Below are 60,948 nucleotides of genomic sequence, written 5' to 3' on the forward strand. Positions count from 1 at the left end.
ACACCTGGCCCTGTTATAAGGGCTCAGGGAGGAGCTGCATCAATCTCTCTCTAGCCTTGGAGGGAGGAGGACCCAGCTGCCTAGGAGAAAAGGGTACCAGGGGCAGGGGCAGGGGCAGGGGCTCCTCCTCCTCCTCCTCCTCCAGCTCCAGCCTGGCAACTCCCCAGGCCTTGTTAAAGGCCCAAGGCAGGTACTGGGGCTAAAGAGGTATAGCCCAGGGATAGGCAGAGGCAGCTGGTCCAACCTCCTTGCCAATGATGAGGGCCTTTACAGACTGTGGTTTGCCCAAGTGAATGGGGGACTAGATGACAACTGGCAGGAGCCACAGAGGCAAGGTGGGTGTTGGGGGTTCCCCTGGGAGGGGAGACCCAGAGTGTGGGGTACTGCTGGGGGCAGATCCCCAGGGAAAGGGGTACTGGGTCTGGGAGGGACATGGAGGCCTGAGGCATGTGAGACACCGGCCAGCTGAGGGTGCTCTGAAACTGGAAAAGAGCTAATTCCCAGATGACCAGCAGGAGGTGCCGCACCAGTGAGTCTGCAGTCTGCTACATTGCTAACTCTGGGGTGATGCAGATAGCTGTCAGCTGGCTGCTAGACCAATTCCCAGATGCCCATTATCACAAATGGTACCCATTCTGGCTTTGTGAATTTTTATTTGGCAAAAACAGAGATTCTGCACTATGGGGCAAGAATTCGGTCAACAGCACAGTTTTGCCACTAATGTTTTAAAATGTGGGGTTTTGTCAAAGCAAGATATGTGCAGCTTCTGCTCTGGAACAATGGCAGATTTTACCCTGTGTGGAAATCTCCATATTCAATAGAGATTCTGCCTTTTCCCCAGTGAACTACCTTCCTGTTTTATTATTTATTTTTTATTTCCTTTGCCACATAGAGGAAAAATGTGAGGTGAAAACATGAAGGTTTGTTTGTCTCACGCGCTCAACCTTGAAACGTGACATTCCTCCTGGTTTTGTCAGTGGTGTGAATTTTTCCACTCTGCTTTCACATCTTGAGATTATCTGGAAAGAATACAGAATGGGAAATGCCTGGCTTATTTGCTAGGGGAAGGGTTTGCTGTTCTAATAAAGACCAGGTTGTTTCCTAATATCTGGAATGTGCAGAAGGATTCAGCAGGCGAAAAAGAAGCATTGCTTGAGCCTTCCCAAACCTCCTCAACTTTTGAGGGGTTTGCAAATCTTTCTGAGTTCATACAGGCCTGATCCAAAGCCCACTGAAGCCAGGAGGAGTTTTTTCCATTTTCTTTGGTAGGCTTTGGATTAGGCCCTAAATAAAACAGAGGGCATAATTCAAACCATTGATTTTTCAAGGAAGATGGAATAACGAGCATGTATTTTTAAGCCACTGGAAGCCTGTGCTGTGTAATCAAGGAAACTTTCTGTGATCAAGGCAGTGCAGCATTTTGTTGTTGTTTTTTTTTTAAAAAAAGCACGAAGCAGCCCAGAACTGCATTGTCAGAACCAGAATCTGACGTGTTGTGAATCAATAGCATTGAGTCCTCAAGGGGTTCTGTATTTAGCAAAGCAAGGACTCCTGTCCTTTATTTCAAGAATGAAGAATCCCCTTGTGATCTCAGACTCTGAGTTCAGGTTCCCTTTCTATGCTCACTTTGTGCAGCATTTTAGTTAAAGAGCAAGATTGCTGTTAGCAGTAAGTGCTTTCAGAAAGGAGCACTGTGTAGCGACTGTGAGTCAATGTCCTTATTTAGGCAGTGCAAGTAGGAGGAACTTAGCTGGATCCCCCTCAGCTGATCAGGAAAAGCAAGCAGGCAATGTTACTTGCTCCAGTCACTCGCTCCTGTGCTCTGGAGCTGGAAGCACCTAACGGAATTGAAGGATTATCTGACTGATACTCCAACAATTGGGACTTCTGAAATAGACCCAGTAACAACTTTTTTTCCCCCTCCCCTTGGGATTTTTCCCTCTGAATGTGTCAATAGACCAACATGTGAGGTTGGGGAATAAGTCATGTACTCGGAAGAAGGACCAACACCCAGCCAGGAGGATGACTCCTCAACAGAAGGCTAATCTGCCCAAGGGACAGAGCGAAGAAGACCCAAGAGTGTGGCTGCAGGAGTGGGGGAAGGCAAGTACATGGCTGGCATGTTAAAGGGGAGATGAAAGCGCAGCTGAGATGTGTTAGGGGTTCCAGCATGTGCTTCGATTTGTCTGCAGAAACTGTGTTTCCATGCTAGGAACCAGTACGCAAACCCTTGGTCTTTTTCACATTCCTTTGACTCACTTCACTTTTTTTCTTTATTTGCTTAACTTTCCACCACTTCTGTTTACTAAGCCCATGTTTATTCCCACTTAGAATCTGTCTGAAAACTCTTGTCTTTTTTCCTGAGTGTCCACAAGTTGCAGTGCCTCCATCTAAGGTGTTGGGTATTATTTTGTCTCGCATGGTAGGTTTAACTTCTCACGCCATTCAGCTGGCCTGTAACCTGCCTGTCCTTCTATCCATTAGAAAGCTGCAATAGGAGGTCATACAAATATCTCCATACTCCATCTCACTGTTGACTAATAGTCAACAATGACTCTCCATCAGCCCCTGGGCTATATTGTAGCTAAAAATAAAAGATGTGAGGAGCAGGAAAGGAGCAGGTGCCGTTTCTGTTGGTGTCACATTGATCTAAGTAGTTTATTTCTATGCAAATGATGGCATGATATCATTTAATCTGTGCTATGTAATATAAATGATCCAGTATTTGGAGTCAGAGAGAAGTGTAGATCAACACTCTTTGAAATGCTTAACTCACCACTCTATGCTTTTCACTTGGGATTTTTGGTAAAGGTATTAGCCCTGGTCTCCTGATAACCCAAGGCAGATTTTTGGCTATTACAAACCCAAATCCTCACTGCAGGTTCACTTGGCTACAAATTTCTTCTTCTTTTCTGAAACTGTTCTGTGGTATCACCGTTTATTGTGAAACCACTGATGTATTCCGCTCCAGAGGTGGTTGCATTTCAGTGGTGGGTGAAGTGTTTCCCATGTAAGTAATGTTTGGGATGTAAAATACTAGATAAAATATCACATGACAATGTTTCAAATGCTGATAATTCAGCTCTCAACCTGCTATTTATGGATGAAGCTTCACGCCTATTGTGCTAAGCAGGACAGCTGCAGTGGGCCAAGGGGAGCTATTTGTGCTAGCAACTAGGAGTGGAGGGGACTGTTCTCTGCCATATCTCTTAACATTGGAAAAATAACAAATGTTTTTTGGGGTGGGTGGGAGAAATTTCAGCACAAAAAAAGTGGCTATTCCTAATTTAAACCTATTATGAACTCTGAGCTAAGAGAGGTATGTCGGAGCTCTGCAGCTGCCTGTTTGCAATGCAATCCTAGTGATAGCAATGTTTTCAATGGCCTGAGACTCGACAGCTTTGCAGAACTAAAAATGTTGTTGATCATTGCTGCACTGCCTCAGTATCCACACAGCATTGATGAGACCTCCAAAGTCCTGTTCCACTATGCACTAGGCTCTGGGCACAGAGAACCTACTGTCTCGTCTACACTTGTTATAAAGTGCTGGCGAGCAATCTGGAGGGGATATCGTCAGAACCAAAGTTCAACTTCTGGTCTCCTTTTCTCTGTGTCCAGGCCAGAACTGATCTTTTCTCCTACCCTTTCATATTGGGGCATCGCTACCTTTTCATCCTCCATAGCAGCACCTTTCCTCTATTTTTCTGACCTCAAAGCCAACCAGCAGAGGCAAGTAGCAATGAATATTAATGGCTGTCTCCTTGCCCCTGGAATTTCAGGATTAGGGATGGGCAAATTGATTCAAACAAAATAACCTTCCAGAACTTTTGTTCAAAACTTGATCATTTTCTAAGATTGAAAGAACAGCTGGGTAAATTCTATAATGTCTTTATTCGTTTTAAAATAATGCATCCACATAATCTGGAATGTGGACAAGAAAAGTAATTAAACTATATTAAAAAAAAAAATAAAAGGCTTGGTCTGATACATCACCTCACAACACTGTGTCATGTAATGTTGGCCCCACATAATGTTTTTGTTGGCTTGCCTGGGTATATATTGCAGGCAGTGGCCCTGCAGATAATAAAAGATTCACTCAGCAAGACACTAAAGCAGTAAGGCATTTCACTAGAGATATGCACAGCTTCTCAAAAGAAGTATATCCTAACTAACAATACACATTTCTCCAAGATCTAATTGTCTATACAGTCAGTCAAATGGAACTTGAAAGAGTAATTGTAATAGCATCTTTTAGCGACTCCCAATAATTTACACACACTCCTTATAGAAGAAAAGAGAATCTATCACATTTGCTCTTAAAAAAGATTTTTAATTTGCTGAAATCAAGTTTTTCAGGGTATTACTATTTATCTTTGAGCTATGTTATTCAAATATTAATTACATAGCAAACATTTAGAAACAAAATCTGTTTGTAGAACATGGCCAGCATGGGCTGTATAATGACTGGCAGTGTCTTCTGGCTCCTCTGTGGATTCTAGCAACTAAATACAAGGGGTTGTCAAAGGCTTTGTAAAGTTCTTCTGGTGAACAAAATTGTACATGGCTTATCTTTTTCTTAGTTATTTTTGAGCATCTCTCTGTCGTCTGAGTTCCAGCTGGGACCACAACCAGAATAAGTATAGAAAACACCAGGTTCTCCTGAAATTTCCAATTCCATGAGGCTGGGGTCAATGTTTGAATGTGGAGTGCTTCTCCTATCTGCCCCTCTTCATTGATCCTTAGCTGCACAAGCTTTGGAAATGAGAGTTCTGGGAGTACCCTTGAACTGCGCACACATCTCCTGTGTGGTAACATGTTACACGGCTACCAGAACTTCAATGGATGTGATCCAAGAGCTTCTATTCTAAACAAACACTAGTCAGGCTATGTCTTCTGCTTAGGTATATCAGATGATGAACACATCAGCTTTCTTTTTTGGCTTTTTTTCTTTTTCTTTTTTTTAGCCACCAACCTGAAGACCTAGTGGACATTCACTCTAATTACCCAAGAGATGCTGAGTCCCCTTGTTCCTAATCTATGTAGGATTCTGCCTTATTTTTTAAAATGTGCTTTTTTTTTTTTTTTTAAATTCACAGTAGCAAACTAGACCTGTTCCACCCCAGGCCCCTTAGGGGAAGCATTGGGTCTAGCCGCTGATTGTTGTGCTGTGTGTAGAATTGTTTGTTTCTATACAAACTGCATCCTTGGTATGAGAAATAAGGAAGGAAACTGTTTAGCTGATTTGCTGTTCTCAGACAACTATGCATGTTACAGCCACGAGACTGACATCAGAACACCTATATGACCTCCGCCTAGATTTCATCTGTACTGTCCTCTTCAGACACCTACATGATTCCAATTCACATGTACACTCCTAAACATCTATGTCATCTGCACACACTCCTACATTCCACCAGTGAACTTACCCAGGCCAATATTACGCATTCCTTCATGGATACCTATGCTACCATTCCAGAAACCCACATGCTGATATTACACTACTAGATCTACATACACATTCAAATCTGTACACTTCAGTAGTTCAGTCAGAAACATCCACTCCTATTTACACCCATATTGTACTAGCACACACATTCACTCACTCCCGTGCTACCCTCACTTGCGATCATCACACCCACTGTGCACCAGTACTTATTCCAGAAGTACCATCTCCAAATGGCAATAGGATTGTGCCAGCCAGCCAGTGTTTGTCAGCTGGTATCATTCGCGTGGTTGGCAACTAAAATGTAGGCGTGGTCTTCCAGAGATGGTCCCTAAAGAATGGCCTGATCTGCACAACATTCATTGCCCAGGGACGAAAGTTGGAGTGTTATTCCTTGACTTTAGCAAAGCTTTTGACACTGTCTCCCACAGTATTCTTGCCAGCAAGTTAAAGTATGGGCTGGATGAATGGACTATAAGGTGGATAGAAAGCTGGCTAGCTTGTTGGGCTCAACGGGTAGTGATCAATGGCTCCATGTCTAGTTGGCAGCCGGTATCAAGTGGAGTGCCCCAAGGGTCGGTCCTGGGGCTGGTTTTGTTCAATATCTTCATAAATGATCTGGAGGATGGTGTGGATTGCACCCTCAGTAAGTTTGCAGATGACACTAAACTGGGAGGAGAGGTAGATATGCTGGAGGGACGGGATAGGATACAGAGGGACCTAGATAAATTGGAGGATTGGGCCAAAAGAAATCTGAGGTTCAACAAGGACAAGTGCAGAGTGCTGCACTTAAGACGGAAGAACCCCATGCACCGCTACAGACTAGGGGCCGAATGGCTCGGCAGCAGTTCTGCAGAAAAGGACCTAGGGGTTACAGTGGATGAGAAGCTGGATATGAGTCAACAGTGTGCCCTTGTTGCCAAGAAGGCCAATGGCATTTTGGGATGTATAAGTAGGGGCATTGCCAGCAGATCGAGGGACGTGATCATTCCCCTCTATTCAATACTGGTGAGGCCTCCTCTGGAGTACTGTGTCCAGTTTTGGGCCCCACACTACAAGAAGGATGTGGAAAAATTGGAAAGAGTCCAGTGGAGGGCAACAAAAATGATTAGGGGACTGGAACACATGAGTTATGAGGAGAGGCTGAGGGAACTGGGGATGTTTAGTCTACGGACGAGAAGAATGAGGGGGAATTTGATAGCTGCTTTCAACTACCTGAAAGGGGGTTCCAAAGAAGATGGCGCTAGACTGTTCTCAGTGGTAGCAGCTGACAGAACAAGGAGTAATGGTCTCAAGTTGCAGTGGGGGAGATTTAGGTTGGATATTAGGAAAAACTTTTTCACTAGGAGGGTGGTGAAACACTGGAATGAGTTACCTAGGGAGGTGGTGGAATCTCCTTCCTTTAGAAGTTTTTAAGGTCAGGCTTGACAAAGCCCTGGCTGGGATGATTTAATTGGGGATCGGTCCTGCTTTGAGCAGGGGGTTGGACTAGATGACCTCCTGAGGTCCCTTCCAACCGTGATGTTCTATGGTTTGCAGGTTGCCAAATCCCCCTCCTTCTGTGGGTGCCCTTGGTTAGATCTCTAACGTATACACGTTCTCAGGGGTACCCTCTTGTGCCATGGTGATCATCAACCCCATTTCACAGGCCCTGGCCTGTCATGTGTGTTTTAGCAGGAATATATATATGATCTTCCCCATCACTGCCAGGGGCCCAAATTTACCAGTAAATGTTTCAATCACTGGGATCAGAAAATGATGCTGTTGTTAATTTTCATGTTTCCCCTCTCACTGAGGTTGTCAGAGACTATATATGAAAGCGTTGAAGGAGGGGGAGCCACTCTCTCTCACCTCATTCTCTTCCCTTCTACACCTCCCATCCCCCACCCCATAGTAAACAAACAGGCTGTTCAGATAAGAAATGGAAAAGTGACTGAGAGAGTTTCCAAAACCCAGTGCCCATAATCCATCCCTCTGAAAACAGGCAGGGTGGGGTGTAGCCTATGGTGAGAGAGAATCTAAAGGAAAACAGGATGTTTTTGTGATAACTTATTTTTCATAATTCTCATTGAAATGTTTGCTTTGTTCTGTTTTTGGAGTTGCCTGTAGCCTTTATTGGAGACGTGACAAGCCAAAGAACTTTGTGGGGGGAGGGTGGTTATGTTGTGGGGAGATATGAGTAATTTAATGATTGCTAGGGTATCCCAGAATAATAGTCCCTCTCTATATGTCTGGTGCAAATGCACCTGGGATGTTGTATTGAGGTTCTCAGTACTGAATACCAGACTGATTTTGACGAATTGCAAAGAATTCAGAGAAATGCAACAAAAACACTCGATGCTGGAGGGATTAATGTAAGTGTAGAGCTGTGTTGAACTCTGGGAGTAGTCAGTAAACTTCTTTGGGGTTTGTTCCCATCATTCTGGGGCCTTCTGCACCCGATAATGTGCCTAGCACTGTTCTCAGTTTCACCTGACTGTTTTCACAAGAATGCCCCTAGTGATTCAACAAAACAAACAGGAAAAGCAGAAGACAGAAAATAACATATGAAAAAAAGCAGAATCCTATTCAAATAAAACATTTCTCAGTTTTCCATTGTCCGTTGGCAGTTCTTTAATGCTGCACAAGAAATAGAGACATAAGAATTGACAATAGCTTGCAGTCTGGTATCTCGAGCTGCTAACCTGAGTTGCTGAGTCTTCAATGCTATTTTAACTTGATTTAGATAACCTTAGTTAAGAACACACCTTTTTGTTGTAGCATAGACACACTTTGAGAGTGGCCAGTTGTGGGTGCTCTAGATTGGAAGAAGGTGTTACCTCCCGCTTCACAATGGCACTCTTTTACGCAAGTCCATCTTTTGGAACAAAATGTCTTCCTGACCTGAGCCTATTGAGAATTGGCCATACTTCTAGTACTTATCCTGCTGTAGTTTGTGTAATGGAAGGTGTTATTCCCATTCATCTAAATATGTAGGGAGTTTTGCCATTGACTTTGGGGCAAGATTTCATCCCTAATCTTTTCTTCGCCTTTACTAAAAGATGAGCTTCTGTAATAGCCTGCAGCAGTCACTTCCACAGGTTAGTTATTACAGTTTCTTGTAAGGTCTTTATCAAAAATCCATTGACATTCAAAATGGTCAATATCCCTTGGTGGTCCTTCGCCCCTTATTCTGTTATGTCTTTCGAAGAATTGTAATAGGGTAAGTAAGCAAAATTCACCCTTACGTTAGTTTGTAATGGAAGTTCCTTGGCATAAGGAATATCCATCCTCCATGAGTCAGGCACTGTATTTTCTTTTCTTGCTGACCTAAATGGGCCTCTGTTCCTTCCTTTGACTTCTGAGCTATATACGCTCTAATCTTTTTGTCCCTCTCTAATCTCTCCTTCGCCACCTCCGTGGGCAACTCCTCCTTCCCCTCATATGTTAGCTTTTCCCATTGTCTGTTCTCAGCCCTCTCACTGCTCTTTTATTCCCTGTTCCTTGCATGAATTAAAATAATACCTTTATGCTGATCACTCCCAAACTTCTGTCTCCACCCTGATCTTTTACCACTTGTTCAGTGATTTGTCTCCAACTGCCTCTCTTACAGTTCCACCCATCTCTTGGTGCCCTCTCAAAAATTAGCCCCCCAAAAAGGCACTTCTTTGGCCAAATCCTCTTGCTATTTACAATGGTGGTGTAAAATCCAAAGTATCTCCCCTGAAGATTATGGAGTTCAGATCCAGGTTTTGATTCTGGAATGTTGCTTTCAAAGTCTGGGGGTGCTTGAATGTTTCGTGAGCCTATCTCAAATTTTAAGAAGGTGTTGGAAGGTGGGTTTTACTTGGAAGTATTCAAGCTGTCCCCATTCCAGTTGGCAGGTGGGTGACTGATGCAAGAAGGGGACTTCTTTTCATGCTGCGTGCTTTGTACGGGTCACTGCTGATTAGCCTGTTTTTTCCACCAGCCAGTTCTGAGAGTGCCATTTAGCAAATCCAAAACTGTATAACACTAACGTGATGCTTACAAGGCATAAAGGGATTAATGTTCAACTCTAATGAAATCCAGATGCACACAGCTGCCTCTTCTCAAGCTCTCTTCCATTGCCAAGTTGCAAATGAAATGATTTAATTTAATGTAAATACACGGGACGCACCAGACTCAGAATAGTGATAATATCTACTACATACTTAAACCCACAAGGTACCAAGGCCATTGGGTTTCTTTTGACAGCTCATGCAGTAGGGAAGACTTAGTTGTCCACAAACCAACTCCATTTGCAAATAATTCATGTGTGAGATAAACCTCATGACCTTTTGCAAAGGGCCCTGATGCAATAGAGCTGGGGAAACCTAGCAGAGGAATAAAGTTGCTTTTATTAATCAAAGAAAGCTAATGTCTGTGTAATGAATTGGTGGGTCTCAGCCCAGTTCCTAATGGATAGTGGTCTACATCACTAAAACCACCAGTGCAAATAGCAGCAGATGGCCTCTTCGATGGTAGTCTCATCTGAGGATATGTCTACACTGCAATTAAAATCCCACGGCTGGCCCGTGCCAGCTGACTCACGCTTGCAGAGCTCAGGCTAAGGTACCTCTTAATTGCGGTGTAGACATTCAGGCTTGGGCTGGACCCCAGGTTCTAGGACCCTGTGAAATGTAAGAATCCCAGGGCTCAGGCTACAGCCCAAGCCCGAACATCTACACTGCAGTTAAACAGTCCCTTAGCCTCAGCAAGCCCAAGTCAGCTGACAAGGGCCAGTCACAGGTGACTCAGTGCAGTGTAGACATACCCTAAGAGACCAAAAATGCAATAGCTCATGCAGACAGAACTTCCTTCTCACCCCTAGGGGCTGAGCAAGGGAAGGCTGGTGCTGCAGCATTCTATCCCAGAGGTAGATGTATATTAGTGGAGGGGAATGAGATATCTGAAACCTTTGGGAAATGGGGATGGAGTTGAGGTATCATATCCTATTCCCAATGGAGCTGAAGTATTACTGCCTCACACAAAGTGTTTATTGTTGGCCTTTTCTCTCCCTTGCATGGTTAGAGTTTCCTTTTTCTCACCCCGCTCATGATGTACTGTAAAGTCTCAGCCCCTGCCCACCAGAGGAGAAAGGAATAAGCCTGACTCTCAAACTCAGATCATAGGCTCATAGAAAATTAGGGTTGGAAGATACCTCAGGAGGTCATCTAGTCCAACCCCCTGCTCAAAGCAGGACCAATTCCCAACTAAATCATCCCAGCCAGGGCTCCATCAAGCCTGACCTTAAAAACCTCTAAGGATGGAGATTCCATTACCTCCCTAGGTAACGCATTCCAGTGCTTCACCACCCTCCTAGTGAAATAGTTTTTACTAATATCCAACCTAGACCTCCCCCACTGCAACTTGAGACCATTACTCCTTGTTCTGTCCTCTGCCACCACTGAGAACAGCCAAGTTCCATCCTCTTTGGAACCCCCCTTCAGGTAGTTGAAGGCTGCTATCAAATCCCCCCCCCCCCACTCATCTCTTCTGCAGACTAAATAAGCCCAGTTCCCTCAGTCTTTCCTCAAAAATCAGGTGCCCTAGCCCCCTGACCATTTTTGTTGCCTTCTGCTGGACTCGCTCCAATTTGTCCACATACTTTCTGTAGTGGGGAACCCAAAACTAGACACAATACTCCAGATGGGGCCTCACCAGTGCTGAATAGAGGGGAATAATCACTTCCCTTGATCTGCTGGCAGTGCTCCTACTAATACAGCCCAGTATGCCATTAGTCTTCTTGGCAACAAGGGCACGCCGTTGACTCATATCCAGCTTCTCTTCCACTGTAATCCCCCAAGTCCTTTTCTGCAGAACTGCCACTTAGCCAATCAGTCCACAGCCTGTAGCAGAGCCTGGGATTCTTCCATCCTAAGTGCCCGACTCTTGGATGCATTGCATCCGGCCCCATGGACTTGTGCATGTCTAGCTTTTCTGAATAGTCCTTAACCTGTTCTTTCACCACTGAGGGCTGCTCACCTCTTCCCCACACTGTGCTGCCCAGTGCATCAGTCTGGGAGCTGACCTTGTCTGTGAAGACCAAGGCAAAAAAACATTGAGTACTTCAGCTTTTTCCACATCAATTGTCACTAGGTTGCCTCCCCCATTCAATAAGGGTCCCACACTTTCCCTGACCACCTTCTTGTTGCTATCATTCCTGCAGAAACCCTTCTTTTTACCCTTTATATCCCTTGCTAGCTGCAACTCCAATGGTGCTTTGGCCTTCCTGATTTCATCCCTGCATGCTCAAGCAATATTTTTATACTCCTCCCTCGTCAGCTATCCAAGTTTCCACTTCTTGTAAACTTTCTTTTTGTGTTTAAGCTCACCGAAGATTTCTCTGTTAAGCTAAGCTGGTCACCAACCATATTTGCTATTCTTTCTGCACATCGGGATGGTTTGTTCCTGCCCCCTCAATAAGGCTTCTTTAAAATACAGCCAGCTCTCCTGGATTCCTTTCCCCCCCCCCTCATATTAGCCTCCCAGGGGATCCTGCCCATCAGCTCCTTGATCCTGCCCATCAGCTCAAAGTCTGCTTTTCTGAAGTCCAGAGTCCGTATTCTGTTGCTCTCCTTTCTTTCTTTTGTCAGGATCCTGAATTCAACCATCTCATCGTCACTACTGCCCAGGTTGCCATCCACTTCTAGTACCCCTACCAGTTCTTCCCTGTTTGTGAGCAGCAGGTCCAAGGAGCACAGCCCCTAGCTGGTTCCTCTACCACTTGCACCAGGAAGTTGTTCCCAACACTTTCCAAAAACTTCCTGGATTGTCTATATGGTATTGCTGTATTGCTCTCCCAGCAGATGTCAGGATGATTGAAGTCCTCCATGAGAAACAGGGCCTGTGATCTGGAAACTTCTGTTAGCTGTCCAAAGAAAGCCTTGTCTACCTCCATCCTCCTGGTCTGGTGGCTTATAGCGGACGCCCACCACGACATCACCCTTGTTACTCTCGCCTCTAAACTTAATCCAAAGACTCTCAACAGGCTTTTCTCCAGTTTCATACTGGAGCTCTGAGCAATCATACTGCTCAGTGGTCCCCTGTGTATAGAAGCATGAAACAATCCCACTTGCCCACCCAACTGTCCATACATTTGTATTTTTAATATGGAAGCAGTGGAGAGAATTGTGCTAGAAGAAAAAACAGTGTGTGGTGGTGGTGGTTGTTTTTTTATTTTATTTTTTTTTTTTTAAAGGCACAAAGGCATGTGTTGCATTTTTCCATTCCTTGGGTTTGGTGGCTTCGCAACTCTTTCATTTGGCTAAATCTTGGTTCAGTGAAGAATTTATTTGCACTTTAGGAAAAAAAACTCTGTTCATAATTGACATTGGACTCATTGAATTTTTATGCATAGAAATCCAATAAGTTCCCTCCCATTATATATACATCTGACTTCACAGTAGGGGCTTCTATTCCAAAGTCCCAGCCTTCATTAAAAGGTTTAAAAGGCATTTTAAAGTCTGTATGCATTGGTTTCTCATGCAGGACTTCTTGGTTGTTGCTTTGGAATTGTTTAAGGGCATGTTCATTACTGGAAATCATCTAGGCCTGATGGTAAAAATAATAAATATGTAAAAAATGAGACTTTCACAACTGGAGAAGCAAGAAACCGTATACGAAGAAAGAACATTCCCAAGTAACTGACACATGCCTCCAACCCTGAGGGAGGGAATGAGGAGATGAGAGTGGAGACACTGTACTGTCAAGAGAGTCTGTCCTAGTCTTTCTTGGGAAGACAAGTGACAAGGGAAAATAATGTTTTAAAAAAAAAAAAAAGACAGACTACCTGGAATCTTTTAAAAGAATATCTCCATATGAGGCACTCAGATACTCTAGTGATAGATGTGGCAGTAGAACCTCAGAAGACCAGAACAGAACCTTCCTTTGTAGCAGGAATGTAGCAAATATTAATACCTATAGATCAGAGATGAGCCTCCGTTTGGATAGGCTAAGAATTGCTCAAGGCTTGAACAAAAGCCTGTGGGAGCTTTATGCATGTTAGCTAAATATTATTTGAGTTCAAAAACGAATGTTTCACTTTTTTGGCTGTTTGTGGCCTTCTTAATTAGTGCTTGAGGAGAAACCAATGAACTCCCATTCCAGAGGCTTCTTTTGCTGTATACTGACCTGGCCAGAAACAGGAAGAATTGGGCTCTTCTAAGATGGTCTTTACTTATTGATTTCTTTGGTGCCTGCCAACTTGTGATTTGATTGTTTTGATGCACACTGGAAAGATGTGAAAAGCTTGGTCTTGTGCATCTCTTAGCCCAGTTACTCATGCAGACAGGGATGAGAAAAGCTTCTGAATTTCTGGGTGCTTCTCTGAACTGAAACTCAAACATTCTTGACCTGATCCTGTTGAAGTAAATGGCAAGACCCTGAAGGAGCAAGCACTAAGAGGGTCATTTGCCACCAGTATAAATATTCTAGAATGTATGCCACTGAATAAATTATACATACAAGAAAAACAAAAAATATGATCAAGTACTCAAGCTGCCTCTTCTTAGGAAAAGAGCTCCTTATTTTGTGCTTGTACAATGCTCTGATCCTAACTGGGGTCTCAAGGTTCTATCACAATCCACATAATAACAATTCAGTGTGCACAGCAATACATTGCCCTGATCAGTGCAAGGAAACTTTAGATACTTCCAGGTGCACTATAAACTGGTTGGTTCATGAGGGGTAAATGCATACAACAGAATGAAATATCCCAGTTAGATAGAAACATACAAACAAGGCTCTAAAAACAGGATCTAAAACCATTAAAGCTTAGGAATAAGGCTGCACTTGGCTACTTGTTAAAGAAAATAAACCGTTCTAAAACTTCACTTTATCTGTTAAGAGTCACCATGTCCAAAACTGGCCATTGTATCTTCCAGTCTGATCTTTTATTTTCTGTACAGGATGGTATTATATTCTGATGGGATGTCCCCAAGAATACAGACACACACCCAAGTGCTGAACTTTTAAATCTATAGAGAAAAGAGGAGGCTTGGATGTTTGCAGTGACAGAGGCTCCCCTAAATGATCACAGATTATTTCCATCACTACAGTGTCAATGGGCTGAGGCCTGAAAATATCATGAGTTTTGCTTCCCTTGTATGTCAGTTCTCTATTCCATCAGGAATCATCTTTCTGTTTGTGATGCCAGGTAATGAAGTGACTGCTATCTAGTACCATGGGGTCCTGGACCATGACAGGGACTCCTAAGCACTACTGCAATATAAATAATAATAATCTGTTCTTATTCTTCTGCTCAGACTATGGGATTCCATTCTAAAGAACTTCAACCTGTTTAGGTGCTGTTGCCAGTCACTAAGCTTGCAGGTCATTTACAATACTCATAGGACTATCCTGCAGCCTGCAGGGCAATTAAGGCTCCTGAATTTGTTTTAGGATCCTAATGTCAACAGTGCAACTCTGCAGCCTCATGATACAAATAGCACTACATCCTGATGCACCGTGAGGATGCTTGTATAGCAATGTTGCATTGCGAAGAACTAGCCTTGCAGCACGGAGTCTTCTGGGAGAAACCAGAGTTGTTTCTTAGGCTTCCAAAGCTTTCATACAATGAAGCTGTGTTTAGTAGCCACCAGCCCAGAACCAAACTTAGCCAAGTTTGAGGCAGTTTCGAACCATGACATTTGGATCAGGATCTGACCCTTCCCAAAGTTGCCCTGGGTGGAGTTCTCTCCAGAAGAAGGTCTGTTTGCTTGAGCTTTGCTTACATCAGCAACAGCTTTTGTCCTTTTGAGGGCATCATTTTTGCCATACTTTTTTGTGTTGTTCCAGGGATCCTGAGCATAACCCTTCAGGTATAAATAATTCATGGGACCTGAAGAGATGAAATGGAACAGAATAGTGTGGGTCAAACTATTCCCCAGTCACATCTCCTGGAAAACCCACTTGGCTGTTAGCAGATGAGTTTTGCCCCTCCCTGACCCACTGATATGGCACATTTTAAAATAAATTGGTAGGGTTCCATTTCTTGGAAGGAAATGAAGCTATTTTCAAAGCATGTCCTTCAGATGTGATTTAGCACCATCAGGCTCTGCTTATTTTAAGAAATGTTTGGATTTGGATTTTTTTCTTTTGGAGGAAAAAAAGTAAAGAAAAGCTATTAGTAAAATGCCAAGTGAAAAAGAGCTTGTGTAAAACAGCTCAAATAAATATATACAACCAACCTTCTTAGCTCTCAGTTCACCCTAAGCTGGCTCTTTCTCTGACGGGCCTTTTGTCCCCAAATAACATGCTGTGGCCACCCAGTGTTATTTATGCTTCCTCCTTTGACTAATTGGTCTAATTGTGACTCCAAGAAGAGGCTGAAGGGCTAAAGAAGCCTGATTGTTGTTCATAGGGAAAAGTGAATGCTTTACCATATGCCTCTGCTGGCAAAATCCATCCCAAGAACTAATAAAACGGCTGCTTTCCACTGGCACCTCCCTTCTGAGTATGGAATAGTTTTCCCTTTCAAAGTGAAATAACATGAAATACTAAAATGTCCTTACCTGACATGAAGTAATATGGCACAGCTAGGCTGGTCAGTTTTTAACTTGTGATATTAGCCAGTAAAGCACTCAAAATGTGATGGTGTTGTGACTGGAAGATTTTCAGAGCAACAATATGGGCGATAGTTACAGGATAGTCACATGAATTGGCTAGTATGGATATGAACCACAGCATTCTACTGGATGATTCAGAACTCTTAACTCTACGTCATAAGCCCTATACTGTTTGTTGTTAATGGAGATTCTTCTTCAGCTCAGGTGGCAAGGGTCTGTACTTTTGGAGCAGGATAATCTGAGTTCAATCCCTGATGCCAGGAATTTCTGAGTGGCCAAAGATTAGTTACAATATTGTATAAGATTAATCTTCTCTGACTGTCTGCGCCTATTCTCCCACTCACTCCTTACATTATTAGTGTGGTGTCTGTCCAGATTAGAATGTAAAGTCCTGGGGCAGGGACTGGGTCTCACTTGTGGTTGTTTACAATTAATAAGTTGTAATAATAATTATGGGGAATGTTTCTAGTGATTAGAGGAGCGGACTGGAGTGAGGAGACCTGTTTCTAGCTCTGTTACTGCTTCTTTGTGCTATCTTGTGTTAGTTACTTAAGACTTTTTGAGCCTTAGTTTCCCCATGTTTAAAGTGGGCACTCTAATGCCTGTCTACTGTATGTAACAAGGATGCTGTGAGACTTAGTTGATTCATGTTTGTAAAGTGCTTTAAGATCCTCAGATGGAAGATACTATAGAAAAGCAAAGCATTAATAAAAAGAAAAGGAGTACTTGTGGCACCTTAGAGACTAACAAATTTATTTGAACATAAGCTTTTGTGAGCTACAGCATGCATCCGATGAAGTGAGCTGTAGCTCACGAAAGCTTATGCTCAAATAAATTGGTTAGTCTCTAAAGTGCCACAAGTCCTCCTTTTCTTTTTGTGAATAGACTAACATGGCTGCTACTCTGAAACTTGTCAAAGCATTAGCGTATGTCTAGAGAAGATATAAAAAAAAAAACCAATGGCATCTTTTCTGAGACTGGGCAGCATCCAACTTCTTGCAATGGTGGAAACTCAATCATGATCATATAGAGTTGTCGTTTGGGTGCTGGCCTACAAGTAGGCTAAGTACTAAAAGGGAACTCTAAAAACAAGTCATCTTTTTTCCAAGACGGCGTTTGCTTGTCTATTATAAAGCTGTCCTGTCCCTACTTACATACACACACACACACACACACATGCCCCTGGAACAGAGGTTATGGCCTTGTATAATACAAACACCCCAATGTGGCATTCATTCCTGGGACTGGAGTAGCTGAAGAAAGAAGAGAATCACAGTTGAATGCAAGTGGCAAGTCCTCCAGACAGTAAAATGTTGTTGTCCCTGAAATGAAAACCTGGCAGAGTAACACCACAAGTTTAGCCCATTTCATTTTCTCCTGGGTATTCTGAAAATTAGGATGAGGCCCACCCCGTGCTGTGGCATGGAATATCTGACATGGGGTCATGTTTGCCAGCAAAGTCCAGCACAGCACAGAAGCAGAGAGAGGAGAGTAGCAGAGGTTGCAGATAATAGAACCAGAGTTCTGGGCACCCAAAAAGGAAGAAGGAAACCGTTTTTCCCTCTTAGTTCATGAGTGAAAGTAGAGCATGACAAAGGTGCAGCCTGTGGCCAGACGTGCCCTATTGTCCCATGATTTCAGCTTCTGGTGTCAACAGCTTACAAGAGTTCAGAGTCAACAAGTCTGAACCTGAAATTTTCCCAGACTTATCCCTGAACCCAGGATCTCAATGTGATTCACAGCATTTAATTATCTGTGCCTCAGAGACCCTTATGAGTCAGGGAAGTACATTATTGGCCCCATTTTACAGATGGGGAAAGTGAGGCGATGTAAGTTGTCCATAGTCAGTAAAGGCTAGATTGTGCCATACAGGCAGACAGGGATAAATGGCAGTGCCACAGAGGGAGTACCAGAGATGTGGTGCCTGCACAGAGCAGAGTACTTTCCAGGGTGCTCCTGTGTGCAGGGGAGCACACAAATTCTACACTTCTTTGAAGGATGCAGCATACCCTCCTCCACCAATGCATGGCGGGGGTGCTGCCTACTTTACAAGCTTTCAGGGGGCTGTGCTCCCAGTGAGAACATCACACGTCCCTGAGAGCAAGGGCTACAGTTTGGCTGATCCTGCCGCTAGCTTCTCAAAGAGAGGATTCTCTTTTTCCCTCCCCCCTCACTTGGCAGCCACATACGGTCTAGGTAGCGTAGAGGGGGGAGTAGAACCCAGGATCCTGATTCCCATCATCTGCCCTAACCAACAGAGGAGTCTGCCCCTTGGCCATCCTGCATGGAGGGGCAGACAGCCTCAGGGATGTGTGCATGGGAATGTAACACTCCAAAATATAAAGCATCCCCCGGCTACCTGGTTCCTTTGCTTTAGCACATGGAGGGCTGTATTGCATGAGCCTTACTCTTCTTCGCTTCAGTGGCATTACTTATGTGAGCCAGGACTCCTCAATGTATGGTCCTCCTGAGTATTACTGCTCAGGTACGTGAAGGAATTTCCCTGAGCTATTCACTGGCCTTAGTGAGGGTATATGTTTGGTCATAATAATGATTTCTAGATGCACAAACACCAAGTAACCACACCATCAAGCAGCAAAATCTGTCTGAAAAATAGAGGCACAGGCATGCACTGGCAGAAGAATGGAACTGAGCCACTCAAGTGCGACACTGGGAAGCATTGTGCCTCTGGGAGAGATGGTGCCTTCTGAAGGACCTCCCTGAGCAGGGGGTTTGCCTCCTGCCCCTCAACTCAGGAAGAGACAGTGTATGCTCCCTGTCTCTGTCTGTGCAAAAGGTGGGATGAGGTCAGGGTTCCACTTGCTCTTTGTCTCTACTTAACCCTTTTGGGAGGTGCTAGCCAGGACTGCAGTTGTGGCAGTCCCCCACTGGGTGGGGGGCAGAGGCTTGCAAGAGTAATCCGTTGTTTAAATTTCAAAATTCTAGGGGCCTGACTCTCCCCTGCCTTGTACCTTGTTCTGTCACCTCCACCTTTTCAGAGAGGAGGTAGAGCTGCATGTTGGCATTTTGCAAGCACTTCAGACATGTGCAAATGAAAGTTCAAGGTTCAAGATGGGAGAATCGGGCCCTGTTGATCTGCACCTGCAAGTGATTGTTGTCCCCAAAATGCACTCTCAGATATGTTCAGGAGCAATTTTGGAGGCTTTTTTGCCACTTTAACCTATGCTGCCTATACAAGCAAGGAACTGAAATGTCCTGGCAAAAGGGGCAACAGCTTTTGGCCATTGCTTGTTACTGAAGATCAACTTCACTTTCCTATCTGAGCATAAGTATCCTAGTAACTGCCAAAGCAGCAGTGTAATTCCAAACCCCTCTCTCTTTTATTGCCTTTACTTATCCTTACAAACCAGAAGAAGAATGTTCTGAGCTCTGGGGAAATTAAAGTTTCCCCTGAGAATCCACTCATTTCAGGTTGGCTCCTCAGCAGATGTAAATGGCCAAGGGCAATTGACTTCAATGGAGCTACATACCAGTTGACCTCAGCTCAGGATCTGGTCCCGTGTCCTTTGTTTTGTTTTGTGGAGTAGACCAGCCTGGGATTTAACTGCGAGGTGTGTTTTGAAATTTGTCACCTTTTACCTCCATTTTGACCCCTACCCAACTGTCAGTCACTCGCTTGGGAGCAAATATAGAAAGTTCGGGGGAGTTTTTCAGCCCCTCCACTTTGACCCAACATCTCCCCGCCCTGGGCACTGGGACCTCAGTGCAGCCTTCTGCATGATCAGTGGCATTTAGTGAGAGAATCCTGGAAGGATGTGAGCTGCATGCAAGCAGGCTGGTACAGGAAGCAGCTGTTGGTGTCAGGAACTGGTTCATACAAAACACATTTTCCCAGAGAGGCTGTTTCATTAAAATCTGCTCCTGGCTGGGCTCTGTCACCATACGGGTTACATTGACCTGTCTGTTGCTGACAAATGCAAGGAAATCAACTAACAATGCATCATAATGATCATCATCATCATGCTTGTGCTGAATATTGCTTCTTTCACCCGATAGGAGCCCAGGCAGGCATAGGGGAACTGATTTGGAGAAAACAGACACTCCTTTGTCCTGCTCCAGACCCAAACTCAAAACAAATCTATTTGAAGGATCACATTTGGATGAGAATTTGGGAGTCTTTTCTTCTTCTAATAGCAGCTCAGTAAGGAGAGCAAGACTGTGAAAACACTCCTCTTACACCACCAGAGGGACTCCTGGGGAACAGGAGTGAGGCATGTGGCAGTGTGTGTAGTTTGCGCTGCACTGCAGAAGCAGCTTTTCATTTGAATATCTGAGGGCTTGGAAAGGTGCTGGAACTGCTACCCCCATTTTACAGATAGGTGAGATGCCTTCCCAAAGGTCATGCAGTGAACCGTGGTAGTCAGGACTAGAATCAAGATTTCCTGGCTCCCATTCCCCCATGCTAACTATTATTCCATATACCCTATATTCCACACTGCACATAAATAGCAGGACTTCATTCTCCATGGTATTTAAGCCAGCACCTTTCCCCAGCCCTAAAGTCACTTTAAAAGGAAACTGATTAGACATAAGTCATCATAAAATGACCAGTCATTGTTTTCAAGGTGGTCTAATTCCAGATTTCCATTCACCCAAAGCTTTCATCTCTTTCACTCTTTCTGTCTCTTGATTCTCTAAATAAAAGGCAAATGGAACATCTAAAAGCACTTTGCGAGACTGTCTGCCATTCACATAAACAGAAGAGAAGAGATCATGGAACAGATGGCAAAAGAGTCTCACGTCAAGAGACTTTTGTTGGAATGCTGCTGGTAACACAAAGTCGTCATTAACTGGAAGGGAAGCAGCAATTGATTTCATATGGATGGATCTGAGCCCAAGTTTTTGGTTTATTCTTCTTCTACTTTTACTTGATTCTTGAATAAAGCCCCTTCAGACATTTCATAATGATGTTATATCTGCACGGTGACTTTACAGTGTATAAATTAATCACGGAATCCATCAAAGTGATACAGCCACCTCTGGGGTGACAGTCATGAGTTAATTAACATTATTCCTCAGGTCTGGACAGAAAACACGCTCCAAGTGAAACTGCAGGGAACATTTTGGTAGGCAGAAAGCACTCAAGAAAAGGCCATTTGTGATACTAACATCATCCTTACTCTAATCCAAAGTGCTTTGTAATGTAATGTAATGATACGGAACCACCAGGACTTTGGTTTTGTGTTTCATCTGAAAGACAGCACCTCTGGCAGCAGGGTGCCTCCTAACTGGAGAGGCTGTAATATTTGTAATGGAATGCAAAACTACTCAGAGTTTACATTTCTTCACAAACTTAAAACTCAGAAAAACCTGCTTCGGTACATGAATTCTTTTGAGCAAAGTGGACCTATTTTCCTATTGAAAAATAGACCAGTTCAAACTGGCTTTGGCTTTGCTTCAGAGACATGGGGGAGAGTGAGCTTTGGCAGGTTTTCTTTGTAAACTGACTCACATCGCCTAAAATTTGGCAAAAAGTGAAATTTGAGGGGTGTGATATTCATGTGAAATATAAACTGTGAATTTGCACACCTCCACTGCTACCGTCTTGCTGTGACACTGGTTCTCTCTCTCTAGATATTTTGTATATATATCTATATACAATAAGCTTCTCCTCTCCAGAGTATCTGAGAACTGACTCAGAGAGAAGAGTGCCCCTTTCTCTAAAACCATTTATTGATTAACCAACACTGCTTCCTGTAGCACCTGGATTCACAAGTAGTGCCCAGGCCTGACTCTCCTTGGCTTGTTAGGCCTGGTGAGATCCCTTTGCAGTGAAGATGTGCAGGAAACCCCCAGATCCAAACATCCATGAACTCTAGAGAAGCTCAGGTCTGGAATCACATCTGAACTCTGAAGTTTGTATCATCTCTAGAAGTTGAGTAACATGTGGCAACTCCATGATGTCAGCACACAGTGCTTCTTTCCTGAAGGGCAGATGGAGAAAGTCCATGACCCAACCAGGAATGCGTTAATAAAGGCGCAGGCACATTGAGTGTGTCTTGCTTGACGTCCGTTCTGTCCATACAATGTCAGAAGGAAAATCAACCCTGCACTCAGCAGGTGTATTTTTCTTCTGCTCCATCCCAAGTTAGTGGTCTGGATAATAACACTTGAGCACAGAGGTCAATGGGATGGGGGGTAAAAAAAAAAAACACTCAGTTTGCACTGGCAGGCTGACTTGATATTGTAGGCCATACATGGGTTTGGAATGAGGGATATTCGACTCACAACTCTTGCCAGTGCCAAGAAATACACAGCTAAAATTGGCAGCTCTGGGATAAGTAATGTACAAACACAGCCCAGAGTGTTGCAAGTGTACAAGCACTTTGGAAGTATGTTGAGTAAACGTGAATCAGTTGCTATGGCAACAAAACAGCGGGAAGATCGTGCTGCCTCTCTGTGACAGCTTTCAAATTCAAGTGCTTGGTTAATTTGAACTGTGCTCACTTCAGTCTAGAACCGCTGCTCAGCATAACGTCAGATGATGCAGGAGAGAGTTTCCCTCCACCTCTTCAAATAATGATTGTGGAACAGAGCCAGAGATCTCACTGAGCCGGTTGGAACTCAATGGTGACAGTGGAGGTAGAACTTCAGAAGCATAGGCCTCTGCCAGTTGAGGTAAAGGAGAATGGCTGTTAGTTGTTAGCAGCATGGGGTCTGTGATATAACAATGCTGGTTCTATCCAGTAGAAGGCAATGATACACATGCACTTTAGCCCGTTCAGAACTAGCACTTCTGTTGTCACAGGAGTGCACTGTACATGAGAAGTCAGCAGATATGCAAATAGTTAATAGACAAGGTGCCAGTAGATGACACTGAAGGATACACAGCTTTGTTGCTGGCTTTTATAGAATCAATAAATATTCTTACTATTATGCATGCAGATGTCTTCTTGAGCCCAGCTCTTAACATCCATAGCACATCACCCAAGAAACTCAAAGTACACCTTTAACTAATGAATCCTCATCACATCTGTGTGAGGCCCCTGTCTGTTACTAAAGAAGGAAAGTGGCTTGACCAAAGCCACTCAGAATCAGAACCAGGATAAGGGCCCAGCAGTTCAGACTCATAGCCCTGCACTCTGCTGGGCCACAATGAAATAGCATACATGAGAACTAACCTCTGGAGAGGCAGTTGGGATAAAATAACTGACTTGTACCTTCACCCAAACGGATTCTGATGTGATAAAAGTGAGATTAACTTGTTTTGACTGGGCTAGATTTTAATTTATATGTTGCCTCTCAACTCTTCATTTCAACAGAAAGGCAGTAGCTCTGAGGTACCATGGGAGAGGCTGTTCTGTGGCGTTTCCAGCCCTGTTGCAGGCAGAGAATACTCGGAACTCTCCTTTATTCATCCAGAGATTTTAAAAAGGCCTGGGATTGTTCCAGGAGTTTCTTGTGAACTAGACACAAGTCTAAACCAAGATACTGGAGCTTTGACTGTTTCCTTAAATTTTAATTTAATTTGGAACACAGTGAAGGGAGGTTTCAGAGTAACAGCCGTTTTAGTCTGTCTTTGCAAAAAGAAAAGGAGTACTTGTGGCACCTTAGAGACTAACCAATTTATTTGAGCATGAGCTTTCGTGAGCTACAGCTCACTTCATCGGATGCATACCGTGGAAACTGCAGTAGACATTATATACACACATTATATACACATGGTCTCTGTGTGTATATAATGTCTACTGCAGTTTCCACGGTATGCATCCAATGAAGTGAGCTGTAGCTCACGAAAGCTCATGCTCAAATAAATTGGTTAGTCTCTAAGGTGCCATAAGTACTCCTTTTCTTTTAGTGAAGGGAGGGTAACTTTCCAGAGAGAAACCAGTCCATGTGCTGTATGAGGACTTTGGAACAACCAAAGCATAGACAGCCTCCTGAAGAGTCCAGTTCAGGTTTTATGTGACACCCAGTACGTACAGGCACAGGACACTGTGGGAGTGGTTAGTCAGTTCTCTATAGCAGTGCTGTAGCCAAGTTGCATGCATTGAATAAAGCTGCTTGTCCTACACCTTATTACTGAAGCTTAGCATGCTTATGAGTTAGAACATGCCAAAGAGCCTTCATGTGTGCTGTATAATATCCTTGTTGTATAAGTAACACAAGTTATATAATAGCATTCTTGGGAAATAAAATGTTCACAGGGAAATGGCACTGCTGAGAGATCTGGGACTTGCTATTTTAAACCCTGAACCAGTGCCAAAATATCACTCCTGGTCTGAGTGAGCAATGAGTGGTTAATGATCCATGTCTGTACCACAAAAGGACTAGAAGTGAATGTTAGACACTACAGCTAATTGGAAAAGAGCAAGTACTTTTCAGATTTTTTTTTTCAGGTTTTTCAATGAAAAAACAATAACCAAACATTTTTCACAGATACCTCCGTAAAACAAACAAAAAAATCTTTTTAATCCTCAAAATTTTATTGAAAATCAATTTTTTAATTTTTTTCACAATAAAAGGAAAATTTCATAGGAAATGAAATTTTTCATTTACAATACTAATATGAATTTTCATTGGGAAAAGAGTTTCAGCTGAACATCACAGGAAAGACCCTGGCAGCTCCCTGCAGCAGGGAAATGTGCTGGCACAGAGGAGGCAGGGGGCAGTCCTTTTGGGGTTTTGGGAGCTGGCGTTGGGTCAAGTCTCTGCCACTCAGAACTCTGGTCTCTATGGGCCTAGAACTGCTGCCTGACCCATGCACTAGCTCCCACAGCATTTCAAAGCCACCCTTAACCTTTGTGGGGAGGGGAGTTTATCAGCGATTCCCTGAGCTGCCCTGCTTGCCTCTCAGCTCCCAATTACTCGAAGCTTAAAACTGAAACTAAACTGAGTCTCTTTGTCTCCGAGTCAGGCTGTCCCCTCACACTGAGGGGCTGAGCAGCCCTGGCTCATCACTGGCCCAGCAAACTGCCTGCTATATCACCCCATGTAGAAGCCTCCGAATGGCCTCAGCAGGAGTTTCTAGTCCATTCTGCTCCTACTTGGACTCCAAGCATGCTGGTAAATGGGGTCAGAGGGCTCTGGTAGCCATTATGTTGTAGTCCATAGGGTAGGACCTCCTAGAAGTTCAGTCCAGAATTCCAGGAGTTAACAAACTCCGGATGAGGATTGCATAATGATCTCCAGAAACAAGCAGTGTCCAGAGCACTTTTTGTACATGGCAGTGCATCACTGGAAGAATATCCAAGGAGTTATGAGACTTATTTCCATGTCTGAAAGCCTCTTGAGGATTGCATTAGCAAAGCTGTCTTATAAACCACCGATGGTCAAAACATTACCCTAGGTATAGCCTGATGCACCTTAAAATGGGAAGCACAGCCTGGTGCTCTCTGGAAGGAGAGGAAAAGCTGAACAATTGTAGGTTTGTAGTATATTGCTCCTGAACAGTAATTTCTTTCCATCTACCAAGAAAGATAAGAGTCAAAGCATAAATATTTCTAAAGTTATGCCAGTTAGGTCCATGCCCTATGCCCCTGGCAAATTGCCCATTGTACTATCTTATTGCGACATTTGGGTAATGCTACTAGAAGCAGAACAGGTGATTGGCTAGGGCAGCAAAATAATTGGCTAGGGCAGCAAAACTCTGGTACAGGGTTGGGAGAGAGATTTTTCTAGTTTGCCAAGAGCCAGCTCTGTATCTCAAATGGATTTCCAACCCAGGCTACCTTTTCTTTATTGAATTAGAGCCTGACCCAAATAAAACAACCTCAATACAGCAAAAGGCTTTTGGCTGGAATCAGTGAGTGAGAGGCATGCCCTCTTGTAGCCATAACACCTCAGATTAAGCCTGGTCACATGGATTTGAGACCTCCACCTACTTGCTGCTGGGCGTGGTGTCAATGAATTGGTCAGTTAGGTTCTTCCTGCTAAGTCAATATGGATCCAGTGCTTCTGAGACTGCTGTGCGGCAGGTGTTCAGATAAGATATGAAACCATTTATGGTTATCCAAAAACCCACAATGCTATTCCCAAGAATTCTGGCCACACTCCACTTTGGGTAATTACATTCAGACTGCCTGAACTTTAATTGAGATAAGACATTCTTCCACACTGTCTATCCTTTGTGGTGTTGATATGTACTGCTAAACAGCTGCCACATTATGCCACAGAGGAGACTGCACACCGGTAAGTGATTCCTTTACATACCAGTGGCTTGTAATGTGCTTTGAGATTTTGGGGGGCTGAAAGGGGCCAGGTGCATATAATATTATTAAAACAGTTTTAGGTGACACATTAGTCTCCCTGCCCCAAAGTGTTGGCTATATGTATCAACTCTTCGCAGATGTTCTACTGCATTAACACTAGTCACATCTCTAACTGAAGACTGCTGAGCCCACCCCCAACCCTGGTCTCCCCTCCCTAAGATATTGCATGATTGCTGCTTTACTGTATCATGTTTTGTAAGAACATTTTATCCCACTTGGGTACCTCTGAAAGCCAGATGTTCCCTCTCAGCATGGCCTCTTCTTTTTTTAAACAAACATTTTTGAGATGATGTTATTTTTATTCAGTTCCCTCTGTGAAACCTTAAGGACAGAAATGGCTCTTTGCTTAGCAGAGTCACATCAGGGGAAAGGGAGAGGTATATATATATATATATATACTTTCAAGTGCTTGACTTTGCAACCTTAATAGTGATACACATACACACTTGAAAGTTAGGAAATACCTGAATTAAGTTTGTCTGGGCAACTTAATTCAGCCCCCTTGTGCATATGCATTATGATCCAGTCTTTAGTTACATGATCACACACTGTTTTTTCCACAGGACCTCTGCTTTAGACAGTGCACAGGATGGACCTGCTCTGGGGGTGTGAATCAGGGTTATGAAGTAAAGGAGACTTTCATCTGCAGGACTTCCCACCTCATTTGTTGTAGATGATGAAAGGTGTGTGGTGAATGAAGCAGGGGATTATAGGAAGAGGAAAGGAGTTCAGTTACCATGGTGATGAGCATAGTTTAGACACTAGACAGATAATAAAAGGTGCCTTCTTGAGGAAGACCATGCAGTGTATTCAGATTGTATTTAAATTGCTACCTCTTTTGGGGCAGGAACCTTGTCTTCCTACATGACTACAAAACAGCTAACAAGCTTTTGGCTCTATACAAATAAATATGCTTTTATTATGTAATTAATTAATTAATTACATAAAACAAGGAGGGTAGAAACTTACTTTCCCCTGCATTCTCAAAAAGAGTGTTATCAAGAAAAGAGAGCAAGTGTTTCAATGAGCTTAGAGGTGTCTTTCCCTGATAGCCAGTTTTATCCCTGGCTGACCTCATGGGTGGTGGGGACATGAGTGGTCCTTCTGGTGGAATGTTCCCTTAGAGAAGGAACACTCCCTCTCTAATCGAACTTCCCACCCATGCCGATGTACCATGATTTATAATTCTTAACATACTCTCTGCTAATGGGTTCTTAAAGCTGGAAATAGAGGTGCTGAGCTGTTTAGGGTAACTTTTTCTGCCTTACTCTCAGTTAGTAGTGCTTTACTCTGCAAGTAGTATTAGTGATTCCAAGATTTGTCACCAGGCTGGAAATTTGGCATCTTTCCCCAGCACAAAATTTACTGAAAAAATAAAAGAGCTCTCCCCAACACACACACATATTCACTGGAGGCCTTATCCTTCAAACTGACAAGGATCATTGTAATAGTCACTTCATTCACATGGCAGAAAAGATTTCTCTGGTTCAGACAATTACAAATGATGAGTGGTTCTGAAGAGAGACACGATCTTAGGGGTGTTAATAATAGGCTGTATACTGAATCCATGAATCATAGTAATTAGAGATAGAGGAGCCCTATTAGGTAATCTCATCCAACCCTCCAGCCAATAAATGATTGCTCCCTATATATGGCTTTGTCCAATCCAGTTTCAAATGGGGTTTCCATTATTTCTCTTACTGTTCCACTGTCTACTAGACATGAATGTTAGGTCGTTTTTCCTGATATTCAGCCTAAATTCTCCTCTGCTCTATTTCAGCCCATTACTCTTACTCACTTTGATTTTTGGCTGTGAAAGCTGGATATTTTTCCAGTTAGGAAAATCTTGAATCTCTTGAGTAAATGTGAAAACTTATGAGTGTTTGAATAGCAAGGAAAGGAAGTGAAACTTCAGTGGAAGCACAATTCGTGTTGCTTTCTATATCTAGGGTCAGTGAGTGGTAACTAGAGAAAAAGAAATTGCATATAAAAAAACAGAAGGCAATAAACAGAGCCGCAGTGGTAAACTGAGTGCAGAGTGGGTTCTGGTACACTAACTGGAATATGTCTTTCTCCCACAGAACATGAAGCCCATAGTCCAAAGGAGACGCTCCACCCCTTCTGCCATTAGCAAAGCTCTCAACAAGTCCAAATCCCATTCCAGGTAAGGAATCATCTCCTCAATATCCCCACCAAAGCTTTAGCCCACTTTTACAAATAAAAAAAAAATCAAATCAAATAGATTTGCTAACCCATGTTTTAATTCAGCTGTCGATACCAGGGGCCAGTAGTGTCTGGACAGACCTCCCATCTGGAGGGGTTCCCGTTTCCTTTTTGGAACATGCTTTAAAAATGTGATGCTGAAAACATGTAGTGCCAGACTGTGATCTCACCTACACAGATGTAAATCCAGAATAACTCAATTGCCCTCAGTGGAGTCACTCCGGGCTTACACTGGTGTAACGCAGGTCAGAATCTAGACTTTACTGCATGGAAAAGCAGCCAACGTTAAGGTGAAGTTTGTATGTGAATAGCCAAGCCACACATATAATAAATATTTAGTTAGTCATAGCAGCCTGACTGTGTTCTCTCTGGAAGCCAAACAACAGATGGCCAGTGAGTCCCTTAAAAGAAATCAGGAATTTTTACTTTTAAAAAAAAATGTCAAAAACCAACAAGGAACAAAAATTCCAATCCTCCATTTCACTTTCTCGCCCTGCTCTAAATGAGATAAACCTTCTCTCAGCTTCTTTGTGTAATTCCAACTGGGAAGTCAATGGATGTTTGCCTGATGGATTCATTGCTGTTTAGTCTGCCATCTAACCAGCAACGGGAAATAGTATGAGAAGCTGAAACAGAGATGCCCTAAGAAACGAAGTTACTGATGTAATGGAAGAATGAGACAGAAGCAAACTTTGGAAATACAAGCTTCCCAGAGCAGACCTTCACTTGAAGGACTCCTCTGTCCTTGGTTATTGGTGCCAGTGATCTGCAGCCATTGGTGAAAAACAGCATTGACAAGTGTCAAAACAGAGTCTCTTGGTACAGAGAAGCCCTTTAGGGGCTGGGCTTGCTCCTGCTGGAGTCAGTGGCCAACTTGCTTAGGGGAGATCAGGGTCAGGGCACACATGGGACTTTCACTACAATCACAGGCAATGGTTTGAGTCTGGAAACTCTTAATCAAATCTAGAAAATGGGAAGAATTAAAATGGCACCCAGATGAGAGGAACAGACAGAGACAATTATTCAGTCGCCCAACAAGAGGGGTAAGGATGGGCAGCGATACCAAAGGCGTAAGTGTTGGAAGTGAATGCAGAGATGGTGGGTTGGCAGCCCTGGTTAGTTATCCTCAGAGCAGGTGCAGTGAGGAGCAGGGCAGCGTGAGTTCTCTGTATCATTCCACCAATGTGCTTCCATGCCCAGCTCACTTCAGGGGAGAGACGGGAATTCACTGTTTGTGACCCATTCTGTCCTCGCCTTCTCTGCTAAAACTGTCAATACGATGGTTGGTTTTGAGCTATTGGCACATTTCCACTAGGAACTGGACAGACTCGTCTAGACTCATTTCATACAGGTCACTTTTCAGATGGTAACAGCTTTCATTTGCTACCAACCTGGGCGATTGTATTAACTGGTGACCTAATGTGAAAAGCTCCTTTTCCCACTTGAATGGTCTGGAGCCATCCAGTGCCCCCACTTGACTTTAATTTCTTCAGATATAAAGCACCCAGACTTCTAGTGTTTATTGTCGTCAAGTATAACACACTGACCTTCCAACTCTTGTGCTGAAATATCAAGTGCTATACAGTAGCCAAGCCTCACAGCCCTTTGATGGGAGAATAACCATCTTAGGGTTCAGGCAGTTTCTCCCTACCCTGCACAGTGTAACAATTAGACAACAGATAAAGGAATGTCAGGCTCTTTCTCTGTTTGGTTCTGATAACATCCTCATAAATAACATTGCTGCAGGGATTTGCTTAGTTAAAATAAATATTTGTTTAAAAGATAAAAACTTAAGTGATTTACATTTTGCACCAGGCAACCCTATCCAAGAGCAGCAGTTTCCTTTCACCCTGTATTTAACTGCTTGGGAGTAAGTCCTGCTTTTGTGAAATGTTCAGACAGAAGCCAATCTTTTAGGGTGGTTTAAAATAAATTGCAGAAATACCATCATCTACATCTCTAGCCCAAGTAATGTGGTCTCAGAAATGCTTTTGCTTCCCTCCCTCAACTCCCCCCCCCCCTCCCGCCAATATCACACTGACTCAAAAAGAGAAACAAATTCTTGACTTTATTTGGCTGGAGAACATCTTTGCAAGGGGAGGGAAGCTCTAAACATTTCTCATGATGTATTGCCTCAGAGGGAGCTGGTACAATGCCGTCTTTACTTGGGCCACCAGAGCATTGGTGAATTTTTGTTGTAGTCGTTGCTACTCTTCTGTTGTGTTTACCAAACCTTGTAACTTCTCCAGCATTAAGAAATCACTGCTGAGATTGTTTGGTGTTCCTGTCTCTACTGCTCCACTGACACACAGGGGAAGCTTTCATGGGCATGTTTTAAAGTGAACTTATCTTTTTACTTGGAGAGGCAACAGGCTTATGTGCTTGTCTGTGAGCATAAGAGTGCCAGGCTGGGACAAGCCAGAGACTCCAGCCTGCAAGAATGCAGCTGTTCAGGGACTCTGCAGGTGGGATTTTCAAAAGCTGTTTGTGTTGGCTTAGCCCTGCTCCCTTTAAAGCCAGTGAGCAGCTTTAGTCTTGAGTACTGGCAGCAGAGTTAGGCCAATAATATGAAAATCTCAGCCTATAAGTATAGAGCTTTGTTCAGTATTGTTGATTTTAATGGGATCACTCAGACTAAGGTACTACTCTACAGGAGTAAAGGTGGCAGAGTCTGGCCTGTTGTGTCCATCTCGCTGAAAACTTTACATTTACAGCCATTTCTATGAGACTAATAAATCCAACTAGGACTGATTGTGTATTCACACCACCAACGGTGCTTTGATCTTGCAGACAGTCTGGGGAGAGCACCTGTGCATATTCAGTAGAGGCAATCCCACATACTACAGCTAGGGTAGCAGTAGAGATGAAGATCTGTCCCACCTCTCTTACTGATGATTCTGTGACATTCTTCACAGTGTGCCATTGCTGCATTTATTGCTAAATTAATAGAGTAGGAGAGAGCATATGCAATTCATACTTGAGAATTTTGAGATGGGAAGGGAAAAGAATAATAAAATGGTGGAGTTATTACATTTTGCTAGTTTGCATGAGTAAGTTTAATTCCAGCAACTGCTTATTGAGTTCAATAGAGATATAGGAGCCATTCTTTCTTTGGCAAAATATTGCACCAAAATCAGCCTAAAGTAGCAACAAAAATAGTTGGATTACAATAATACCTAGCTCTTATATAGCTTTTTTAATCAGTAGATCTCAAAGTGTTTTTATAAAATTATAGCCAGATCCCTGAATCAGGTGAATGGAACTAGACTAGTATACACAGTAAATATTCATCATGCTACAGCCCAGACACGGACAAGCAATTTGGTGTGGAGGGAACTAGCATTGATAAAAACAGAACTGATCAACTACACTGCAAATTTGCCTGCACTCCCTGCTGATGAATGATCTCATGCATGCATCTCAGCCCCCTTTCCACTTATAGGATCACAATCTGAGATCTTTACTCAGATAACAGTATTCTTGCCAGAGTAAAGTGAAAACTGAGTAAGGACCTCAGGATTTCCTCCATATTCAGTATAAAATATATAGACAGCTTTCATTAAGCTGAGTCTGAGCCTATGTGAGAAGAAATGAAATAGCCATCAGTCTATTGGGTTATTAACAAAGTCTATGGGAGTTGCAATAATTGCACAATTCATATGATGATTTTTTTCCAGGGAAATTACTCTTTCCTCATCGCACCCAGACAATGGGCTACCAACCGGGGCTTTCAGTAACCCAAATTCTGTTTTCATCTTGGATGAGAGGGTACAGCTTACCATGGGACTGCAGACCCAGGAGAGACATTTGTTCCTCTTCAGTGACATGCTGGTCATTGCCAAGTCCAAGTAAGAGAATGTGGGCAAGCTACACAAGGGTTATGTCTCACATCTAGTAGCCAGTGTAAACCAGGATCAAGGGCATTTGTGGATCAGGGTACCAGGACAGCCACATTTTTAAAGGAGCTTCTAAAATTTTGCAAGTTCCCCATTCCACCCCAAGAAATGTGTTAGCCACTGCTTGGAATGTCTACCCTTAATTTATCACTGCATTTTCATAAAGCAACATGATCTGAACTAAGTAAGTTTGCCCTTTGCTTCATGAGACTCCTTGAAGAAGTGACATGGCATTCTTGCCGGTGCTGAGGAAATGGAGTGAAAGGGGCTCCATGCAGAAGACAGAAAATTAATTCATCTTTTGGCTAGTTCTCTTCAGTTCCTATTTAGCTCATAGGTAAATAGCTTAGCTGATCTCAACAATGCTTACTTGTCTGTGGGTAGTAATTTGTCTGAATCACAAAACCACTATGGTATGGCACATAGTTTGGTAAGACTAAGGCTTGGGATACTTGAGATGTCAGTTCAGAGGCATCAATGGATATGGACAAGGAAGTCTGTATGTGTGCTATGCCTCTTTCTAGCCAGTCCCATTAGCCTAATCAATCTCTGGTTTGAATTCCAGGTCCTCCTCCAGCTTGAAGCTGAAGAAGCAGGTGCGCCTGAGTGAAGTATGGACTGGATCCTGTCTCAACGAAGTGTCCGAGAAAAAGATGAGCCCTGAGAATTCGTTTGTCATTGGCTGGCCTACCACCAATTTTGTTGTCTCCTTCAGGTATCACTGCACAGTAACAAACCCACTGCATTGCAGGCTTGCAGCTACCACGATGCTGCACGTTTAGAACTAAATGATGACAGAGAGTCTAGAACTCTGAGCCCCTGTTCCAGAAATACAGACCCTCATTAAATGAGCTAAAGAAGAATGTCTGTTAACTATTAGCAACACAGCGAAAGTGAAGAAGGATAGTTCAGGGGCGATGTGCAAGACCTAGCTTCAGGTCCTGGTTCTACGACAAGCTTCCTCTGTGACCTTAAGGAGGTTACTTAGGGTTGTGTACACAGCCCACAGCAATGAACCTCCCAGCCTGGGTCGACAGATTTGGGTTATGCCCTAAAATAGCTGGGTCGACAGTGCTTTGAAGTTGTGTCTCAGGCTGGAGCTGAGGCTCTGAAGCCTAGGGGTGGGGGACTGGGTTCAGAGCCTGAGCTTCAGCCCCAGCTACAACTTCAACGCCCTGTCTACACAACTACTTTTACAGTGCTAGCAGAGGCCCCACTAGTCCAAGTCTGTCATCTTAGGCTGGGAGCTCCCTGCCACTGGCTGTGTAGACACACCTGTAGAGTCTCTGGGCCTCAGTTACTCCTAATTGTACATCTGTACCTCACAGGAACGTTGTGAGGATAAATGCACTAAAGATTGTGAGCTGCTCAGATATTATGGTAATGGCAGCTGTGTAAGTACCTTAGATGGAGTGGGGTTATGGCACACAATTGAGCGGCTCTGATTCCACTCAGGATAGGCCTCTGGTGCATATGCACACTAGCCAGATCAGTGCAGTTTTCTGGACCCTAAAGAGTGCAACGAATTCTTCCCATGTCCCTCCTTATCTCTCCTTCCCTGTGAGGAGTTCTTTCAACCAACCCCTGTTTTCCTGTTGCATTAAAGACATCCAATCCATTTTAAAATAAAACATTTGCAGGTAAATACTCACTGGGTAAATATTCACATATTAAGATCATCTTGACTAACCTCACAGCATACGGGAACAGGGCACATATGGCACTTTCTGAAAAGAACTCCAGGCTGTTCAGTGAAAATGGCGTTTTCATCTTTAGTTATGCCCCTGCAGGCTGTTTTTCTGCCCACATTTTATTATTAGGGAGAGGTGAATTATGCTGGTGAAAGATGCCAGAATGACAGCCCTGGAGAACCACATATCTGGTACCCTGTGGGAAGCTACAATGCAAGCTTCCTTCACACACTTTTGTCCACCAGTGTGTCCCAATCATGCAGGGATAGGAGGGTATTTCAGTCTCCATGGATCATTCAATCCTTGTCCTTTTGGCTGATAGCCAGCAAGGAGTGCTAGTCAGTGCTAAGGCACTGCTGATGTTTGTGCTTTGGACAATTGGCTTGGCAGCAAAGGAACTGGGATCCACCAACTCATTTCACACTTGTTGTTCCATCCCTTCTGAACAGTGAGGATGCTGCTTTTCACTTTATTATGCCATGTGCACACAATTCCTGCACTGGAGGCCTCAGGCGTATGTCGCCTGGATAGATCTCTTATTTTTCTTTTTTTATCCAAACCATAGCAATGGAGATATTAGTGACCAATACTGCCAGCGAAGGCTTCTAGGAATTGTAAGCATAGGAAAGGAAATGATAGTAGAAACAAAATATCAATTAAAGGTCATTACAAAAAAATAAAGACACACATGACTTGCTAACTCCGTCACAGAAAGATATTTGTTCCTTATCTGAACACCCCTCAGGTTGGCCAGGAAATCTAGTTCAGCTCGGCTGCTCTTGGGGTTTTATTATTATTATTTCCTTTTGTTAAAATAGAACAGAACCAGGAAAGGACTGCACTTTTGTTCTAGGGCTTCCAGGAAGGAACTGAGACTGACAGCTAAATATAAGCAAAGCCTGGTAGAGTCTCTAAACGCTATTAGTCATTTAGCCATTATTTAATATTTTGCCTCTCTTTTTCTTCTCAGCTCCTCTGAAGAGAAGGAGCAATGGCTCTCAACGTTACTGTGGTAAGAGTCACATACGTCTCCTCTTGCTGTGCTGTCCCTTGATAATCCTTTATAAACCGATTGGGGAGGGTTTAGATGCTAGACATCCCACTCCCATTGCCTTTCAGTGGGTTCCTCATTGCTTTTTAGGCATTTGAAAATCCCTTGTCAGCAGCCTCTGCCTTCATGTGATTTGTGAAGGGAAAAGAGGGCCAATAAGAGAATCTGGGTTACAGTGTGAGCCTTTGGCTATTACACGAGACTCAAAGGGGCAGGTGACAAAAGCCCACAGGTAAGCATAAAAAAAGGTAACCTTAACAGAGAACTAGATGTTGGGGGCGGGGAGGGGGACATGACAAATTACAGTAGGGTTATAGGAACAACAAGAGAGAAATCCATGGGGGAATCTGCTCAACATCTTAGATGTCTATATACAAATGCAAGGAATATGGGGAATAAACTGAAAGAGCTAGAAGGATTAGTACATAAGCTAAATTATAACTTCACTGGCATCACAGAGACTTGGCGAGATAAATCTCATGATTGGAATATTGGTCTAGAGGAATATAGCTTGTACAGATAGAACAGGCAGGGGAAAAGGGAGAAGGTGTTGCCTTAGACATCCAGAATATATACACTTGTTCAGAGATCTAGAAAGAAGTGAGAGGCAGACCAGTCAAATGTCTCTGAATAAAGATTAAAGGGGGAAAAATAGGGGTGATATCATGGTAGGAGTCTACTATAAATCACCAAATAAGGAAGAGGAGGTTAATGAGGTATTTACAGAACAAACAACACAAATATCCAAAACACATGACCTGGTAATAATGGGGGACATCCTTTGGAAAAGTAATATGGCAAAACACAAAATTTCTAATAAATGTAGTGGGACAACTTTTTTGTTTCAGAAAGTGGCAAAACATAACCTGGAGGCCAGCCATTTTAGACTTGATTCTGAACAACAGGGAGGAATTGGTTACAAATCTGAATATAGAAGGCAATTGGGGTGAAAGTGATCATGAAATGATAAATTTTGTAATTCAGAAGAAAGGAAGGAGTGAGAGCATCATGATAAAGACAACTGGACTTCAAAAAAGGAGACTTTAACACATTCAGAGAACTGGTATAAGGTCCGATGGGAAGAAAATCTAAGGTATTAAGAGTTTAAGAGATGTGGCAGTTTCTCAAAGAGACAATATTAAACACACAACTGCCAACTATTCCAATGTAAAAAAAAGGAAGAATAATAAGAGGCCTATATAGTTCCATCAGAAGCTCTTTAATGATCTGAAAATTCAAAAGAAATCCAACAAAGAGCGGAAACATGGACAAATTGCTAAAGAGAATACAAAAGAATAGCACAATCTTATAGGGACAAAATCAGAAAGGCTAAGGCACAGAATGAATTACATCTAGCAAGGAACATAGAAGACATAAGAATATAAGAATTGCCCTACTGGGTCAGACCAAAGGTCTATCTGCCCAGTATCCTGTCTTCCAACAGTGGCTAGTGTCAGGTGCCCCAGAGGGAATGAACAGAACAGGTAATCATCAAGTGGTCCATCTCCTTTCACTCATTCCCAGCTTCTGGCAAACAGAGGCAAGGGACACCATTCCTACCCACCCTGGCTAATAGCCATTGATGGACCTATCCTCCATGAATTTACCAGGAATTTATCTAGTTCTTGGCCTTTACAACATCCTCTGGCAAGGAGTTCCACAGGTTGACTGTGCATTGTGTGAAGAAATACTTCCTTTTATTTGTTTTAAACCTGCTGCCTATTAGTTTCATTTTGTGACCGCCTAGTTCTTGTGTTATGAGAAGTAAGGCTTATCTACACTTCCTTACCTACTTTTTCTACACCAGTCATGATTTTATAGACCTCAATGATATCTCCCCTCAGCCATCTCTTTTCCAAACTGAAAAGTCCCAGTCTTATTAATCTCTCCTCATACAGAAGCCGTTCCATACCCCTAATCATTTTTGTTGCCTTTTTCTGAACCTTTTCCAACTCCAAAATATCTTTTTTGAGATGGGGCGACCACATCTGCGCACAGTATTCAAGATGTGGGTGTACCATGGATTTATATTGATGCATTTTCTGTCCTATTATCTATCCCTTTTGTAATTATTCCCAGCATTCTGTTCACTTTTTTTTGACTGCCGCAGCACGTTGAGTGGATGTTTTCAGAGAACTATCCACAATGACTGCAAGATCTCTTTCTTGAGTTGAAACAGCTAATTTAGACCCCATCATTTTATATAAAAGACAATAAGAAGGGGTTATTTAAATACATTAGGAGAAAGAGAAAGACAAAGGAAAGGGTAGGTCCTCTGCTTAGTAGGGAAGAAGAGCTAATAACTGATGACATCAAGAGGGCAGAGTTGTTTAATGCCTATTTTGCTTCAGACTTCACTAAAAAAATTTATAGTGACCAAATACTCAACATAATTAATATTATCAACAAGGGGGAAGAAAGGCAAGCCAAAATAGGGAAAGAACATGTTAAGAATATTTAGATATGTTAGATATATTCCAGTTGGCAGGGCCGGATGAAATTCATCCTACAGTTCTTAAGGAACTGGCTGAAGCAACCTTGAAACCATTAGCAAATTTCTTCGAGAACCCATGTAAGATGGGTGAGGTCCCAGACAAATGGAGAGGGCAGACATGGTGTGGGGAGGGGCAAAGGGCCACCTGCCTCTCCCCAATTGCCTGGCCGGGGAGGGGAAGGGCCCAGCAGGACCCAGGAGTCAGAGTTTGAGTGTGAAATGTGATGAGTTCTGTGCTGTTAACACCCTCTGCCCTTGGAGCAGGGAGTTTGTTTATAAACAGAGACAGGGTAATTAAGATAACAAAAGGCTTGTCATTAAGTTTAATTAAGGATCATTAGATGATCCTGAAAGCATTCCCAGGCACTCCATTTAAAAGACAGGAAACAAAGGATAGGAATAAATGATCCATTTTTAGAATGAAGAGAAATAAATAGAGGTGTCCACAGGGGTCTGTACTGGGACCAGTGCTGTTCAACATATTCATAAATGATCTGCAAAACAGGGTAAACAGTGAGGTGGCAAAGTTTGCAGATGATACAAAATTACTCAAGATAGTGAAGTCCAAAACAGACTGCAAAGAGTTACAAAGGGATCACATAAAACTGGGTGACTTGGCAACAAAATGGCAGATGAAATTAATGTTAAATGCAAAGTAATGCACATGGCAAATTATAATCCCAACAATACATACAAAATGATGGTGCCTAAATTAGCTGTTACCCATCAAGAAAGAGATCTTGGAGTCATTTTCAGTACTCTGAAAGAACTATGTTTCCAGAGTACTGCAAATGTATAAGAATCCTTCTCACTGTGCCTGTATCATCCTGAACTCATTCTCCAGCTTCAGCAGACTTAAAAATTATCACCAGTCATTAGTGGGACAGACACAACAGAATACTATAGCTGTCCTTAACGTGCAGGTCGCATGGGAGGTCACGTACCCCCCTTTAGCTGGTGTCCCTCTTTGTATCCCTCCAACCTGTCACCTAGAAAACAACTTTGGTACTAGAAGATATTGGAACAAATCAAACAATTAATTTGTAAGCACCTAAGGGACAATGGGGTTATAAGGACTAGCCAGCAAGGATTTGTGAAGAACAAATCATGCCAAACCAACCTAATTTCCTTTTTTGACAGGGTGACTGACCTAGCGGATAGTGGAATAGCAATAGACATGATATATCTTGATTTTACTAAGGCTTTGACACAGTTTCACATGACATTCTTATAAGCCAACTAGGGAAATGTGGTCTAGATGAAATTACTATAAAGTGGGTGCACAACTGGTTGAAAGACCAGACTCAAAGAGTAGTTATCAAACTGGGAGGGTGTATCAAGTGGAGTACCACAGGGATCAGTCCTGGTATTAGTCAATATTTTCATTAATGACCTGGGTAATGGAGTGGAGAGTGTGCTTATAAAATTTGCAGATGACACCAACCTGGGAGCGGTTGCAAACACTTTGGAGGGCAGGTTTAGCATTAAAAACAAGCTTGACAAATTAGAGAATTGGTCTGAAATCAACAAAATGATATTCAGGAAAGACAAGTGAAAAGTACTTCACTTAGGAAGGAAAAATCAAACGAAAAACTTCAAAATGGGAAATAACTGGCTGGGTGATAGTACTGCTGAAAAGGATCTGGGGGGATAGTGGATCACACTGAATATGAGTCAACAATGTGATGCAGCTGTGAAAAAAGCTATCATTCTGGGGTATATTACAGTAATGTTGTATGTAAGACACAAGATAATTGTCCCACTCTAGTTGGCAGTGCTGAGGCCTCAGCTGAGGTACTATGTCCAATTCTGGGCACCACACTTTAGGAAAGATGCGGAAAAATTGGAGCAAGTCCAGAGGAGAGCAACAAAAATGATAAAGGGTTTAGAAAACCTGACCTATGAGGAAAGGTTAAAAAACTGGTCATGTTTAGTTTTGAAAAAAAAGACTATGTAAGAGACCTGATAACAGTCTTCAAATATGTTAATGGTTGTTATCAAGAAGACAGAAATCAATTGTTTTCCTTGTCCGCTGAAGGTAGAACAAGAAGTAGTGGGCTTAATTTGCAGCAAGGAAGCTTCAGGTTAGATATTAGGGAAAACTTTCAAACTATAAGCGTACTTTAAACTCTGAAATAGGCTTCCAAGGGAAGTTGTGGAATCCCTATCACTGGAGGTTTTTAAGAACAGGTTGGACAAACACAGGTCAAGGGTGGTCTAGGTTTACTTGGTTCTACCTCAGCACAGGGGGCTGGACTTGTTGACTTCTTGAGATCCCTTTCAGCCCATCACTTCTATGAATCCATGATTATATAGAACACAGATGGGCAGGTGGATGGGTGAATATAATGGGTCTTCTAGGATTGAACAAATCTTCTAAACCAATTTGTCTCAATAGGCAAACAACAGGCCTTGTTTCCTCTCAATTCCTTGCTCATAGGCACTGACTTTCCAAGAAGAAGGCTGTGATCTCCTCTCCAGTAGCACGGTCACTTATGCTCCTTCTGTTGAGAGCAGAGTTTGGCCCAGATAGTCCAAACAATCTCCCCAACTGTCCTAGAGGCAGCTGACACTCTTAGGTCACCTCTATTCTCCAAATAATTCCACAATACATTCTGATTTTTGTCATATCCAATCTATTCTCTATGAGGTTAGCATCCATCAGGGTCTCCTGTTGTGGGACTAACCAACACCCTCAACTTGAATCATAGAATCAATCATAGAATCATAGAATATCAGGGTTGGAAGGGACCTCAGGAGGTCATCTAGTCCAACCCCCTGCTCAAAAGCAGGACCCATACCCAATTAAATCATCCCAGCCAGGGCTTTGTCAAGCCTGACCTTAAAAACTTCTAAGGAAGGAGATTCCACCACCTCCCTAGGCAACGCATTCCAGTGTTTCACCACCCTCCTAGTGAAAAAGTTTGTCCTAATATCCAACCTAAACCTCCCCCACTGCAACTTGAGACCATTACTCCTTGTCCTGTCCTCTTCCACCACTGAGAATAGTCTAGAACCACCCTCTCTGGAACCACCTCTCAGGTAGTTGAAAGCAGCTATCAAATCCCCCCTCATTCTTCTCTTCTGCAGACTAAACAATCCCAGTTCCTTCAGCCTCTCCTCATAACTCATGTGTTCCAGACCCCTAATCATTTTTGTTGCCCTTCGCTGGACTCTCTCCAATTTATCCACATCCTTCTTGTAGTGTGGGGCCCAAAACTGGACACAGTACTCCAGATGAGGCCTCACCAATGTCGAATAGAGGGGGACGATCACGTCCCTCGATCTGCTCGCTATGCCCCTACGTATACATCCCAAAATGCCATTGGCCTTCTTGGCAACAAGGGCACACTGCTGGCTCATATCCAGCTTCTCGTCCACTGTCACCCCTAGGTCCTTTTCCGCAGAACTGCTGCCTAGCCATTCGGTCCCTAGCCTGTAGCTGTGCATTGGGTTCTTCCGTCCTAAGTGCAGGACCCTGCACTTATCCTTATTGAACCTCATCAGATTTCTTTTGGCCCAATCCTCCAATTTGTCTAGGTCCCTCTGTATCCTATCCCTGCCCTCCAGCATATCTACCACTCCTCCCAGTTTAGTATCATCTGCAAATTTGCTGAGAGTGCAATCCACACCATCCTCCAGATCATTTATGAAGATATTGGGGCACTCCACTTGACACCGGCTGCCAACTAGACATGGAGCCATTGATCACTACCCGTTGAGCCCGACAATCTAGCCAACTTTCTACCCACCTTATAGTGCATTCATCCAGCCCATACTTCCTTAACTTGCTGACAAGAATAGTGTGGGAGACCGTGTCAAAAGCTTTGCTAAAGTCAAGATACAATGTATCCACTGCTTTCCCTTCATCCACAGAACCAGTAATCTCATCATAGAAGGTGATTAGATTAGTCAGGCATGACCTTCCCTTGGTGAATCCATGCTGACTGTTCCTGATCACTTTCCTCTCATGTAAGTGCTTCAGGATTGATTCTTTGAGGACCTGCTCCATGATTTTTCCAGGGACTGAAGTGAGGCTGACTGGCCTGTAGTTCCCAGGATCCTCCTCCTTCCCTTTTTTAAAGATTGGCACTACATTAGCCTTTTTCCAGTCATCCGGGACTTCCCCCGTTCGCCACGAGTTTTCAAGAGGTCACTTTATGATCGTTGCCTCATGGGGTGTTAAGATGCATTTGCTATAGTTATTTTCTCAAACTCTGTTATGATGTGATTGCTTCTGTTTTTTACACCCCCTGATTTTCAGGCAAATCAATGAGATGAAACAGAATGAATATCCCAAAAACCTAACAGTCCAAATCCTCCTTCTGGATGCTGACAGCTGTACTTCTGTGAGTAATACTGAGAACCCACTCATCAGACCAACACTGCATGGAGATCTGGAGTGGGTATGGGGTGGCTATTATGCTGATAATGTATCCAGCATCCTTGCTAAAGTAGCTAGGCCCTACTTGAGAGGGTGATGAAAGAGGACAATCTAAAGTTCTGGGGTTCATGCCTGGCTCACTGGTTGATTCCCACCTTCTGATGGTCCTTCCCTCAGGAAAGGACTACAAAATCCCATTGCATTGCTCGAGTTCTGAACTGTGCTTCACTCCTCTGCTAACAGTGGAGGTACCAGTCTGGGTTTCATCTCTGGCAGCATGATGTTTGAGTCCCACTGGGATTCTGTGGTTTGCATTTCCATTGTGTTACTTTTGTGCCGTATTAGAAAAGTGATAGAAAGAAGGTGGTGAGCATTGTTGTTCCATTGTAATATCATTGTGTTTAGGAATGATCCTACTGTATTCCCAGGTTGATCCAAATCTCCCACGGCCAGTAAAATTACCAGTGTATTATCAAACTAATAAATTAGTGGTAAAACCCTACCTTCATGGTGTTATCGTTTCTTCATGTTTGGCAATGTCAGACACTACCCTGCCTAAACAGGTGACAAGACAGTAGCATCTTGCCTTGATTTTCAAGCCATGTGACAATGTTACCAAACCTCAACCCTCACCATTTCCAGCCCATTAACTTTCTGAGCACATCTTTGTCTTCCTTGCCTAGACCACTACAGTAAATGTGTCCAACACAGAAACGGCAGACAATGTGATCAAGAAGACAGCTAATCAGCTTGGACTTCCTGTAAGTAGCCACTGCACATCCTGCCAGATATTCTGTTGGGAAGGTGGCAACATCTGTTTTACAGTACGGTACAGGTACAGATATGGTGGAGTCTGGTAAAAATTGACAATGACTGGCTCTAGTTAGCCATTAGAATACTAGTATTCTCCAGACTACAGAGAATATGTTTGTCCAGATATAAAGATTTATAAAAACACACATCCACGTAATGGACCAAATTCAGGTTTTGTGTAAGTAAATGCAACTCCATTGATTTCCAGAGACTTACATCCACTTCTACCAGGGCTGATCTTGGCTCGGAATCTCATTATGCAAGCTGATGGAAGATAGGAAATATTTGTGCCTGTGTAAACTTGAATAGCAATATTTGTAACCTTACATGTCAGTCAAGGCAAAACACAGAAACCTTCTGAACTTGAAGCTTGTACTGAGTGTTGCACTCATCCCTTTGTAGCCAGTAAATACCACCATTCCTGAGGGGTTCTGGAATTGAGTGATGATGTCTGATCAATATGTCAAGAGACTTCCTGAATCTGAGCCTTCTATGTGGATGTTGGGGAAACCCTAGTTTGTTTTCATCCTTCTGGTTACCTTTCTCTCCCTCTCCTGAACCTTTCACCTTCCTCTGCATGTCAGACAAACAGATTCTGAGAGCTTGTCACTCCTAACCAGGCTGTTTTCCCAGATGTTTACAGCTATTCATTTTCTGACCCTTGGCCTGTTCCACTGTTACCTCTTCCAGTTGTTTTGTGTGCTGTGTCCAGCTTCTCCAGTCCCTCTTTTCAGTCCTTGGCTCCCTTTTATATGTTTTCCCTTCTCTTTCTCAATCCACAGGGTAGACCAAGTGACTACCACCTCTGGGTGATATCAGGAAAGGATGACCCGGCTTATCCCCTTATTGGTAAGAGCTCTTCCATTTTTCCTTTAGGTATGCCAGCATGTAGGTGCTGATGTAGCAGGTCAGTGATGATGATGATGATAATAATAATAATAATAATAATAATGTTGGTCACTGAATAAGGGAAGCATCTCTGTCTCTTTGCAAAATCCATCTCAACCTGCATGCTGGCTCTTTAAAGATCTGATGTTGCACTCACAATCCATTGTTAAAAAATGCTGTGCACCCCTGGGTGTGAGCTCTTGGCATCTATAACCTTCAGTCGGTTGTTCCACACACACAAAGGACTTGCCAGATTGGACTCTATCAATCAGGGCTGAGCATCTCCCACTAGGTCTTGAGTGCCTTCAGCTATTATTGACTTCTTGGGGAGCAAATCCCACCCTAACACCTAAAGCATAACAAGGACTGCATGCAGCATGTTTCGTTAGATGGTAGCAATGGCTTCCAATCTTGTAGGGGAAGCAGGTCTTGGCAGGTAGGTAAGTGAAGGAAGACCTGTTTTAAAACGTATTTGTTGGTGACGTTTAAGCCCTCTATCAAAAGCCCAAAGTATTAATCTTTTTTGTTTGGTATTTATTTTTCAAAGCAGTCCAGCTCAGATTTAAAGAAACTGTTTTTCAGGCAAGAGGTCATAGCCCATTAAGTAGATGGTTTATTTAACAAGACTTTTTGTGTTGCTTTAGTCTGAATACCCACTCTAATCTGAAACCAATCTCACAAGGAGACACAGGGCATTTGGAGAAATGTGCTTTGCAAGTTGTTTTATTTGAAAAGTTCCTTTTTTTTTTTTTTTCAATTTCTGTTTAGATTATAAAAACTTTGGGAGGTTGGAAGGAAAATAAATGTACATATTGGGGTTTCAGAGCCAGGCCACTATCAGGGCTTTACATGAGATGATTTCAGAAGCACACAACTACCAAACAAAATAAAACACAGTGTTTTGTCTTATTAATTCCAGGCATTAATCTTAGAAAGTACCAAAGCTGAAGTTTGCAAAAAAAAAATGTTTTTCATATTTGCATGATTGGCAAAAACAAGACAGCGAAGTATGATTAAATGTACAATTAAAATTAGACGGGGTATTTCCTTTGGCAAAGTGTATGAAGCCAGTCTCTCCAATCTTTCCCATAGCAATTTATAACAAATTCTATTATTATGTATGACGCTGTGATAGAATCATATTTAGGGAAGGGCCATTTGGATAAAATAAGAATCAAACCCAACCTGACCTTTTTCTGGAGTTCAAAAAACTTGTAAGTATTTGTTTTAAGTTTTATTTTAATATATTTTCAAATCTTTGCAATTCCTATCAGAGGCCAGAATCCCCCACATACCAAAAGGTACAGTGTCCTCCTGGTACTTTTAACATGACCAGAGCTATGAAGGTCTGATCCTTTTGAAAGAGACAGGCTTCCCTTGTGCTGCTCTCGTAAGCACAATCAGAATTCTATATGTAGTCTAGCAATGGGGAGGGAACAAAGAATCAGTCTGTGTTATACAATGTCCAGATCAAAGGTGCTCTGAAGCATCTAAACTGTGGGTTGCATATCTGAACAGAACTTTTTAAGGTCCAAGCATCACTCCCACTATTTTGACCAATACCCTGAGGGCCGAACTGATGATTAGCTACCTAAACTAAATCTTTTGGGGTTCAACAATAACATGTAATGGCTTGAGTGATACCCCAACGGACAAGTTTTGTACTTGGATACAGCTTCCAGTGACGCCTGTCAAAACATATTTCTTATGCAGCGTAGCTGTAGACGTATTGGTCCCAGGATATTAGAGACAAGGTGGGTGAGGTAATATTGTTTATTGGACCAACTTCTGTTGGTGAGAGAGATGAACTTTCAAGCTACACCGAGCTCTTCTTCATTTCCCAGACCTGAAGAAGAGCTTTGTGTAGCTTGAAAGCTTGTCTCTCTCACCAACAAAAGCTGGTCCAATAAAATATATTACCTCCCCCACCTTGCCTCTCTAATGTGTATTTGGTCATTTTAAAAAGTAGTTACTTTCCCGTTGTTGTTGAAATTGGGATGTGGTTTCCTTTCTGGATTGATTCTCCCATCAGGTTTGAGCACACTGGTTTGTTATTGTAGGCTTGCTCTGAAGAGCTTGTTGTCATCATAAGATTGTTATTGTAGGGTTGTTTATGGGCACTTAGCGGCACACATTGGTTTGTGATTGTTGGTGTTTCTCGCCACGTGCTTGCTGAGCATGCTTATTTGTTATGGTCATAAGTGAAGGGAAGCACCTGCTGGATTTTTATTGTGGGGTAGCGTGTGAGCACAGGGTAGTGAACACTAGTATAGGATGTGTACACCAGTTGGTTAATTGTAGAATACCTCATGAGCACAGGAATTCACACACTGGATTGTTATTGTAGGGTAGCTTGTGAGTAGAGGGACACGCATGCTGGTTTGTTACATAGAGGTGTGCACATGGAGTGTTATCTAGGGTGGCTAATGAAGATTGGGCTGATGGCTTTTGATTGATAGACTGATTTTAAAAACAGTCGTGACATATTTATAGAGTGGAGGAGGGAATGTAAATAGTGACACCCCCATAAAAACACAGATGTGTGCCCTAAGGTAGACGGATCAAGCTTGATGCATGTCCCTTTGGTGTCTGTTTAAAGTAAATAAAATTATATTGTCTTTCCAAACGAGATTGTATTCACATCTGATAATGTGAAGCTATTAAGGAAACAATTCTCCCCACCCTTCAGTGCTCACACACGCAACGGGAGCTTAGCCTCCATTCTTCAGGAACCTTTTTCATATCTCCAATAGCCAGTATTATAATGGGTTACCAAACTCAGGAAGTTATTAAAGTAAACTTTCCACTTTCCACTGCCACTACAAATAAATGAGCTCAGAATGTGTGCCTCAGAGAGGGGTGCATGGTTAGTAGATAGTGCACTGGACTGGGAGTCAGGAGAGAAGGAGGTCTGTCATAAATATAAAGGGAAGGGTAACAACCTTTATGTATGCAGTAACATAAAATCCCTCCTGGCCAGAGGTACAGAATCACTTTATCTGTAAGGGGTTAAGAAGTTCAAATAACCTGGTTGGCACCTGACCAAAAGGACAATAAGGAAAGAAGATACTTTCAAATCTTGCAGGGGGGAGAGGTTTTGTTTGTGCTTTCTTTGATGTTTCCTCTCTGGATGGAGAGAGAGACCAAGAAGGTAAAACATATCCTGAAAACATACCTGAAATCATACATTTACAATTACAGAAATTGTAAGTAAAGGCAAGGAAATGTGTTAGATTATCTTTTGTTTTAGCTTGTGATTTTTCCCTATGCTGAGAGTGAGTTTTATTCCTGTTTTTTTGTAACTTTGAAGCTGAGCCTAAAGGGGAGTCCTCTGTGTTTAAATCTTTTTATTACCCTGTAAAGTTACCTTCCATCCTGATTTTGCAGGTGTGAGTCTTTTACTTTTTCTTTAAATAAAGTTCTTCCTTTAAGAACCTGTTTGATTTTCAGTGTCCTAGGGACAAAGGGTCTGGTCGGTACTCACATTATTCTCAAGCCTCCCCAGGAAAGGGGGTGAAAGGGCTTGGGGGAATATTTTGGGGAACAAGGGACTCTAAGTGACCCTTTTCCTGAATTTTTGTCTAAATCACTTGGTGGTGGTGGCAGTACTGTTCAAGGACAAGGAAAGGATTTGTGCCTTGGGGAAGTTTTTAACCTAAGCTGGTAGAAATAAGCTTAGAGGGTCTTTCATGCGGGTCCCCACATCTGTACCCCAGAGTTCAGAGTGGGGAGGGAACCCTGACAGGGTCTATTCCCTGCTCTGCCACTGGCCAGCTGTGTGACCTTGGACAAGTCACTTTGCCTCTCTGTTTTCCCTCCCACCCTTGTCTGTCTTGTCTGTTCATGTAACACCAACAGACCCCGGTCATCAGCAGGCAGGATCAAACCTGGGGCCTCTGGAGCTAAATGCATGAACCTCAGGCCATATGGCTCTTAGCTAAGGCTGTAGAGTAGACTCATTAATCTCTCTCTAAGTGGTCTCATGCCACTTGATGGGACAGAACACCACACCCAGGAGGTTTGTGGGTTACATTTGGACTGTAAACTCTTCACAGCAGGGATTATTTCTCACTATGCATTTTGTACAGTGCCTAGCACAATGGGGCCTAATCCTAGTTGGGGCCTCTAAGCACTACTATAATTCAAATCTTAATAATGATGTGTTCCTCTGCATTCAGATTTGGGAAGGCTGAGGCATGAATGCCTAGTGAGGCCATCCAGCATACCCTTCCAAAATATCATTTTAAATCTAAGAGTTGCTGCATTGATCTTTACACTCCTGTCTGTGTTCTTAAAGGCAACGTCTCACATCCGAAAAAGCAACTGAACCTTCACTTTTATCCTTCTCCTTTTTCCTTGGATTTCTTTTCCCCTCGTGAGTGTAGAGCTCGTCTAAGTTCCCTCTAAGCTGCAAGGCCACGCAGCAGCCTATTAAGCCCCGCGCAGGTACTCAGGGCTGTGGTGAGGAGAGATGCCTCTCCCCCAGCCCCGGACCTGCTGCAGCGGGGAGAGGTGCCCCTCCCACAGCCCCAACCCAACCCAGCCCCGCCCCAGAGCTCCTGGGGGAGAGGCACCTCTCCACCCCAACACAGGTGCTGCTGTGGGGAGAAAGTGCTTGGGGGAGTCCTCTCTCCCTGCTATACTCCCAGAGCAGCCAGCACCCCAAACCCCTCATCCCTGGCCCCACCCCAGAGCCTGCACCCCCAGCCGGAGCCCTCACCTCCCCGTACCTCAGCCCTCTGCTCCAGCTCTGAGCCCTCTCCACACTCCGAACCCCTCGGCCCCACCCCCACCACATGAATTTTGTTATGTGCACCAATATGGAGATGATGTGTGACACATCACCTCCATATTGGTGCACATAACAAAATTCATTCTCCACATGCGTGGGAAAAATTAGAGAGAACACTGGTGCTCGTGCAAGGTTCTAGGCTGAAACCCTCTTCAGTCAAAGTTTTCTCTTTAGCCCAGAGCATATGCAGCATTGGCACAGCAGAGCAGGCTTCCCCAAATCTTTGCCACTGAGCAGTGCACCTCACCTCTGACCTAGAGGAAAGCATATCAGGGAGTAATAGGAGGGCTCTGTCTCCATGGCCCATTCAGTCCTTGGGCTCTTTGATGGGATTGCCACCAACTCACTGCTGTGGAAGTTGTGAGATGTGGATGTCTGACCACTACAAACCAAACCGGGTTCCCTAATTGCTTTCACAGCGTGAAAATCATGAGTTCTGCATCCTCACCTGGTCTTTCTGTGGCTCTTGTCTCAACAGGTCATGAGCATCCTTTCAGCATCATACTGAGCTGCCTCCGAGAGACTGTTGACCAGCACCATGGAACCAACAACAACACACTCCTAGCTGATGGGACAGAGGCTTCCCTCCTGGATCAGCTTCCCAAGGACAAGCAGTGTCAGTTCATCCTGAAACCCAGGCCCCAAGCTCCAAGGCAGCTGAGGAGAGGTGAGAGTCCAGATGATACCGTCTGTCTCTTCAAAGAACTTGGGAGCTCTCCCTGTGACAGTTGCTGACTTTCTGTTGCATTGTGTTTTTATTTTAGATAGACACACTCAGCTTGAATACATCCGCAGTGAAAGGAGGGTTGATTTTGTCCCTTTATAAATCAGAGTCTGTTCCTGCTCCCACTGAACATACATTGACTTCAGGGGTAGCAGGACTTCACCCTTAACCGTTACTTTGGCTCTCATTACCAAATTTTAGGTGTTTGATTAGCATTCAACAGAAAGTTACGATCCCCTTGGATGAATTGCTATGCGCCACACACAGCATCACCAAAAAGACCATATTTAGCTCTCTGACCGGGTCTTCCCAAGAAGCATAGGAGACATGTTGTTTCTGAGGTCTTTGTTTCTTGACTGGCTAATGGTTTACTGATGCCTTGAACTCACCATGTAATAACATCCATGCTAGAGCCATTCAAATGATACAAGAATTATCCATGACAAATGTATTTGCCAATTGATGAAAAATGCGCCAGTAGTTTCTCTGATGAATATTATTTGACCCTCTGTAGAGCTGCACACATAATAAAAAAGATGATTCACAGATAACTTATTCACGAAGAGATAGAAGAAGTTCATCACTCAGGGCTGAATGCACAAAAGAAGTTATGTGCCGAAGTCCGTGTTTTAGGCACCTAAGTCCCAGTTTCAGGTTCACTGTGATGAACAAAACTCCTGCTGAACCCTGAAAGTGCCTAAACTCACTTAGCACCTAAGTTTTTGCACTAAAGTTCCCGAGGTGCCTATATTTCTCACTCTGGGCACGTGCATGGCTGCCTGCCTGTGGGCATTCAGGGGCCTATCTCCCAACTAAGTCCTGGAGTGGTTCCCAAAACAAGGGAAGAAAGGCACTTGCCAGCCTAACTCGCCTGATCTGACAGGTGTGCTCAGAAGCTGCCTACCGGATCCGTCCCCTGTAGGTGAGCTTACATGAAGCAGCAGCCCCTCCCCACCCCGTAACATTATTAACCTTCAGTGCAACAGCTTCAACTTGAGAGACTGGGGGACTCCCTATAACTGTAAAATATCCGACAGCCCAGTGGGTAGGGCACTCACCTGAGAGGTGGCAGATCCCTCTTCAAAGAGGGGAACTTGGAACTGTTGGTCTCCCGCATCCCAGGGGAGTACCCTAACCACTGGGCTCCTTCTCCCCCCCACCCACTTGTTGCTAAGATAGTGCAGGCTTCCTAAATCAAAAGGGGGTTCCCAGCTAAGACTCACAAACAGAGTTAGGTGCCCCCCTGCAGCTTGGACTTAAGCACCTATCTCTTAGAAAGGGGTGGAGATTAGCACCCACCCACCCCCACCATTGGCTTCCCACCTAGCCTACTGGCTTTTGTGACTTGCATTCTAAGGGGGCTAGCTCTCCCCATTCATTGTATAGGAGCCTACACACCTAACTCGGGCTTTGTGAATAGTAGTGATTTTTTTCCAGGCCCCTAAAAGTGACGCGTTGTGGCACACAGAATCACAGCGCCTAACTCCTAACTTCAGCCCTCAAAGTGCTAGGGAATATGCCCATCCAACTCTAAGCCACTCGCTGCACTGCAGTAAGGAGACGCATGACTGAATGGTGTCCCCAGCATTAAGGCTGCCCAGCCCTTCTTCACAGCAGATAAATGACTTTTATTATTGTTGTTGTTATTATTATTATTTTATTATGACTAACATTTATTACGGTAGTGCCGAAGGGCCAGCCAAGAATGGGCCCCCAGCGTGCTAGACGCTGTACAAACACTTTGTGCGATGGCATGTTTGTGAACTATTTGCTCCTGTGGCTTTTCACTAGGAGACTGACCTTACTCTGCAGACTGGATTTAAGAGACTTCTCCCAGTCAAGACTCCCATATATTTCCAGTCCATGACATAGGAATTTTGACATTCTATTTCACTGTAATAGATATAAACCCATCTGCATAACTTTGACCCCCCACCCCATGGCTAATGCACAGTCCTTGCACAATGAGCACACTGTAACGCAAGGGGCTTTTGGCTATTTCAGAATCCTTGCAGAAACATACCAAGAGGAAGAAATCCTTGATTGACTGGGCTTTGCGACGGACTTCCAGCACCCCCACGGGCAGCCCAACATCACATTCTCCACCCACCCCACGGAAACTCTTTGGCCTGTCTTTGTCCTCTGTGTGTCCCGACGGAATCCTCCCCAAGCCGATTATGGTAAGATGGGGTTTATGTCATGAATCCCAGCATAAGTTTGAATAGATCATCTATCCATTCACCTCTGTATTAGTCCCCTGTGGTATCTCTGAGGCTCCTGTCACCCAGGTGTGTATGGGCAGGAGAAAGAGTAGTACTCTCCTGTGCTATAACATTGATTCAGTACTCATTCAAAATCATGAACGAAAGCATCCCCTACAGAGTCACCCATATGACTTCCTGTACCATCTAGGTTTCCTCGAGAATCTCCTATCTAATGCTGACCAGCCTTAGCCCTGGTTCAGATGATAAACCCTTCTAAATCTATCTCGGGGCTGGGCTTTCTCCTAGGATATGCTGCTTCTGCTGTACCATGAAGGTCCCTCCACAAGAGGCATTTTCAGGCGCTCAGCCAATGCCAAGATATGCAAGGAACTGAAAGAGAAATTGAACTCTGGAGATGATGTCCAGATGGATGGCGAGTCAGTCTTTGTGGCTGCAGCAGTCATCACTGTAAGTTACTCCAAGCAATACTGCCCTCTGGGCTAAAATCTACCCTAACACAGCACTTTGCATTCAGTGAGGGGAGTAACATGATCCCACCAGCCAGGGGAAAGCATTTTTAATTGGGCACATTCTTCATACCCTGCCCCTATCTCATGGCTGGGTACATGTAAGAGAGGAGACATGTCCCTGCATGCGTGGAGATTTTCTGCTTTAACTGTCTTTAACATGCAGAAAGGAATATTGGCCCTCAGGCCAGTATCCCTTTTTGTACCTTCTAATGCAAAACTACAACAGAACCTCAGGCAGCAAGGGGTTAAACAGATTAGGGCTGTGTCTGCACTGCAGAGTTAACTTGAATTACCTGCATTCAAGTTATTCCCACCAAGTTAGCCTAGCTCAAGTGCTAGCAGCCACACTGCAGTATAACATTCGAGCTGCTGTGTCCACACTGGCACGGCATTCATTGGTGTATTCGCTAGGACTTTGGGGGGTTCTTTGTACTACAGCAAGTGGAGCTGCTCTGTGAATTATTTCCCAGTGAATTGTGGAAGAACTTGTGGGAAGGCACTGGAGGACTAGTAGCACTTGAGTGAAGCTTACCTGTGTCCACACTACACAGTGGTTGTGTTAGCAGCTGATGAGTTGTGCTAATTCAAGCTTTACACTCTACTTTCTGATGGGCCAGCCAGCTCGCATGAAAAGCACCACTGCACTTGAGTTAAGGCTGGTTGAGTGTGGATGGGACTTGAGCTGGGGCAACACTCAAGTTATAACTTAACTTAAATGAGATGAGAACCGTTCACGTCTGCACTTGAAATGTGTTCCCAGTTCTCCACTTGTTGGCCAGCCTACAGGGTAGAAATCTCCCCAGGTCACTGTTTGCTTGAATGGGGATTCAGACTGATTCCAATTCAAGCCATATATTGAGCTGTGGAATAGTATCCCAAGGGAAGTGGTAGAAACCCCATTGTTTGGACATTTAAATCTGGACTAGGCAAAGCCCTGGCAAATGTACAGTACTATGGAGAATAATCCAGCTCTAGCCAATGGATGGATTAGACGGTCCTTTTCCTTCTAAGACACACAGACCAAGTCTGTTTGCAGTGCTACATGCCATGGGGAGCAGGGAGGCCTTGTGGGAATTGATTTGTGTCACGTTTCATTTTATCTTATGTTTAATTTAAATGAACATTTATGCGTCATGAAACAAATGATTCAAAACTGACCAGAATGCTCTGCATATATATATTTAATTCAGGATTTTCTACGAAATATACCTGATAGTGTTCTATCCTCAGACATGCACGGGCTGTGGATGGAAGCTGTGGACACAGTAAATCGAGGGCATAAGACTGAAGCCATCAAAAGGTATGTAAATGTCCCACTGTGTCTCTCTTGAGGAGGCATGTATCATTTCCACCTGCACAGCATAGTTACCGTGTTCTAAAAGACTCCTCATATTGCTGTAGGCCAGCTCACTGCTCTTGAGCCACTGGCTGCTGATGGGTATGCATGCCAGTTGCTAGCAGAGTTGGTCAGAACTTTTTCATCAAAACAATTTTTTAGTGAAAGATGTTGACATTTTTGACAAAATTGTTCATGAGACTTTTTTTTTCTTTACCAAACCTCCGCCCTGGCCCCTACCAAAAAAAGTCTTTTCTGATGACCAGCTGTAATTACTAGAATTCAAGCAAAGAAAGGACAGTGATTTGGATTTCAGTGGTACTATTGGATATAAATGGAATTAGATGCTTAACTTTGGTGGTTCTTTCTCGCATGAACAAAGTTAAAATGATAGCCACATCAGTGTGATAGTCAGGAAGGAGCAGTCTGCCAGACATAGTATCAGGGACCTGATGAGGTTATTTACCTGCCTCAGACTGGCACATTGAGCAGGACTTGTCCATTAGCATCACATGGGCATAACCCATATGACAAATCTCTTCCTGTACCTAGCTCAGTACAGGGTTTTTTTAAAACGGTAAGAGTTTGGCTGGTCCTCCTTCCCCTCAGATCTTTGTACCGTAGGTCCTAGCAAAGTGCATCACTGACCGTGCTGCTGGCATTGGTCTGTATGTGTGTCCTCCAGGCATTCTAGCATCTGCTGAGGCACTATGGACTAAAGTCCAAATTTTCCCAGAATGCATTAGGCAGCATGGTAGGTGTGAATGCACAAACATGATAGGGACATAACTGTGTGGTGAACATAACTCAAACCTATTTGTTGTAGAGGGGTCAGATGAGAGTGTCAAAAACAGGTTACAAAAACGCCATTGTACCTGTAATATAGGCAGGGCTTTTGAAAGTCAATTGTCATTTTTGGGGACCAGGTTTTACAAGCTCCTTGTTTTGCTTTGTTTCTTTTCCCTGGGCAGTTTGGTGAAGCAGCTCCCAGAAGCCAACCTCATTTTACTCAGACACCTGTTTGGAGTCCTCCATCATATTGAGCAGAATTCAGAGGAGAATCAGATGAATGCATTTAACCTGGCTCTTTGCATAGCTCCCAACATGCTATGGCTTCCTAGCCCCACTGGGCCTGAAGAGGAAAGCAGGTCTACAAAGAAGGTAAATACTCTTGGTGGGATTCTGCCCGTGATTTTCTTCCCCTCTTCCCATCTCCTATGACATGTTCCTCTGCAGCCTACAAAGGAAATATAAAGTGTTAAACTACTTTAGGTAAGTAGCCTTTTTTGCTTCAACACCACCACCCTGTGCATATTGCTGTGGGGTGACTTGGCCACCGAGGTTCTCCAGGGATGGAGGCACCAAAAGAAGTCATGATCTGCTCTAACAAATGGACTTCCCTGCTGGACATCTTGTGCTGGGAGTGGCTAGGAGGGCATTTAGCATTCCATTAGAAGGGAGGAAACTGCCTCTCCATCTGAAATATCTAATAATGGTGGCACCATCCTGCAGAGAGGAACAAATCTAACATCATGACACATCTCCCCAGAGGCAGAATATTGCCTGTGATATGATGACAATAATAATTAGGACCACAGGATTTGCTGTATCAGCTCACACTATTGGTCCATTTACTCCAGCTTCTTGCCTCCGGCTATGGCTAATACACAAGCATCAAAGCTAGAAAGCTTTCTAGCTTTCTGAGCCAAAGAGACGCTTCAGAATTAAGTGTTGCATTTGTCCAGAGAAAGGCATCATCACATTGTCTCCCTGGGCTATTTTGTCTTGGAGGATAATAAAGGTGGATATATTTTCCCCAAACTGACCCCAGTGTTTCCTCTCCTTCGGCAGGTGGCCATGTTAGTGCAGTTCCTGATTGAAAACTCAGCGGAAATTTTTGGAGGTGACATCACTTCGCTGTTTCAAAGACCAGACAAACAAAAATCCAAAAGCTCTGAGGATTTCCTGGGTAAGGCTGTGGAACCTCCCCAGAGATGTCTGGTCACTCACAACCGCTGTCAAATGCCTCTTACAAAGAAAATTACAATTCCCACACTCCTCGTCCAGGGGAAACTAGAAGAGAGGACTCGATCGTAGCCAGTTCTTTCCCCTTACTTCCTGCATATGTTTTGATGAGGGCATTGAAAGATGCAGGCACAGCACCCACAGATACGCATCCCTATTTGGCTGGTTTCAGAGTAACAGCCGTGTTAGTCTGTATTCGCAAAAAGAAAAGGAGTACTTGTGGCACCTTAGAGACTAACCAATTTATTTGAGCATGAGCTTTCGTGAGCTACAGCTCACTTCATCGGATGCATACCGTGGAAACTGCTGGCTTTCCCCTTCTCCATTACCCCACTATCGTTTCCAGCTGCTCCAAGTTTGACAGACAGACAATTTGCCTCAGAATTCGTGGAGCAAGCACCATTTCCCAATGGCCTTTTTTTTTTTTTAAGTGGAACAGTTTAAACCAATTTTCTAAAATTAGACTTGGTAGGTCGGAATTTAAAGGGATCCACGTGCCTCTACTGAATACACACAGACTGTGGTCTAATGATGAGAGCCTGAGTCTCGTGAGCCAGGACTTTGGGGTTCCATTTCCACTTCTGCCACAGACTTGCTGTGTAGCCTTGAGAAAGTCATTTCCCCCACTCCATGCCTCAGTTTCCCCAACTGTAAAACACGGTGGATAATTCTCCTTCTGCCTCGCAGAAGTCTGGTGAGAATTAATTAATTAACATTCATAAAGCACTTGAAGATCTGCAAAGGGAAGGTACGCTGTTGTTTCAGTTATAGAATATGACTGCACTTTGAGCTGGAAGGGGGTGAGAATCTGAGATGCTGGACACACACTCAGGACAGCTAGCCTTTCCTTCCACTTGCACCACCACAGCTACCCTCTATTTTTAGCGCACTAGCTTGATCAGAGCTAGCATGGGTTTGTCTCCTCAAGCTGGGTATCGCCTCCATCTCAAAGTGCAAACATACCCTTTGGTACCTAGTTGATAGGCACTTTGGCAGGTAGATAGGAACACAGATAATTATGTGCATTTCTGTAGAATTGCAGAGTTAATTTGCATTCTCTCTGAATGTCTTCCCCAGGTATTGGCATGGCTCAGCACAACGATTCCTCTGATGAGATGGAGTTTGCTGCCTGTGACCAGGAAAGACCAAAGCATCATCACGTGCCTCAAGCCGTCTCCATGTTTGACTCGTCCTGTGGTTTGTTACTTGAAGAGGAGCAGGAAGACTGGGATCTGTTTAGTGAGATCACTGCCTGCTACCAAAGCAAAACCAAGAAGAACGCCAGCGCAGACAGTTATGACCTCCTAGAGGAAGAGGGCTCCTTCTGCTCCATTGACTCCATACGTTCACTGAGTCCTGCAAGGGATCGGTGCTCTTCTGAGCCCAGTGTCTGCCTCAGCTCTCAGCTCCCCACCCAGTGCCATGAGCCGGTGGCCCGCCAGTCCAGCTGTGATGCCACCATCATGCATAGTCACACTGATTACATCCAGAGGCTCAAGCAGCTGCAGCTGGAGAGCCAGAAGCTGATTGATGAAGGCCTGAGCCCTGGGCTGAATAAGACCAGGCAGAATTTCTGGCAATCACCTCAGACCAGCTCTAGGGTGAAGAAGCTCAGCTTTCAGAAAACCAGCCTGTCCAACAGGTCCAGCTTCTCCAGTCTTTCCTCGACCACCACTTCCCCTTCAGCCTCCTCACTAAGCTCCTTAGACAGCGCTTTCTCCTACTGCTCTGAGTCCTCAGCCTTCAGCCCCACAGATGTCTCCTCCCTGCCTTTCATGTTTGGCACCTCCACCCGACTCCATGCCTTGTCTCCAAAGACAGCAAAGAGGTCCCTGAAAGAATGGAAAAAGCCCTTGACATCTCCCTTGCCCTTGAACCCTGGTGACTTGGACTCATGGAGCAAGTATGAGCAGAGGGACATGGGGAGCAGTCATAGCATTGGGGAAGTGAAGGGCTTTGCGCCCATCAATGGGGCAGCCATGGGAAGCCTGTTAAATGAGAGTGACTGGGAGGAAGAGGAAAAACAAGCGAGATGTGCCAGGAGCTCTGGACAAGCTCTTGGAAACCAATGTTATTTCAAGGAGTCTGAATGTAAAACAGACTCCCCCACTTATATCCCAGCCCATGAGAGCTCGTCAGCGATTGGCCAGCAAGGGCCCAGGGAGAAATCAGTTAAACACATTGAGATAAAAGGCCCAGAGGTTTCCCTTCCCAGGCAGGAAAGCCTGAAGTGCACCAAGATAACTTTTTACATGGCTCCAAATAAAGGAAACCCACAGAGGTCTCCAGTGGAACAGGAGGATGAGGGTTTCTCAGTGAGCGTCCATAGCACCAAATCGAGCAGCAGCAGTGACCAAAACACGTCCAAGAGCCAACAAACAGTAAGAGTCCATATACCCCAGACAGTGTTCTATGGGCAGAACACCCCTTTGGTGCTGCAGTCTGTCTCCAGGAGATACCATCACGAAGCAACGCGCCAGCAGCTGCAGGTGGAGTGCAAAGAGACTGCCCAAAGCATTCCCCCTGCAGAGGGGCTGACGGACGATGCTCAGCAAGTGGCATCTGCCAAAAGCCACAGGAAGAGCATCAACGCCTTCAGCCACACCATCCGTATCATCCTCCCAGCCTCCATCCGCAACACCGTCAGGGAATACTTCAAGCACGACGAGGCTAAGAACTGCCATGCAGCGGATGCAGAAGCTGTGGAGAGCGAACTCATCCGGGGCAGAGTGGAGTGGCTCAAAAGCCAACCACACACAGATGCATCTCCAGAGGAGTGCAAAACAGTGGCATTTGCAGAAGAGACATTTGTCTAGGAGAGGAGAGAGAGGGAACTGTGATTGTTTTTTATCCAGCGTGCTGGGAAAATGTCTGTAAGATACGAGTGAGGTGTGAAGAATCTAACAGTCTGTGTGGGTCAATAAGTGTGACGTGTTGCTAATGTGTAATTAATATTTGGGTTTGGGGGTTTTTAATTCTTTGCTACCTTTTTTCTACAAAAGGTACTTAACTGACCAGTGCCCAGTGGGCTGAATCCTCCCCTAGAGTTTTAAATTAGCTGAATTGTACAGAGACCTTCATCTGAATTTCAAGTTCTCCTGATTGTTTTGCCTCAAGTCATAGGTGTGGGTGGGTGAGTGAGGGGCTTGGACAGCAAACCTATCTTACATTTCATAAAAAACTCATGGTGGATCCTTAACAGTGGAGCAAAGCTTTGAGTCACCCTGCAAATTTTTAAAGTTTGCACAAAACTCCACAATGTTGTTAATTTTTTGTCACCGGTTTTTATTGAAATCCAAAATATGCTGCTTCACCCCTAACTCAAAATGCACAGCTAGTTCTTCTTTCTCTAACCTCCTTGCCCCCCCCCCCCCCATAGTTTGGCTTAGAATTGAAGGGTTTTCTTTGTTGACTGAGGCTGGGATTTCAAAGACACCTAAGGGAGTCAGTTGCCCAATTCCCATTGAGTTAAAGGATTAGGTACCTTGAAAATTGCAATGTCGATCTGTTGTAGTGGATCCACTTTCTCTTCTTCTGGCTTCCCCCAACAAGTATTTAGTGCAGATCCTCAGCTTGTGTAAATGGTTGTGGCCCCACTGTCTTCAATGGAACTACAGTAAAACCTCAGAGTTACGAACCCCTGGGGAATGGAGGTTGTTTGTAACTCTGAAATGTTTGTAACTCTGAACAAAATGTTATGGTTGTTCTTTCAAAAACTTGCAACTGAACATTGACTTAATACAGTTTTGAAACTTTACTACGCAGAAGAAAAATGCTGCTTTTAACCATCTTAATTTAAATGAAACAAGCACAGAAACAGTTTCTGTACTTTCTCAAATCTTTTTAAACTTTCCCTTTATTTGTTTAGTAGTTTATGTTTAATACAGTACAGTACTGTATTTGCCTTTTTTTTTTTCTTTGCTGCTGCTTGATTGCGTACTTTTGGTTCCAAATGAGATGTGTGGTTGACTGGTCAGTTTGTAACTCTGATGTTCGTAATTCTGAGGTTCTACTGTATGACAATTTACATTTGGGGGTGGTCTTATCCTTGGTTCGTCTCAGTGAGTGGCTGGGCCTATATAAGTCTCTTGGAGGAAATAATTATTTCCTGGGGACTTTAACTGATGGTGAAATTTCGAGAACTCCCTTCTCAGGTATAGAGGCAGTGAATGTGGGGATCCTCATTAAATCCTTGACCATTCTTATGAGGAATTGAGTACGGTTTGGTTTTGGCATGATGTCCAAGGAGTTGTGGAAGTAGTTGAGAAGTGTTGCCGAGTGCATACTGAAGTAAGGTCCTCTCTGGCCAGAAAGCTGTCATGCAGTCCAATTACTGCACTACATATGGCTGAGAGAACAGCAGCTGTTACACAGATACAGCTTCCCCCGAGTAGTGATTAAGTCCCACTCAGTGAAGTGCATCCACCAATGTGTCGACTGACTGCAGCATGTCTGGATCTGGGGAGAAGTACAAATGATGTGAGTTTTAGAGAGGATTTAATAATGAAGCTGCCAGTGATTCACCAGGACAGGAAACTTGAAAACATAGCCTCAGAGCATCTGAACCACGGCATTCAATGAGCCTGTCCTGAAATCCTCAGCTAGGTCAGACCCACTCAAACTTGTTTAGAAGTTAATGATGCTGATGCCTTAGTTTGATAGGGGGTAGGAATTGCAGGTTTCTATAGATGGGAAAAGTCACAAAGGTTAAAGGTTTTTGGATGTTTGGTTTGAATGTTTTGCAGGAGTTTCCAAAGCTGGTCCCCACACTGCCACACCCATCTTGTTAAAGTGAAAGTAGAGAGGACAGAGAAGAGAATAGCAGAGCCCAAGGAATTTGTGCATTTCTATTCACTGCTTTAGGGCCTGATCCTTCACAGTGCTAAGTGGTTCCTACAAGCTGCTGAGCACTTTCCTTTTCCACTGCTGGAGCTGCTCAGCACCTCCCAGGACTGGACCCTAATGCAGAGGGAGGTAATGTCTAACCAGTACAAATCACCATCACTGCTCCCATCAATGCCCCTGGAAATCACCAGGGAAGAAGCTTGTCCCGTGCTCTTTGGCTTTTCCTGGTAAATTACATGTCATCAGAGGAGAAGAGAGCACAATAGCCCATTTTCAGGGTGTACTGAGCTCAGCTGGGTACGTGCAGCTTTTGACAGAATCTGTGGCTCCTTTTATTCCTGGTTCACCTTGATGGCCTTTGCCTGATGAAAGATGTATATAATTGTACTACAAAACACCCACGATCGTTTCCCTCACACATGCTCACTGGAGAGTTGTTCACCTTCTTTTCCCACGCTATGGTTGTAATTATTTCAATAAAAGAAACACAGCTTTGTTTGTCCTTTAATGCCTGGCACATGCCTCGTGTTTCCTTGTTTCTAGTTCTACAGTAGTTACTGCTGAGTAGTGGTGCTGGATCGACAGCCCTGGGGTTGATGTCTTCTCTTGCTCCAGAGTCCATATATGGTCTGCGCAGCAGCAATAAAAACTTCACAGACACACAAACACCGAGCCCAGCCCAGCGAGCTGGAAGGCTCCTCCTCCAGGAGTTATGTTGCATCCGTTGTATGCCCATTCTAGCTATCTAGTTACTTCTATAGCGTTTAGCACTCTTACTACCTTAATTCCAATCCGAGGAATGGACAGAC

At 43.8% G+C, this 60,948-nt stretch overlaps 1 protein-coding gene across 3 annotated transcripts; it reads left to right on the forward strand.

The window, feature by feature from the left end:
* The first annotated feature begins 1,793 nt into the window (after positions 1-1,793).
* On the forward strand, positions 1,794-60,647 carry LOC311526829 (uncharacterized protein). Of its 3 annotated transcripts, none has more exons than XM_084640285.1 (15): positions 1,794-2,103; positions 28,325-28,407; positions 32,144-32,314; positions 32,928-33,077; positions 35,024-35,065; positions 41,863-41,947; positions 42,666-42,743; positions 43,578-43,644; positions 48,954-49,142; positions 51,204-51,379; positions 51,710-51,871; positions 53,124-53,233; positions 54,241-54,430; positions 55,121-55,238; positions 56,372-60,647. In XM_084640285.1, the coding sequence occupies exons 1-15, from the start codon at positions 2,023-2,025 to the stop codon at positions 58,108-58,110; spliced, it is 3,441 nt and encodes a 1,146-aa protein (XP_084496411.1). In that variant the 5' UTR covers positions 1,794-2,022; the 3' UTR covers positions 58,111-60,647. The 3 variants fall into 3 exon arrangements, with proteins under 3 accessions (XP_084496411.1, XP_084496410.1, XP_084496409.1); XM_084640283.1 differs by lacking the exon at positions 1,794-2,103 and adding an exon at positions 26,829-26,926; XM_084640284.1 differs by lacking the exon at positions 32,144-32,314 and having other exon boundaries at positions 1,853-2,103.
* Positions 60,648-60,948: the final 301 nt, after the last annotated feature.

Source organism: Lepidochelys olivacea (assembly GCF_965140295.1).
Source record: "Lepidochelys olivacea isolate rLepOli2 genome assembly, chromosome: 9".
NCBI lineage: Eukaryota > Metazoa > Chordata > Testudines > Cheloniidae > Lepidochelys > Lepidochelys olivacea.

What these genes read in the sequence shown, in the direction of transcription:
- LOC311526829 (XM_084640285.1), top strand. Translation starts at nt 2,023, where the DNA reads ATGACTCCTCAACAGAAGGCTAATCTGCCCAAGGGACAGAGCGAAGAA. An exon ending in GGCTGCAGGAGTGGGGGAAG is followed by an intron (nt 2,104 to 28,324) that starts GCAAGTACATGG and finishes TTTCTCCCACAG; the next exon opens with AACATGAAGCCCATAGTCCA. An exon ending in TGGCTGCAGCAGTCATCACT is followed by an intron (nt 51,872 to 53,123) that starts GTAAGTTACTCC and finishes TATTTAATTCAG; the next exon opens with GATTTTCTACGAAATATACC.